Source organism: Aulonocara stuartgranti (genome assembly GCF_965226115.1).
Source record: "Aulonocara stuartgranti genome assembly, chromosome: 7".
NCBI classification, from domain to species: domain Eukaryota; kingdom Metazoa; phylum Chordata; class Actinopteri; order Cichliformes; family Cichlidae; genus Aulonocara; species Aulonocara stuartgranti.
In genome coordinates this window covers 52,659,346-52,729,634 of record NC_138945.1, presented here as the reverse complement: position 1 = coordinate 52,729,634, position 70,289 = coordinate 52,659,346, and the positions used below count along the sequence as shown (strand labels likewise).

General features: G+C 40.3%; 6 protein-coding genes across 10 annotated transcripts in view; 2 read left to right on the top strand and 4 right to left on the bottom strand.

Annotated features, from left to right (window-relative positions):
- The window catches only part of chchd3b (coiled-coil-helix-coiled-coil-helix domain containing 3b), a 12,254-nt gene extending 4,881 nt beyond the window's left edge, over positions 1-7,373 (bottom strand). For all 3 annotated transcript variants that reach the window (XM_082538395.1, XM_082538396.1, XM_082538397.1), the window contains exons 1-3: positions 7,125-7,373; positions 3,626-4,490; positions 1,070-1,163 (exon numbers count right to left, since the gene is read on the bottom strand). In XM_082538395.1, the coding sequence (XP_082394521.1) occupies positions 1,070-1,163; positions 3,626-4,490; positions 7,125-7,199 (1,034 nt within the window). In that variant the 5' untranslated portion in view covers positions 7,200-7,373. The remainder of the gene's footprint in view (positions 1-1,069; positions 1,164-3,625; positions 4,491-7,124) is intronic.
- Positions 7,374-7,458: 85 nt separating this feature from the next.
- On the bottom strand, positions 7,459-14,850 carry slc35b4 (solute carrier family 35 member B4). Its single transcript, XM_082538399.1, has 10 exons — positions 14,381-14,850; positions 13,032-13,145; positions 12,815-12,917; positions 12,664-12,713; positions 11,705-11,786; positions 11,542-11,602; positions 11,254-11,363; positions 11,067-11,142; positions 10,910-10,985; positions 7,459-9,125 (listed from the first exon to the last, which is right to left on the bottom strand). The coding sequence occupies exons 1-10, from the start codon at positions 14,455-14,457 to the stop codon at positions 8,876-8,878; spliced, it is 999 nt and encodes a 332-aa protein (XP_082394525.1). The 5' UTR covers positions 14,458-14,850; the 3' UTR covers positions 7,459-8,875.
- Positions 14,851-15,647: 797 nt separating this feature from the next.
- golt1bb (golgi transport 1Bb) lies at positions 15,648-19,215 on the top strand. The gene is made up of 5 exons (XM_082538402.1): positions 15,648-15,852; positions 16,459-16,550; positions 16,857-17,035; positions 17,328-17,409; positions 18,685-19,215. Exons 1-5 carry the CDS (start codon positions 15,828-15,830, stop codon positions 18,721-18,723), a joined length of 417 nt encoding a protein of 138 aa, XP_082394528.1. The 5' UTR covers positions 15,648-15,827; the 3' UTR covers positions 18,724-19,215.
- Positions 19,216-22,763: 3,548 nt separating this feature from the next.
- Positions 22,764-25,888, top strand: LOC309709660 (spexin prohormone 1-like). The gene is made up of 6 exons (XM_082538403.1): positions 22,764-23,477; positions 24,215-24,286; positions 24,365-24,410; positions 24,498-24,557; positions 25,511-25,597; positions 25,696-25,888. The coding sequence occupies exons 2-6, from the start codon at positions 24,224-24,226 to the stop codon at positions 25,752-25,754; spliced, it is 315 nt and encodes a 104-aa protein (XP_082394529.1). The 5' UTR covers positions 22,764-23,477; positions 24,215-24,223; the 3' UTR covers positions 25,755-25,888.
- A 315-nt stretch (positions 25,889-26,203) lies between these two features.
- On the bottom strand, positions 26,204-32,020 carry ldhbb (lactate dehydrogenase Bb). Of its 3 annotated transcripts, XM_082539793.1 has the most exons (9): positions 31,901-32,020; positions 31,734-31,761; positions 29,935-30,071; positions 29,403-29,520; positions 29,010-29,183; positions 28,736-28,909; positions 28,543-28,660; positions 27,896-28,019; positions 26,204-26,849 (listed from the first exon to the last, which is right to left on the bottom strand). In XM_082539793.1, exons 3-9 carry the CDS (start codon positions 30,061-30,063, stop codon positions 26,682-26,684), a joined length of 1,005 nt encoding a protein of 334 aa, XP_082395919.1. In that variant the 5' UTR covers positions 30,064-30,071; positions 31,734-31,761; positions 31,901-32,020; the 3' UTR covers positions 26,204-26,681. The 3 variants fall into 3 exon arrangements, with proteins under 3 accessions (XP_082395919.1, XP_082395918.1, XP_082395917.1); XM_082539792.1 differs by lacking the exon at positions 31,734-31,761 and having other exon boundaries at positions 31,901-32,008; XM_082539791.1 differs by lacking the exons at positions 31,734-31,761; positions 31,901-32,020 and adding an exon at positions 30,520-31,695.
- A 1,286-nt stretch (positions 32,021-33,306) lies between these two features.
- On the bottom strand, positions 33,307-45,628 carry tmpob (thymopoietin b). Its single transcript, XM_082539790.1, has 6 exons — positions 44,932-45,628; positions 44,662-44,779; positions 43,404-43,556; positions 43,123-43,232; positions 42,113-42,210; positions 33,307-35,777 (listed from the first exon to the last, which is right to left on the bottom strand). The coding sequence occupies exons 1-6, from the start codon at positions 45,163-45,165 to the stop codon at positions 35,393-35,395; spliced, it is 1,098 nt and encodes a 365-aa protein (XP_082395916.1). The 5' UTR covers positions 45,166-45,628; the 3' UTR covers positions 33,307-35,392.
- Between the last annotated feature and the right edge of the window lie 24,661 nt (positions 45,629-70,289).

Here is a 70,289-nt window from a genome sequence, read left to right as displayed (position 1 = left end):
AGTGTGCAGATATCCTGGGATAATTGTACTTAATTAATAAGAATATATTCTCTGACTGGGGAGGGGCTGTAGATCTAGTACACTCTGCTTCTGTATGTGTAAGACACGGATTGATACAGTTCAAGGTGTTACACAGACTCCACTTGTCAAGGGAGAAACTGGCAAGAATGTACCAGGGGGCCGATCCGACCTGCCCCAGATGTAAACAGGTGCCAGCCAACTTATGCCACATGTTCTGGTCTTGTTCCAGGCTGAAAGACCTTTGGGCTAACATCTTTAGAACATTCTCATTCATTTATACTAAAGATATGGAACCAATGCCTCTGACAGCCATCTTTGGTGTGGCACCGAGGGAAACTCAACTAACAGCCTCTCAGAGGAAGGCAATAGCATTCACCTCATTGTTGGCTAGGAGATTGATTCTATTCAACTGGATAAAGGCAACACTGCCATCCCATAAACGCTGGGTGGAGGGGGTGATGGCACACCTCAAATTAGAACATCTCAGATTTACTATACAGGGCAACACCAAGAAATTCTTTAAGGTCTGGCAGCCTTTCATTTCCTATTTTGAAGATGAGTTTTCGTCTACTCCATAACTGGCAACTCCCCCCCCCCCCCCCCCCCCCTTTTATTTATTTATTTATCTTTTCTCTGTCTGGGTATAGTTTGTCTTACACTGTGTTGTAGGAATTGAGTTCGAGCTTTTCTGTATGAATGATATGCTTTCTGAAAACTCAATAAAAACACTGATTAAAAAAAATAAGAATATATTCTCTGATATTCAAAGTTTTGATTGCAGTTTAACTTTAAAATCTTTGTTATCGCTATTTAAATATTATATTTATTATTGATTTATGGCGTTTTTGCTTAAAAATGAATAAATTTGAATGTTTTCCTATTAAATAGAATTAGTGACTAAATAATTAATGTGGCATCTTGAGCAGAAATGTGTGCATCGGTACGGATCGACTACAAACCTCTACAGTTGTGTTTTTATCTTATCAGAAGGGACAAATGAGACAGCAAGATTCAAAACTCAGTAAAACATTCAGTCTTGTGTCCTTACTGCCTCTGTAGCTCCTGCCTCTTCTGGTCGATCTCCTCCTTCAGACTTCTCTGCATCTCCTCTTTGAGCTTCTGCCTCAACTCGTCTTCCGACACTTGAGAAGAAACAAACAAAGCAATGATTGCAAACATGTTAAATCTACTGATTAAATTTGATCTCCTACTAAAAGCCTGAAACTCTTTCCAAATGAAAGCCTCAAACATAACTTGAACATCACTGCTTTAGAACGCTGAAATGAAACTTCTACCAGAAATAATGGTCTGAAATAATGGTTACACATTGGTAATAAGAAAAGCAACAAATGGTGTGTCCCTGTGTACTTATTTTTCTGATATGAGTGCTTGATCTTCTTCACAGAGTCAGTATAGTAAGAAGCAAGGAAACGGAGAACCTCACTGGGAGGCAAATCTGCTGAGGTGGTAGGTGGCGTGTTCTGGCACACGCTACAGTTCGGGTCAATTCCACTGAATGCTCTGCCTCAGAGATTTCCGGATGTTACACTGTAACTCTGTAATGTATTTTAGGCTTGGAAACTTCAAACTGCTGCTTTCAGCTCTTGTTAACTGAAATGATCCTGCAGACAATAGACGGAAATGCTCATTCTCAAATCTTAATCCCACCTTAGAGACAAGTGGTTTATTATTGTTATTATTACACTTTTTGGATGCTTCATCAGCTGTATCTCTCTCATTTCCTCAGAGTCATGTGATTTGGACTTTAATTCTGCATACTTGTGTATCTACAACGAGTCTTCAACCTCAGTCTGCGACTGGGGAGAGTGCCCGCCCTATGGAAGACATCCTGCATCGTCCCGGTCCCCAAAAAGAACTGGCCCAATGAGCTGAATGACTTCCGACCGGTGGCACTGACGTCACATCTTATGAAGACTCTAGAGCGGCTCTTCCTCAACCTCCTCCGACCACAGGTACAACATGCCCAGGACCCACTACAGTTTGCATACAAGGCGGGTGTCGGAGTGGAGGATGCCATCCTGTACCTCCTACACAGAGCCCACTCACACCTGGATGGGGGAAAAGGCACGGTCAGGATCCTGTTTCTTGACTTTTCCAGTGCCTTTAATACCATCCGGCCCTGTATGCTTCAGGAAAAACTGAACAGGATGGAGGTGGACCCCTGCCTGGTCGCTTGGATCTCCGACTACCTCACCGACAGACCACAGTACGTCAGGCTGAAGGACATCACGTCTGACACAGTGGTCAGCAGCACAGGAGCACCACAGGGAACTGTGCTGTCCCCTCTTCTCTTCACCCTGTACACCTCTGACTTCAGCTACAACTCTGAATTATGCCATATTCAGAAGTTTGCAGATGACACGGCCATCATGGGGTGTATCTGGGATGATCAGGAAGAGGAGTACAGAAGTCTGGTGAGGAACTTTGTCGCATGGAGTCACACAAACCACCTGCAACTCAACACCTCAAAGACTAAGGAACTGGTTGTGGACTTCGGGAGGTCCAGAGAAGGTCCACTGCTAGTTCAGATAGAGGGGGAGGAGGTGGAGGTGGTCAACAAGTACAAGTACCTCGGGCTGTGGGTGGACAATAAACTGGACTGGTCATGCAACACAGAGCACCTGTATAAAAAAGCCCAAAGCCGACTGTACTTCCTCAGGAGGCTGAGGTCTTTTAACATCTGCAGGAAGCTCCTGAGGATGTTTTACCAGTCGGTGGTTGCTGGAGTACTTTTCTATGCTGTGGTGTGCTGGGGGAGCAGCACAGCAAAGGAGGACTCATCCATGCTGGAGAAACTGATCAGGAGGGCTAGCTCTGTGGTCGGCATGAAGCTGGACACTCTGGTGACAGTGGCAGAGAAAAGGACATTAAAGAAACTGCTGGACATTATGGACAATGCTGGGCATCCTCTGCACACGGCCATAAACAATCAGAAGAGTCTGTTCAGTGACAGGTTGCTTCTCCCAAAGACAAGAACTAACAGACTTAAAAACTCCTTTGTCCCACACGCCATCAGACTGTTTAACTCCTCTCTGGAGGGGAGAGGGAGGGGAAACAGGAGGACAAAGGAGGGGGGAACAACTAAGCTGTAGTGCCTCTTCACCTCACTGTACAATACCTTTTGTGCAATACTTTTGTAAATAGTCAACAGTGCAATAGACTCAATACTTGAAATGTGCAATTCACTTGTATTTTTATTTTTTATTCCTATTTATTCTATTTATCCCCTTCGTATATTTTATTTATATTGTCTCTGTATTTATATATATGTGTGTGTGTGTGTGTGTGTGTGTGTGTGTGTGTGTGTGTGTGTGTGTGTGTGTGTGTGTGTGTATATATATAATATTCTGTAACTCTGTAACTTCTGTCGGTGCTGTGCTTTTTTGGAAATCGAATTTCCCAGAGGAACCCACCCGAGGGATTAATAAAGTTCTATCTTATCTTATCTTATCTTATCTTATCTGACTGAGCAACATTATAAGGTTTGTCCTATTAACCTCCATGTCCTTAGCCACAGCATGCACTTCAAAGCATCACAAGAGCTAATTGGAAATGCCAAAAGATTAGGATGGTTCAGACTCACCTGTCACAGGTGGGGGTGGTGTTGTGACAACAGGTACTTCCTTCTCATCAAAAGGAGGCACAGATGGGTTCTTGGGGGACTCCTCGGTTGGTGGCGGTGGAGCTAGAGGTGGGTGAGTTGGGGCAACAGCTTGCTCCACACAGTGACAAGATGGAGATGTTTCTTCAAAAGAGAGCATTGGAGGTGCTAGAGCGTCCTCTGGAGGAGGTGGAGATTGAGCACATGGAGGCTCTGGATCAATAGCTGGAACCACGACTGGTGCCTCCACTTGACACCGCTGGTCCACTTCCTCCACTGGTCCAGATGGAGTAGATTCAACCGTGGGTGGAAGTTGGACTGTTTCTACTGGTGGAGGTGATGGGGTAACAGATTCTAGAGGTTCAACAGATGGAGTGACAGTAGCGGGCTCAATAATAGTGGGGGGTGTTTGAGATGAAGGTTCAGGTGGAGCCAGAGATGCTTGAGATGACTCTACAGACGTGGGTAGGATTAAGGTTTCAGCAGAAGGTGGGACTTCAGCAGGGGGTGGAGGAAGGGGCTCTACAGGTGCTTTGACTCCTGGGGAAGGGGTGGATGGAGTTTGAGCTGCAGGCTCTGGAGGGGCTGGAGGAAAGGAGTGAAACTGCACAGGAGGAGGCGGGATGAGCTTAACAGCAGGAGCAGGTTCCACTGTTGGAACTGTGGCTCCCTGAGAAGGAGGAGAAAGAGAAGGAGGTGGTGCTGCGATAACTGTAGGTGGAGGAGGTGACAAGTGTTCCACAGAAGAGGTGGGATCTGGAGAAGCCACTGGTTTTGATGCATGAGCGAGATGCGGTGAGACGACCTCTGGCGACAGCTTCATCCGCTTGATGACTCGGTCTGACAGCTGATGAAAGAAGAATAATAATAACCATAAGCGCCACCTGCAGGCCACAAAGAGCAAATTCAAATGTTTCCCATGCTGGTGCTCTGCTCTCTATCACAGGTTCAAGTCTTGCGTAAGTAATGTGAAGTTTACGCATCACTGCCATTAAACACTGCAGCGTTATTTCATAAGACTCAGCGTGCCACTGAACAAGTGTCCAAAGGAATTTTATATCAAATACATCAGAAAATAGGTCTCCTTGTTTCTTGTAAATATAATTGAAAAGACCTTCAGACTGTCTGACCTTTAATATTTTCTAAGAGAAATTCAGAATAAGAACAAATGAGAAATAATGTTATTTTATTTGTGCTTTTGTCTGTTAAACAGCCACCGGCAGTGACATAAATACACATTCAAAATCCAGAGAAGCGACTTTGGTACAGCCTTGCTGCCCTTTGAAAAAGTAACACTTACTGAGAAAGATGAAAGCATAAACGGTATATAACTTTATTTGTTTAAGAGTGAAGAACCTATCACTTTTATGCAACAATATATTTTCTTAAAAGAGTTCTTATCAAATACCATGACCAAGGCTACATCAGTGGAGAAGTTTAGTGACTTTTAAGAAAATAGAAAGCCCAGCAGTATTGCAGCATTGAAAACAAGCCAATCAATCCAATGATATGTCAAACAAAACAATAACTGACAGTTTTTAAATTGAAATTGTGCTGTTTTTAAAACACAATCTCAAACACCACTGGCTCAAATGATGCTCCAAACCATGACAGAGCCTCCGTCGTGCTTTTACACAGCGGAGGCTCTGTAGACACTTCTCTCCTGACCTCCTCCATAAATTCAAGATTTGAACCTACAACTTCAAATTTAGCTTCATCACTATATAAATTTAGTTGGCCTTGAATTTCAGCCACCCTTCCACTGAGACCATTTCTGATGAAGCTTTAGCAAAAAGTGTCCTATTATAATTATTATTAGGACTTAACTTTCAGATGCGTTTCATCTAATCTGCATAGTTTTTTTAAGCCTGCCACTTCAAAATGAGAGAAAAAGGAAAGAAATGAGAGGTGGCTCAAGACTTTTGCACCTTGCTGTATTTAAGGACCCCAGTGCCTGTATTTAAATCATTCACATTTCTCGGGACTTTTTTGGTGTTATGCTGCCTCCCACTGACAGCACATAACACCAACTAGCAATATGCCTTCTGCATATTTGGACACACTTTAATACAGTCTGTAAATACGATCATTCTTGACAAAATCAGAGGCTTCAGAGAGGATCAGAGAGGAGAATTATATATTTTAGGATAGTTTTTTATTGCGATCAATTCATGCAGTAAAATTTTATTCTTTGAAGCCAGGGATGTCAAACTCATTTTACCCTGTTGGTCACATCCAGCCCACTTTGATTTTAATTGGGGTGAAAATCCCCTCTGTCAGTGTAAAGAAATGTAACTGCACACTTAATCCCTGTGATATCTCAATGTAAGAAAAAGGAAGTATGTTTTTCTACGTGACAAAGGAACTGTGCTGTAGTTAATAAAAGAAATCTTTGAGCAGGACTATTCTGGCTTAAATTGTAACAAATAAAAGCATAAAATTACAGAAAGATGTTCTGGTAGGTCATTGCCCAGACCATCCGGTAATTATAAAGAATAATATTTTTGTTAATTCACAGAAAGTTTCCTATTTTATTTATTTGTTTATTTTACTTTAAAGTAGACAGATTAAAAAAGGAATTTCTGTAGTGGATAGTGAGAAAAATAGTAACTTTAGTGTTTTTCATTTAACTATTACTTCATAACTTTGGTGACAAATACAGAGTCAAATACTGAATAGCAGTTTCTATCCTGTTTTTCTTATATTACTCTTTTGGAATTATATTTAAACCTTTTCTCTTGACCCCGCAGGGACTTTCACTTAATTTGTTACAATGACAATAAAGATATTCTGATTCTGTGTAGTATGAATGGTGGCTGGGCTGTCTTTATTAGCAGAACAAGCTGTAAAATTTATGAAAATACAGTTCAAAGTCCAAAATAAAAAAAAAAGAACAAACTCCAATCCTGTGGGCCAGACTGGCCGGATTCAGGCACGCGGGTCTAATATTTGACACCCCTGATACAAACCAAAGTAAAAGTGCTGTTGTTACACTGTAATGTCACCAATAGAGGTCGATAAAGGTCGCAGATTGAGAATGGCATTATTTACCTGAAATAAAGCTGATTTAATTATAGATATGATGCCGTAAAGAATTAACCCATAGTTTGGATATTACAGGAATTTAAAGACTTTGTGAAGCAGCACTTCCACACGTGTGGGGAATGTAAGGCGAGCATGCACTTTCTATTTTTAACCCCTACACCAGAGGGATGCCGCTGACTTTGTGCGGGGTGATTTTAGCAGACTTTAAAAAATGGAAAGAAAAAAATTTTTCAACAAGGGCGTCTGAGACAGGAATGGTAAATGGCCTGTATTTATATAGCGCTTTACTAGTCCCCAAGGACCCCAAAGCACTTTACATATCCAGTCATCCACCCATTCACACACTGGAATGACAGGAAATCACTGACTTGCACTGATGCGCTGTGCAGCCGTGCGCTATACTGATGGAAACAGCTCTAAACAAGCCTTCACTCACCCGAATGCCCTTCAGAAAAGTAATTCCTCCGCCTTCATCTTCCTCACAGAAGTGACTCGGGCTGTTTCCCCCCATCACTGCCCCTGCTGAAACTACAGCACCCACAGCGTGGACGAGTGCTTAGTGACATAAAACCCAAACAGCTGCCCTTCCCACCACCGACGGGGAATAACATGAGCAGCCATTGGATGGAGTTGAACACCACCCCCCTGGATTGGTCCATTGCGCATTAGTCAGTGAAACGTAAGAGAACAGAGTGTCCCAGCTTTAAACATTCATAAAACTCACTTAAAAAGGAAGCATGCACAGATAAAAAAACAAAATAAAAACAGTCTCAGTCTTCAGCTATGTTCCCACTTTAATTTCAGTCACCAGGGAGTGTAAAGATTTATTGTTGACAAATACACCTGAGACAATATGACAAGGACACGGGGACTTTAATATGCACTGCATAACCTGTCCCCCTATCTAATCACGCAATCTGACTCCAGCAGCTCTTCACACATGAATCGGTGAAGTCCTTAAAATGAACACGAACCTGGAGCAGCTAGAGGCTAAAAAAATAAATATCCAAACAACATCATAGGCAAAAAAGAAAAGTGGCACTGAATTTGTGTCTGTGAACGCACCATAATGAGGTACTAATGTTAAAACACCTAACACCGAGAGTATTCGTATTTTTCCTATTGTTAGCAAATCCAAAATAAAGACCAAACTCAGAATCTGTGTAGCCAAAGTATTACAACACAACACTGACCGACACTGTTGCACTGGCTGACAAAGCTCTCACCAGACCCCCAATCACACACTTCGAACAGTACCTACAAAATAAAATATTAACTCGTCCTGATAAAAACAGTCTCCAGCTGTATTCAGAAATGATTTCGTTAAATGACACCGGCTGGAAAAGTGGGACTAAGTGTGAAAATCTGACGTTTTGGCCACAGGGGGCAGTAAAACTGTCGACACAGCATATACATGCTGCAAACATATTTCTTTCCCCTTCAAATCTATCATTATAATTATAACAGATTAAACACTGAAAACATCTTTACCTAGAGTCTGTCAAGCGGAAACAAGAATGTTTATGGATTTTGTATGAAAAAAAAAAAAGACAATTTAATCTGACTAATAATCACTCTTCAAGTTTGTGGTAAAATGCTTGACAGGAAGCTCACAGTAAGTCGTTTTTACAACTTTCTGCAATCAAGCACAAGAAAAACAAGTTCTGGGGTAAATGATGGCATGTATCTCTTTGGGCCTGAAGAGAGGGTGAAAACTCTCTGTGGGTTCATCACATAATCAAGTAGTCACGTGATCAAGTAGTGTAAAAATATTGACTATAGCTGGTTTTAGAGATCTACATCTTCAGTCACAGCGAATGGGCTTGGTGCTTGGAGTCAGAGAGCACAGACAGACAAAACACAGATTCATTCACACGTGGAATTAAAATAAATAAATCCATCATGAATGAGATCTGGCTCAATTGACTCAAAAAGCTCCTAGCAATAAATCTGTGCTGATTTTTAATAATCTGCTGGATTTGATCTGTTCATGGGATTTGCTGACAACAATAAAAATGCAGAACACCACCATCCTTTAAACTGTTCAGGTGGTGTATGACTGAGCACCGTGTAATCAAGTATAAATCTAAATGACCCTAAAACTGTATAAAACTGCTGCGGGATAACAACATCACTCTACGTCCAACACGATAACTGATTTTCTGTCCACCGCCAGTCTCTGGTTCGTCACTCTGCCTTCTTCTCTTTGGCGTCGGGTCCCCGTAGAGCCGCCCGCACGCTGCTCCACACCTCCGTGTACAGAAGAGTACCGACGAAGACCACGGCCGTCCCCACCCAGTGCCAGGTGGTGAAGGGGTTTTGGAAATAAATGATGGAGAAGATGAGGCTGAGGAACTTCCTGAGCGTCACCACCAGCGTGACCGTCAGTGAGGCGCACTCGGTGGTCAGGATGAAAACACCACGGATGCAAACGTACCTGAAGAAACGGTTAAAGACTGCAACAAGACTTGAGACACAGAAGACAAAAACCTAATTTCTTCACGTGTTGCTAAGACGGTCTGTGTCAATTGACCTCGTAAGCTAAACCGCCATTTAATTAATGTTATTTTTCACGATCAGCATCACTGGACAGATCAGGCAGGGATTAATCAGTTAATATTGTGATCCCGTGTATAACAGAAATATTCAAACCTAGTTTTGGTAGTAATATAAAATTATTCTGGTAAATTATTGTAGTATTTATTTTAATTAACATTTTTCTATGAATCCCATAGTGGATTATTAAGGTTTTATTTTACAGCTGATTTATAGTTTAGTTCCATTAATTAATATTAGTTTACAAATATTTAGGAAAACAACTTAAACTTTCATTTTTTTAAAGTAAAAAAATAAGGGCCACTCTTTAGTTTTCTCACTTATAATATTACTTTGTGTTACGAACTATTTTAGCAGTTGTTACAGCACGAATTTAGATTCTGGGTCATACTGTTTCTCTTACTGAGACAGCATTATAGTTTACATACATGCTACAAAGGCTGAATCCCCACGAATATTTTCTGAATTTCAAATGAATCAGTATATGTACAAGTAATCTCTGTGAACCATAAGCTCTGGTTTCAGACTGCTCTGAACACACGGCTTTGTATTGTCAAATAAAAAGGATATCACTACCAAAGTTATCTCAGACACGCTTTTGGTTCTAAGCTGAGAGGCCCAACCAGGAACCAGCATAAGAGTTAAGCATTAAAAACAGCGCATAAGCGGCTTTGCCCAAATAACTCTGTTTTATCATTATAAATAAAGGCAAAGTCAGTAATCAAAATTCAGCTGATGCTCAGAAACAATGAAATTTGATGAGTCAGCTACTTAAAGCAAGAGGTGATGTATAAAATTTCCATGATTAAAACCACGCTGCAGTTTTGACTTTTGGTATAAAAATCCAAGCACCTTCTTCCTTTACAGCAGTGCCTTTCATGCCTTTATTTAAACAAAACAAAAGAAAATCCAAACAAGCCTTCATCAGCACAGAGTTGTCAACCCACTCAGGGGAAACATGAGCTGGCCTCTCACAACGAGAGGTATTACTTCACTGATGTTGTCACAGAAACCGGGCTCAGTGCTGTGAACATGTCCGGATACTTGATCTGTGAGCTCGCCGAGAAGCGACGCTACCATCTGTGGGACTAAGACCTGCTGACTCTGTGAATCCCGCCCAGACGTGACTAAAACCACAGGGCTGCTGAAGCGAGGGCCACCTCAGATAGATCCTCTGCTGTGGTGTGAAGAGCTGTTTGTGACACCACAGTTTTTAAGTCCAGTAAGAGCGCGATACTTTCAAACTCAACGGCTGTTCATAATGTCAACAGTGGGCTGAATGTGTCTTTAGTGCAAGCTGAGACAAGATTGATCAAACTAAACCGATTTTTTTTTTTTAATATTAGCTTTAATAGCACACACATATGTGAAGTGCTCGACAGTTATCTCTGCCTAATTAGATGATTAAACTCTGCTTGGTATGTGGGTGTAAACATTTCTTTAAAACTGTGTGTGCTTAATGATATGAACATTGTTTTTTGCATCTGATGAAGGTCATTTGGATCTAAATTTGTGATTTAATAAAACAGCAATAAGCTGAGGTTACAGTTTCTATTTTTAGCTGCTGGGGGAAAAAAGCAAGTTATGAACTGTGATATTGTGTTTAGTAGGAAAAGAGAAAAACAGTACAAGCAAACTGCAAAAGTACTTGTTTTGGTAGGATACTGTGTGATGACATTGATCAGCAGGTAGATCCACATTATCGGCACGGTCAGTTCGACCCCAGGAATCAGCGTGGGAGCTGCAAAGAAAGTAATCATTGACACCTGTGATGAAACACGCACTCTGAAAAAGACTCCCAGAATGAATTGACGGCACTCACTGCTCTGACTGAAGAGGACACAGTGGTTGTAGATATTTGTAGAGAGAAGCAGGAAGCCCGGCAGAGGCAGGCAGTGCTGCAAAAAGATGCAAAGGAATCATGTTAAAGGATTGCACATTTTAAAACAGCTCCATGAAAACATTTGTGGAGTGAATTCCTGGGCTGTTGGTGCTGGAGGAAAACTCACATTGTAGAAGAGCGCCTCTTTGGAGTGTTTTCCATACTTCTTGTACAGTGTCTCCTGAAAAATGCCCATCCTCGCAGACATCAGCAGGGCAAAGGTCAACATGGCGATACCTGAATGCATCCGTACAACATGTATATGGATTATCAACATGTCATGATCAACATGACTTCCCACCCCTGCAAATGCCTCCAACACACAAAATGATTGGACAGAAACTTGTGACTTACTACTAAACATACACACCGATATTCACATATCTGCAAAAAGCCAGCATCAGCTGCCACTCACCTATAAGCCAATGCATAAAGGTGTAAAAGCCTTGGTCTTCTGAACCCTCATTTGACACATTCTGCAAAATCAGGAGTGCAGTTTATGAGAGCACACTTAAACAAATGCTAAAATGACTCACAGTCAAACTGCAGCAGTACCCAGTGTTCTGCAGAGGACTCACCACTTGTTTGGCAGACATGATGGTGCAGATGAAGATACCTGCAGAAACTAAGGCTATAGACAGATATTTGCTGGCCGAATATCTGCGGAGAGAGAAGAAAAATGTGGGTAGATTCACTACGACTCTTTTCAACTTTTATTTCGATTTGAAAGCTTCCTCTTTTCAATAGCTTCAACTACACAGCTGAAAAAAGTGAATAAAATTTGCATTTTTAAGCCCGAGATGAGCGTTTTCATTGTCGCCACCTTGGTTGAAAACTTGGCTGGGACAAGGAAGGGAGGAAAGCTGACTCATTAACCAATGAGCGGATAATTCTCCGTTCCTAAACATAATGTAACCAAGATTTACAAAATAGAATGTATTTGTTACTGAATATAACCAAAACCGAGTGACCGAGAGGGGGAACACAGACAGCTTTTCCTCCCATAGACTTCTATAGTATGGAAGTATCTTTGCAACCTAAGCAAGCGTCATCTGGTGGCCTTCAGATATAATGCAGGTGTTTCCACAATAGCTTCCTTTGTCCAACCTGGCTGCTATGTCCATCTTTAAAACTATCAATGTATAAAATATAATGATGGGTACTGTAGACAGCACCACTACAAACTTTCAAGACAATGAAGATGAATGTGTAAATCAGACTGTCGTAGTAAACCTGCTCCAACAGGATCTGGTGAAGATGATTTTATTTCTATAAAACAGCCAAATTTGTGGAACACGGGATTGTCTTTGTGAAATATGAATGAATCAGTTCAGATGCAGGGATTTTTGCAACTGTCTGTCCACGGAATAAAACCCTGATCATTATAATCTCTGTCAGCAAAAAATTGATCCTATTAGCATTTAATCAAAGTGTGTGGTCATTAAGTACACTCCATGAAGCGTTCTAGTTGCTAAATTTACAAAGTCAAAAACATAGTGGGGAAACGTTATGTATGTTGTTGGGGGATGCTGGGTACCTTTTCTTCAGGATGATTATTCCCAGGATCATGTTAGCGATTAGTGATCCCTACAGAGAAACAAGAAAACAGTTCAGAGATCAGGCTTTGGTGAAGGAAGTGATGGTCAGTGATAACAGGAAACATTCAAGAGTCATAGTGTGAAACTTACTGATCTAAAGATCATGTGTAGAGGCATGGCGATGTTGAAGTTGAGAGCGTAGTTGTTGATCACACTGACAGTGAAGAACATGGTCACCATGATCACATAGTTACTGAAAAAAAATAAATAAATAATGGACAATGTGATTCAGTGTCAGCTTTAAAAAGTCACCAGCTGAAAAATATTCACGTCAATCTTTTTTGTTAATAAATTATTTAATTTTCACCTAATAGGTATTGCTGGTTTCTTGCGTCCAAAGTTTGTTTCAAAGATGAAACCTTCCAATGCGATGAAGACAAACTGAGCAAAGGTGACTATGTTGCCACATCCTGGAAAATCTCTATGAAAAAAAAGAAGAAAAAGAGCCAAGAGTTAATTAATAATGCATCATTTAATGCTAACGACAGACATTTCAAAAATGAATACACTGGAAAAAAACAAAAAAAACAAAAAACAGAGCAATATATGTATAACTTTTTCTCTAATCTACATACCCACTTAGTATAATTGAATGGCATTATGTAACTGTAATGAAAATAAAAACTAGCTTCAGAATAAATGTGCTAAAAGAAAATAAAGATAGAAGTAAATCTTTAGTTTTAGTCTTTGGTAATGTGGCCCAATCTATGGATACTATACCATGAGCAGGCTTTTGCATGGCTGTTTCTAGACATAGGGATATCTACATGAATATGAGCCAGGTGCCTGCACAAGTGCTGTGATTATTTATTCAGAAATTCTTAAATTTACAGTCAGATTTACACCCAGCCTCACCTGTATGGACGCACAACTTTCACAGGTAAGGAAGGGGGGATAAAAACAAACAACTAAAACAAGGTGCTGACAGACACCCCAAATATGGGTGTGTGTAGTATTGACACTGTGCATACACATAGTCACCTGACACTTTATTTGGAATACCTGCTCAGCTCTTGTTAAATAAATTATCTCATCAGCCAATCATAGGCACCTTGTTAAATCTGTTGCCAGGGAGAATTAAACAGTTCTGAAGGCAAAAGGTCCAAACTTGGACCAAATAAGTGTGCAGTAAAAGTATTTCCATAGAATCTCACTAACTACAGGAAACCACTCTCTTACTTTCACTTCAGTAACACTGACCAACAGCTGATAACACAGAAACACCGAATAACCACAGAAGCACAAAGTACATGTCAAAAGACTGAACTCCTTCCAGCATAAACTCGTAATGCAAGTGATTATGACACACAGTGATACTGCTCTGCTACATATACTGCACGCAGCGTAGCCAGTTTTCTCGTTAACACCATCCATTAACTACGTGAGGTCAGGAGTAACTTAAAAAACGTCTTGATCAAGTATGATTTAAGAAGCAAAAACCGTTGAAAACGAGTTAAAATTATTCAGGAGGAGAAGGGTAGCTTAGTAACACTCAGACACTTAGACAAACATGCAAACGAGACTTCACTTCCTGTATGAATTCAGTGAAAACACCTGTGCAACGAGGAATCTAAAAACAAACTGTTCACACAAACGTTTGTGAAGTAAAGTCTTCATGAGTCATTGGTGTAGACACGGTGTAAGTTTCTCACTGACCTCACAAGCAGCTCCAGAAACACCACATTGCTACAACAGCCGACAAAAACAAGAACAACGGCAAACACGGGCCCCATGGTGTTCACGGCGGGAAAAACTCGGTGGAAGATGTGTCACTTAATCAAACGGGACAATGAACGGAGCATGTTTGCATTACGGCAGCGGTTTGTGTGTCCGACTTCTTGTGCTTTCACACAAACTCCGGTTTCAGCTGAACACGTCTGAATCCGAGATTTCGCTCTTCCTTGTTCCAGGTGCTTCATGGGAGTTGTAGTTTATTTAAAAAATAGGAAAAGGGGTTTCCCGTGTGCGTAATATTTATAGTTTCATGTAACACATTACGAGTTAAAAAACGTATTGTACAGGAAGCAACACTACATGTGAATATTAGAGAAAAATGTAACAAACGAATGAATAAATATGCGTTCAGCGTAATCACGGTCCAGCTCTGACGACACGCATGCGCAGCTCATTACAGACTGAAAAATAATGAGATATCACTCTGCCTCATTTTATAGGTACATGAAGCCACGCAAGGCTGTTGGAGCAGGGGAGCTGCTCACTATGAACTATGATCGTGCAGATTTTGGTATCGATTTGATACCAAGTAAATACAGGAAGATTATTACTGATACTATTACTTTTAATCTATGAAGGGAGCTTATATAGGGAAGAGCAGGGTGCTGGGATTTATGACATGAATCATCATCCATTTGCAAATTTTGAAAAGATTTAAATCACTGTGGTTTTACTTTCCATAATAAAAAGTCAACACAATCAGCGTTTCATGGATTTTAACAATGACCTTTTTGGAGAGCTGGAATGTAAATATGCCTGTCTCTGACGGACTTTGTTTTTAAATATGTTATAGACTATAGATAAAATAGATATGACAGTCAAGCCAAAAAAGGTTCAGACATTTTTCTTTTTCCAAATGTTTTAATTAAAAAAAAATATATATATAACACAATTCAATGATCTACATACTAAACTTGAGGGATAAAAATAAAGTACTGATTATTTCGCGCTAGCATCGATCCAATATCAATAACATTTACAATTTGAAACATCTAATAATTATCTGATATGACACCTTATATATTTTTGGACTACAGATGTCTTACAGTTAAATGATTACAACAGCCAAATAAATCAAATTAATAAGACCAAAGGATAACAAGTACTTTTTTTCTAAACGTGCACACACAGACAGCAAAATTGGCAGAGTGTGTTGGATCAGTGAGTGTCATCATAGACGATCTTTGCTGGCGTGCGCGTATACGTGGCTCCGGCTGACGTGGTTGCGTAATGAACCGCTACCTTTGCCTGCACTGCTGCTACTGCCGCTTGTAGCATCAACACTTTGGCTACGCTGCTTTCGTAAAGCTGCCAGTTTGAGTCGTTGCGACCTCTTGGTGATTGGACAGAGTCTTCAGCGGATACCAAAATGATTTCGCTCACGGATTCACAAAGTAAGAGCCGCTTCTGTTTCTATGCTGTTCTTTGTCTTTCTAGTGTTTCTGTGCGAAACCGGGTTTAGCTGAATGTACGAGGCCAGCAGCTCAAACACGATTGGCTGAGAGCAACGCTACGTCACCACGTGAAGTAGCTGTAAAGGGGAACTGTTTTTTTTTTCTTTTTCACTTGTTTCTTGTTTTAAAAAAAAAAACGTATATCGAGCACGGCCGAAGTGTAAACCAACGAGGTTAGCGTATGTGCACGAGTCATTTAACTGCTTGGTTTTTTTGTTGTTGTTTTTTTACACTTGGCTGTGTGATGTCAGCACAGAAGTCCCACCTACCTGCTGTTCAAACCTTCTGTCTGCAAAGGGCAGCCAATAATAAGAAAGCTTGCTTAAAGCTGGCTAATCCAGAGTCCCACTGTAAGAAAAACAAGGCTTATTTTGGACTGGATCATGCAAAGCTGCCTTGTAATAAAATGTGAAGCTGGAAATGAATATGAATACCCCCCTTAATGAATAGTCATTCTGCATTTCTTTAATAAAATTGAAATCCATGTAAACCAAAGTAGATCATGCGACTTATTAATAACTTCTTTCTTTTTCTTGATGTCTGCAGAGATTGGGATGGGACTGACGGGGTTTGGTGTGTTTTTCCTCTTCTTTGGGATGATGCTGTTTTTTGATAAAGCTCTCCTTGCCATTGGAAATGTGAGTTGATGGTTTTTGGGTTCATTGATATATCAGAGTAGTACCTGTATTGTTGATTGCCATTTGGCTGTTGGTCCATATGATCACATTTGCTGATGTGAGTGGAAGTTGATCTTTTCTTTGCTGCTCTAGAGCAGGGCAGTAAAAAGGAAACAGATGTTAAAAATGAATGTTTATATCGGGTAAATTATTAGATTAAAAATTGCTGTGAGCACAGAACCTACCTAGTAATTATAACACAGTGTGAAAGTCTATCCTATATAACCTAAAAGATCTTGGACCCGTGACATGTTGTTTCCTGTGCAGATTCTATTTGTCTCCGGACTGTCGTTCGTCATCGGCCTCGAGCGTACCTTCAGGTTTTTCTTCCAGAGGCACAAACTAAAAGCCACCAGCTTCTTCCTGGGAGGAGTGTTGGTGGTTCTGCTTGGCTGGCCGATTGTTGGGGTTGTTCTGGAGATCTACGGTTTCTTCCTCTTATTCAGGTCAGCTCAGTCAGAAAGGGCTGAACTCCTTTTCCTCTTCTTCCTCGTTTGGCTGCTCCCTATTAGGGGTTGCCACGGTGGATCATCTACCCGAATCTCTCCCTATACCTAACGTCCTTTGTCACCTCAATCCCTCTGCATGTCCTCCTTCACTATATCCATGAACCTCTTCTGCCGTCTTCCCTCTTTCCTCCTGCCTGGCACCTCCATATTCAACACTGTCCACTATCTCTCCTCTGCACATGTCCAAAACAATTTCCAAGTCTCACTTTATTCTTGCACTCGTTAACAGGGGATTCTTCCCGGTGGCAGTCGGATTCATCAGACGAGTGCCTGTGCTCGGATCTTTGCTCAGCTTACCGGGGATCAGTGCGGTAAGTGTCACTCTCAGGCACTTTAACCTTAATAAGGGTCACTAATCACAAATATTGTTTAGCTTTATAAGGCTTTCAATGACATTTGTCTGCAGGACTAACAGTAAATAAACACTGTCTGAATTTGATGAAACTTTGTGGAGAGGAAGATTCCACTAATCTTTGATGCAGTAATAATAAAAGTTGGTCATGGTGGAGAAGGTGCTCTCTGAGTGCACCTGCAGTTTTCTTTTATGCAAGCCTCTCTGGTTGCAGTAAGAAGTCAGATTCTATAGAAGTGCATGAGAAAATGGCTTCTGGCTCTCCTGCTTAGGTTATGGTCTCAGTTGCTACTTTCAGGTTTCATTAAATACAACATGATGTCCACTGTGTACATGAGATTCCAGCTGTAGTTGAAATAGCAGGGTACGCCACCTACATTGTGGCCGAGTCACTCAGACTCATGGTCTGATCCGCACCTTGCATCTATTTAAGCTCAAGGCCTGGAAGCAGAATTTTGCTAATCAAAGGGTGTCACGGTGGCCTCCTCCATCTTTTAAATACAGTCTTTGGCAGACATGGAAAAATCTGGTATTTGCAGCCCGTTGTCTAAAAAGTCATGCAAGTATAATTATACGAATACTAAACTATCTTGTTTTATTTGTGCTAAACAAAATTCAGTTTACCACCATATATGACTAAAATACACCATTTAAAATCTTGCATTTGAGAAGCTGGAACCAGGGATTTGTTTTCTTTATTCGTATTTGAATAATGTTAAGTGCAAAGAATTGATTATCAAAATATTTGGGGATTAGTTCTCTAAGCTAAACATGAACTTTTTCCATTAGATGATACAAATGGCATTTACGGCAAAAAGCAGCTGAAAGTTTTTAAAGAAGCTGATATTACTTTGTTGATCTATGTGGGCTTTAAAGATTTTTAGAGTGAAATGGCTCCAAAAGCTGGGGAAGGTTTTTTAGATGAGAGGGCTCTGGTCTTTCTCTCATCTAGTCTAATAACAGGGTCCCTGTTGTCCTGAGCACGACCTCATGGGATTCCCCGCTCAGTCTCGTGTCTTTGAAGCCTTTTGTAGCTTCTTGGAAACCGTCAGCGTCCAGGATCAGTTAATTCTGCCGTGGTTGCTAATATTTTACAGCTGTTTACCAATATAAAAACCTCACTGCATTATCAACATCATCATCCTTGCATGTTCTGCTTCATACATGTTATTTTAAATCATCCTTCGCATAACAACTCGTAAATAATTCTGCCCTTTTTCATGTTTTATTTCAGCTGGTGGACAAAATTGGTGAGAGCAACACGATGGTATAACAAAGAGGACAGTTTCAGCGTTTCTTACCGCCTCATGGTGACTGTATATTTTGACCATTGCCATTCCAGAGCTGTGAATCCAAACATTACTCTGCACAAAAGACACACGCATCTGTGGATGTCTGACTGACTGTACATTTAATTCTATTAGAGGGAAACTGTTTCTGACTGCTACTGGAAAACATTACCAAGAGATTTTTTTTTAAGGCTGAAAGCAGTTTCTCTTTTATGTCATTCCACTCTGATATTTATGGACTGATAATCTGGGACCACTGGATTAACTCGGAGGACAGTGACAGCATCTGTGTGCCTGAACAGACACTGAGGGCCTTTTTTTTCCCTCCATGAAGAGTTAGTGGAATTTTATACTTTAAAAAAATGTGCAGTTGAGCTAAATGTGGCAGAAATGTAAAAACAGTTTATATTGTCCTGGATGGAGATGTTTAACTGTAACTTTTCTAAGCGCTTGAAATAAAGTGTGCATTTTATAAATTTTGTTTTGTAGCGTAAGTAATTTAGATGTCCCAGATCTTACCTGCGTTTTGGGTAATAACAGTATGATTTGCTAAAAGAAGCCCAGCTCCATCTTCTATTCAGGGACTCTACTAGAAGAGCTTTACATGGTTCACCCATACTGGGCCTTGGTGAAGCTCCTCTAATGCACATGTCCTCTGAAACAAGCTGTTTTACCCTTTAATGCACAGGTGTTCAACTTCAGTCCTCGATGGCCGGTGTCCTGAAACTTTTCCATGTGTCCCTCTGCAGCACACCTGAATAAAATCAGTAGGTCATTAGACTTTATAGAACTTGACTGATGCTGAGGTGGCAATTCATCCATTTGATTCATGTTACAGCAGCTCATGACTAAATTAACATGGTACAATAAAAGTACTTTTAAAAGTAGTTTTATTTTCTTCCAAAAACTTATATTTACTTACATTTATTTAAACTTCAGTATGGTTAGGTGTTGCCACCTGAGCATGTAGTCAAGTCTTGCTAATGACCTACTAATTTTATTCAGGTTGTTGCAGCAGGGACATATTTAGAAGAAGGCGGTTGGAGACTGTATGATCGTGTGTAGTAAACTAATCTCATTGTCTTGGTTGCTTCAGAGGCAGGGACCAAGTCTGCAACCACTTGTAGTCAGTTGCTGGATTCAAAGGTGGCAACACAACAGCATTAAATGGATTCAGTCTGCTATCAGTGTACGATTGAATGTGCTCAAGTTGGCATCCACATGCAATCTGTTTGTGATAATACGGTGGTTATACTCAATAATATATATAAGATTTACTAGCATAAATTTACAAATTTGTTGCCATGTATATAAACAGAAGTCTAAACCATTTAGATTCAGAGTCCAGCTGAAAACTCATTGATTTGAAACAAATTCATCCAAAAACAGTGACGGTGTTGTTACAGGACAGGGATTTAACTATATAAGCAGCTGGAAACCAGTTGAGTCCTGTTACAGAGAGGCGTGTTGCAGATGAGTTGCGCTGATTGGCACAGACTGACTTGTTTAGATTGCAGTGTGTTGGCACTCTGCGTTTTTAATTGGTCGGCATTGTAAATATTCACCAATCTGCGTGAGAGTGATTGCAGTTAGTCCGAGTGGCCCGCAGGTTGCCTCCCAACAGGCGACCTGTGCGGTCACTTTGTGATTCAAAGTGGTCACTCACTGGTTGAGGGTGCTGTACGGTCAACTTCTGATGGAAAGGTTGGTCATCAAACTGGTGTTTACTCTGATGAGTCTTAAGCCAGCTTTATATGACAACGTCAACCACTGTGAAATGATAATACGTTCCCTTTAAGCATTCACATATCAGAGATTAGATTTATAATTCAAAACGAATTAACTGTTTATACACAGTGTGTACAGGTCATAAACACAGAGATTTATGTATGTGTGAAATTTCTAAAACAGTTGAAACAAAAATAACAAATAAATTCAAGGTCCTCATGTCATCCAATGTCCTTCATGCTTTCAGCTGATCCAGGCTTCTGCTCCTCATGTCGAACCCACATTCTCAAACTTTGATACAAATCCATCATCTTCAAGCAAATGCACTGCATTCATAATAAAAGTGGAAGAAAAACTAATGATGGGTTACTTAAATATTTTTGCTAGAGCCCTTGGTAGAACAAACACATTTAATTTAACTACACTTATATTTGCCTTTGAAATAAACACATTAATTGCCATGTTGTGATAGTAAAGGCCTAAATGTCTCTTAGAAAATGTTTGAGAGGTTAAAATGTATTAGTTAGAGATGGCACGATACCACTTTTTTATGTCCGATACCGATACCGATATCAATTTGGATATCTGCCGATACCGATATGAATCCGATATAGTGTTTTTTGTTTTTTTTTTTGCCTGTCCCGTTTGGCTCTTTTGCCATCAGAATTGTTGTCTAAAGGCAAAGAAAGATGCCCAACGGATTTACTTTACCAGATTGACCATCCCAGCCTTGCCGTAATGGTCCATTTGATTCACCTTTTATTGTTTATTTTATTTATGGGACAGACTTGACTGGGGGAAAGAAAGAGGGAAAGAGAAACAGCTGAGAAGAGGGACGGGGGAGAAGGGCAAAAACCAAAAACCAACAGAATGAGCAGAAAAAAAAAAGAAGAAAAAAAGAAAAAAAAATGCATATATCAATCACCTGGGTCACCTGCTGAGAAAGAAAAAAGAAAACAAGCAGAAGAGAATATATAGTGATATAGTGTTTTTTAATCAACAAAACTGTTTTTTTTTAAATATCTTGCTGCATTTTGTATAAGTTCATACTCAAGTGTAAAACAACAACTACACTAAAGCTATTCTGTTATACCTGTATGCAAAAAAAAAAAAATTTCATAGTTCAGCAATACTGATCAATCTAATAAACCTAAACCTACACCATCCTCCCTATTCTGGTATTTTAAAGAGTACTTAGCGTAAATATTAAGCAACCTAACTAATAGGGTTCCAACTCCCAGCAACAACAAAAATAAATAAATAAAAAATAGGGAACCACCCCTCACGCTCCACCTCATGATGCTTAATCGACGTAATCAACCTTAATTTGATGCAGTATGAAAAAAAAAATGCACAGAAATCAATTATTTTTCAAGAAATATTAAATAGATTCAACATCTTTCTTCAACAAAATTGCAGACTGCACAGATGGTACCTTCCCAAAGGAAAAAGTACTATAGCTTACTAGGGTATATATATTAGACTTAATAGTCACTATATACAGTAACTGACTTCTATTCATTTTACATCAAATTAAAACTTTGGGTGTAAGATTCGGATAATTATTTATTAAAAGCTAGACATTTTAAATGAGAATAAGAAAGAAAAGTATGTCTTTGTGCCCCCTTTTCCCTGTTCATGCCCTATCGGCCCCCCTGGCTAAACTTTGCTAGATCCGCCCCTGCACGGTTACCAGCCTCAGCTATGTAGAAAAAGATCCTCGAGTAGAAAGTAAGATTAAATAAATTCTAACAACAGCTGATCAAGCTTAAACGTGCTGCTGCTGTTTATCTGCTGGTTTCCTCTTTCTGGTGCAAAGTGGGCCAAAAACAAACCAGAGAGACGGACTCGGACAGAAAAGCCGATCAGCTGATCATTAAGCAGTTTCATGATTGAAGTAGCAGCAAGAAGAGGCAGTCGCTCCATATATCGCTTGTTAAGCTTAACGCAGGAATGCTTTACAAACATTCAGAGATGGACTTACACACTTGCTTTACTTCTCTCGGGATAACTTTGTCGGAGATGAAATGCCAGGTTGCTAGCGAAGCTCCAAATGCTATCCAGACCACCGACAGGTCCCGCATGCCGCAGCCGCTCTATCACGTGACGCATACTGCTCCGACTGCTAACGTTCTGAGGTGAGTTACGGCGTGTTGCAAGTTTTGTGAGGTGCTTTCGTGATATTTAATGGATCGGATTACATTTTTTATTTTTCTCCGATATCCGATCCAGTAATTTAGGTCAGTATCGGACCGATACCGATACGTAATATTGGATCGGTCCATCTCTAGTATTAGTATGTGTATATTTTTAGCTCACCTGGCTGAAGGACCAATGCACTTAAGCCACGGCAAGACTTAAGTTCATCCATAGTTCACATTAATACAGTGCTGGTCTTATTTTAGCAAAGACCACCATTCACTTTAGTTTTATTACATAGCTGCAGTTCAAAACAACAGTTGCCCCAAGGCTTTATATTAAAGAGACAAAGACCCTGCAATATTACCAAGACACTTGAACAATCATATGACTCCGCCCCCTATGAGCAAGTAGTGCTCCTCACAATGATGACCGCAATTTGGGAGAAGACCTACTGAAGTCATGGACAAATCAGTTGTAGCCAATAAAATAGATTTGCAGATTACACAGGGCCCTTGAAGGACTAGAATTGTCTTATTCTGGCATCTGCACCTGCCACCTCATCACTGCTCACCGCATCAACTTCATTCATAAAATCTCACCGGCGTTGTCGTCCTGCAGTGACCCTGTGAAAATACTCTGCTGCTTGCAAGACTTAAAAGTTTGAGTGTCTCTCATGCGTTTGCGATTAATGTGCAGCGACATCTTTAACAGCACCGTCAGCTGAAGAAGTAGGTGTGAAGTGATTAAGACACCTGTCAGCGTCATCGGTTGTTTTTTTCTTACAAACGATGTGACTGCACTGACAGGGAAACATTAAACATTTAAACCAGCTGCAACCTGCAGGAGAGCACAACGCTTAAAGTAAAAGGTAAGATATCCCTCTTCTTAGTTATATATAATATTTTAATTTTCTTAAATGTGAAAAAATTAAGTAAATTAAACTTTTACTTTCTAAGTCTACCTTTTACTATTTATGAGCAAAATAAAATTTGTTTATAACACAATACAGCATAATAAATCATAAAGCTAATAAAGCACAGACAGAAAACATGTAACTATTGTCATTCAGTAGTAGTTAGTATAGTGAGGTGTTAGTACAATACAACAGCTCACAATTGTGTGTACAGGAGAAGTTTACTTGCTAAAAATACACGGGCAATTTCTTAAACCTGCTTACAGAGATTTATTATAGTGTGTTTACATTAGTAACATGTAACAAAGTCAGAATGCTATAAATTGAAGTAAAATAAAACACTATTAATGAAAATATGCTACAAATACTGTTATTATAAATACATTTTAACTGTATAATGTACACAAACCGCAACTTACTGGTGTCCAACTGTAAATTTACTTGAAGGTAGTGGCTGTAATTTAATTTAAAGTACATTTACTGTAATAAAAATGACAGAAAATGTAATTTACTGTAAAGTTACTGCAAACATTTTACTGTAAATTACTGGCATCTAGATGCCGATGAGGTGCTTTAAAATTTGTTTACAGTGAGTTTACATCTAAACACAGAGAAATAGATGTGTGCTGGATGACTGTAATTAAACGTATACTTCTCAGAAAAACATTTTTCCCCCTCTTGTTCTGTTGCAGAGTTCAACAATGTCTCTACTAGTCACGCTGCTTTTGCTGTCGCTGGTTTCTCAGTGTTGGACTGCTCCACAGGTTAGTCGGTATTTTTCTTTTGTCATGTTTAACCCTGATCAGCCTGAGCTGGAACAGAATTTTCTTTTCCCTTTTCAGAGGAGAAACTGGACTTCTCAGGCGATCCTATACCTGAAAGGAGCACGTAAGAACGCACTGACGGCAGCAAACAGTCACCCAGATTTTAGACGTCTATCAGATCGAAACAATATAGTGTGCTGATCTTTTACAGAGGGACGCCGCTCATTTTTGGAGCGTGCCAGAAGAGAGGAAGGAAGCACTTTTCACTCAGGTGTGTGAATACATGATGCAGCTCGAGTAGTGTAATCAGATAAACAAGTAAATATTCTGTGTAAGCTGACTAGTATTGTATTTGGCTCTTAGGAGCCTGTATTCATTTGTAAGAAATCATCCTTTGGAATAAGTTTGTACTTAATATTGTGGTAACTTTTTGTTTTAGTTTGTTTTTACTCACATTTATTGTATTTGTTAGTTTTTTAATGATTTACTTGATTTTATTCATTTTATTGATCTTGTTTGTTTTACACTAACTTGTAAAGCACTATGGTCGAGCTTGTTTGTTTTAAATGTACTCTAGAAATAAGGCTGATATTGTGATTTTGAACTGGTTACATTTTCTGAAACATTTACTAATGTTTCAGAAATCAGTCATTAATGAGAGCTTCTTCTTCTTCTTCTTCTTTTTAATCCTAGGCAGTTTTAAGAGTTTGTTAAATTTTTTAGTTTGCAGGTATTTTATTTCCATCAGAGTAAAAACTCCATGAATAAATTATTTTGCTATCATGTTTGAAGTGATGGCTTATTACCAGAGTTAGAAATCATAATAAATATTACATTTTGTTATGTTTACTTATTAATTTTGTGTTCCTTGTTTTAACCCTTTAAAGCCTGAACAATGAAATAATTACCAGAAAATTAATTTTTTTTTAAAAAACAAAGTGTATTGTGGAATTTATTTAGATTTTAGACAATCCCCACTGATGATGTAGAAGTCTCAAAAACTGTATGTGTCAAATATGATACACGAGGCGTTAAGAGGGTGAAGTGCCACATATGTGATTTCATCAGCCTGATCCTGGGTGTTTATTTCCGAGGGTTTCATACGGAAGATAAAAAAGAGGAAATCTTAGTCTCCTCTTCACACAGCTATATTTGTATTTTGTTGGTTGCACAGTTTTTTGTTTCTTTTCCAAATACTGCCATTTCTGCTCCGATTCTCTGCAGGGACTCACAAGCAGAACAGCGATGGCCGAGGCTCTTCTTTGCTTTTATCCATTTTACTGGAACTCCTACAGCGAGCTGTAGAAGAAGGTAAAACCTTGGAATTCATCACCACCAACACCCTGACTTACCAGATCCTCCTGAACTGCTTTAAGATTATTTATGGCTCTTTTTTTTTTAATCCTCAGATGCAGGCAATCCAGATAATCACCTGGACTATCAGGAGGTGAATAGAACCCACTTGTGAACATTCATCAGAGCCCAGTTCTATGTTTTTCTGTTTCTTATGTTGCTTGTTACATTTTATTGTTATTGTTGATGTTTGTCTGCGTGTCGCAAATTTGACTTAACTTATAATAAAATGCGCAAAATAAATGAAAATGTCCGTCTGCAAGATGTTAGAGTCTGATTTATGCGTGAGTTTCTCTTCATTTGACTGTCATCATGTGCAGTTTGGTGGTGTGACGCATGGATGGATTTCCATTTACACTCATCCTTGTCAACTTATTAAAACAATTACGCCAGTCACTCATTCACACCATGAAGTGATTAACACCAGGATGACAAACTATCAGTCACTCATCATCGCGCCGTCTTCACAGCGGTCACTGAGAGAGCCGTGTCGGAGGTAGACGATCGGGATCAGACAGAGTTCATCGACTAATACATTCCAGTAAAATCACCATGAGCTTCCAGCAGGGTTTTAGGATTTATTTTATTGAACCATGTTGTTAGATCATAGGCCACATGTAACACTCTGCTCTTCACTTTCAGCAAAAGAGAAAGCCCATGTTCACAGATTTCTATCACGCTACATAAATAGCCAACACTGAAGAACTGAAACACTGCACTTATTGCTTTAGTCCCTGCTTCTTTTATTAGTTGCCAAAGCAACATACACGTGGTCCCACAGTGCAACACAGCAAAGGACAAATGAGTCAGAGCATCTCACTCATTATTGGGGTCACCTTTTGGTCTCCAGCGAGCAGAAGTGCACAAACTGACCCCTACGGCTAAATCTGGCTGGATGAAACCCCTCCAAAAATCTGGGAATCTACATAGTGCAGTAGGCTGAAGGTGCAGAGGGGCAAAGCTTTCTGGTGTGACCGTGGAGTGATGCTGAAGGTCATGAGTAGTCAGGAAGGTGTAGCTATTAGCTCCCCCTGCGGGCAGGTTAGACATCCTGCAAGTCCTTCTGGATGTCCCAGAGTGTGTTAGCGCTGGCCTGCAGCTGGGCCACCTCTTCATCTGTCAGGGTCATGTTGATCACGCTAGCCACACCCCCGCTGTTCAGCACGCAGGGCAGACTCAGATAGACCTCGTCACTGATCCCGTACATGCCCTGTTAATGACAAAGCACACTGTCTTTATGTGGAAGGGCTTAGCGTCATAACAAAGACTTGCTATAGAGGTCTAAAGAGGGGAACTATAGGGAAAGCAATTGTTTTTTAAGTATTAAAATATGACATTACTGTGTATAGAACAGGGGTGTCGAACTCCAGGCCTCGAGGGCTGGTGTCCTGCAGGTTTTAGATATCACCCTGGGTCAACACACCTGAATCACATGATTAGTTCATTACCAGGTCTCTGGAGAACTTCAAGACATGTTGAGTAGGTCATTTGGCATTTAAATCAGCTGTGTTGGCTCAAGGACCCATCTAAAACCTGCAGGACACCAGCCCTCGAGGCCTGCAGTTCGACACCGCTGATCTAGTGCATCTACACATCATGAAATATATTACATATGTACTCGCACAAGCTCAAAGGGGGTGGAGTTGAAATCTGAACACCCAACGTGGAGCTTGAGCCCACGACCCTGAGATCAACAGTCTTATGCTCTAGCCCAGGGGTGGGGAACTCTGGGCCTCAAGGACCGGTGTCCTGCATGTTTTAGACGTGTCCGTGATCCAACACAGCTGATTTAAATGGTTAAATTACCTCCTCAACATGTCCGGTAATGAGGCCTAGTAATGAACTTATCATTTGATTCATGTGTGTTGACCCAGGGTGATATCTAAAACCTGCAGGACACAGGCCCTTGAGGCCTGGAGTTCCCCACCCTTGCTCTGGTGACTGAGGTTGCCGGGCTTCAACTCTAGAGAACGTGTCGACTGAACCTGCAAATGTTCTGCGTTTTTCCTTGAAACTTGCCTTTTGGAATATATAATGATTATCCAAACAGATGATTACATCTGATGATTCTTTTTTGGCTTAGTGTTTCACTCTTACTATCAGAAAAGTGGCTTGGGAAAAAAAGAGCTTTATTTAACACAACTGGTAATTACACTCACACTTTATACATTTTGGATTCAAAATTCTAGTTAAAGTTATATTTTAAAGAATACTGGGAAATTCTTTAACGAGTACATGAACATGAGCGTCTGTTACCTCCACCATGGTGGAGACGGGATGAATCCTGTTCATGTTCCTTATGAGACTCTCTGTCAGGTCGGCTACGCTGAGACCGATGGCCCAGTTGGTGTAGCCTTTCAGTTTGATCACCTCATAGGCACTAAGAGATGTAAAACAAACAAACAAACAAAAACATGTCTAAAGTGTCTAAAATCATGAAAATTCACCGAGATTGATTAAGACAGCGACAGGTAACAGCTAAGGTAGCGATAGGTGATACGTCTGTGTCGTGTCTAAACGGTCAGCCATTGTATTGTGACGTGGTGTTGACTCGGTAAAGATGAGATCTACACTCATCTACACAATATTTTAAACTCGCTGATGTTGATCCAGCATGAAAGAAAGAGAGACTTTTAGCCTGAAGAATTTCAGAATTGAAGAGAAAGTTTGCAGATGAGCTTCCATGTTGGCCTTAGTTTGAAATCTGACCCATGTCAGGGTTTCCGACCAATAAGGTGCAGCTCTTTGCTGACAGTGCACATGTCCAGCATTGACTGTGACTGTGTTATCAACTTGCCCATCAGTGAACAGAGATATCGGCTCACCACTAGCAGGTGAGTTTAAAAAGATCATACTTTAAAATATTGTATCCATAAACTAGATTTAAGCGACCTCCAGCCTACCTGTCCACCACCTTCTTGTGAGTCTCTTTCCAGTTCTCGTCGTCGCTGTCAGTGCCGATATCAGGGTTTAACGTCTGCAGGCTGACTCCAGCCACGTTTGTTCCACTCCACACAGGCACTGTAACACATCTGGAAACCATCAACCTTCATGCACGTACACACCATACACAGTTATTGCCTACAGCATCCTCACCACTTGTGTCTCCATGCTCTCCCAGGATCCATCCGTTGAAGCTGCTCGGGTGGATTCCCAGTTTGTCAGCCATCAGGAAACGGAAGCGTGCCGAGTCCAAGTTGGTGCCGCTGCCGATGACACGGTGCTTTGGAAGCCCGCTCAGTTTCCAGGTCACATAAGTCAGTATATCGACTGTCAGAGAGAGGGAGAGATTTATAGTGTTAAAAGGTGAATACTGCAAGATTTCATGTCTGAGGACGTAAATAAAGAAGAGCTATGTGGTTGGCTGAACCTGGATTGGAAACAACAATGATGACGCAGTCAGGGCTGTATCTGACAATCTGGGGGACGATGTGCTTAAAGATGTTGACGTTTCTCTGAACGAGGTTCAGCCTGCTCTCCCCCTCCTGCTGACGGACTCCAGCGGTCACCACGACGATGCGGGAGTTAGCTGTAACCGAATAGTCTGAAATACAAATTTTAAAAAACAGATCAGTTTGGGTTCACATTCTCCTTCAAACCTTTGCAAAGGTGGGAAATTAAATTTAAACAGCTCCATAGTGAGCTGCACCCTGTAAATACTTTTTAAAGAGTTTTAATTAAAACTAAGGCTGCTTTATGAGATTGAGCTCCTGTGTGTTTGCATGTGTGTGTGTATGTGTGTTTGTCTGCGATATGAACTCGCCTTTATCTGCAACTATTTTGGGGGTTTTGAGGAAGAGGCTGCCATGCTGCAGGTCCATCATCTCTCCTTTCAGCTTATCCTCCACCACATCCACCAGCGCCAGCTCATCAGCCAGCTCCTGCACATATCAGACAAGGTCAAACCGATCCATAGTACAGTTTGCTTGTTGCCATTAGAACTAGTTGAAAAAAAGAACATAATAGAGAGCTTCAAGTGAGTCTGTTTTAAGCCTAATGGCTTAAATAATTGTTTTATGATGTATGATTCAGTCCAACGGTGAAACGGGTTATCTAATTTAAGTGAATGAAAATAAAACCTGAACAGCTTTAGGAGAACTCCACTGTAATTCTTCCTTTTTGATTACAAATACATGTTTCCTTGTTAACAAGTGCAGTAAAGGGATAACGGTCAGATCAGACACCAAGAGATCAGTAATCTCGTGGCAATCTTGGAAGAGCCTGAGTATGATCCCATCTCGTGACCCCAGCAGGCAGCGTGGTAATCTGAGAGGCAGAACCAGTGAGACTCTTACCCTGAGTAGGATGCTGAGAGCGCAGGCCATGCCAACCTGGCCCACACCCACCACTGTAACTTTATTCCTCGGAGGCTCAGGTGGACCACTGAACAGCGGTGTGATCAGTTTCTGCAGGACTGAAGCCATTTTCAGTGCTGAGAAGTGTAAATGAAAGAAGAAAGGGATGAGCGTTTAGGGTCAGGTGAAGCAGCAAAGCATTTTACACAGACACGACAGTAGCCAATGGTCCTGCGTGCAGCCTCGCATGCACACAACTCATAAATAAGTCAGAGTGCAGAGGGATTTCTAACGCAAGCCTGACATACAGTGGCATAGAAGAAAACCACTTCTCAGACACTTCGATCATTTACAGCAGTTTTCTCTTTTTTGAAATGGAACTGAAGGCAAAGGAAGGAGGGCAGGAAAAAGAAAAGGCTTCAAGGACAACTAGAGAGTGCATTATTTCCCTTTCTAGCAGGTATGAAGAAGGCGATCTGCTCTCAGACAGAAACGTATTAGGTCCTGTCTCACGCGTTCTCTATTTGCAGAGAGTTCACCTTGAAATGACATATGGCCAGACACAAAAACACCAGCAATACTTGCATTGTCCGATGAAGCTCCGAGCTGCAAGGTATAAATACCACCATGTAATCAGCATGGCCACCTGGATGGATGACTAAGTCGTGTTCCTACAGAGCTCTGTCCCCCCTCCTGCATCCACAACACCTCCCTGAGTCACAGTTTTGCAATGCAGTCGGTCCAGGCAAGTATCCGCTCAGCTGCAGCAGTCCCACAGAGCTCATGTGACTCAGGGTTAGATGGAGGAGCTGTCAGCTGCACAGAGCTCCGCTCCTCACCTCCCTCCCTCCTTCCCAAACGAGGAGGACGTAGCAGTATAATCGGATGCCAAACTTGATTGACTGACTGCAGACTGTTAAAGGAGTTACTGTAATCCCTTAACGCTGCTTCCATCTGCTACACCTCACCTCTAATGGGAGGTCTCAAAAGAACAGCTGATTTCTATTTAAAAGGCTTGATAATTTATTCTAAATGAATGAAGGGACCTGCTTTATGTCTCTCTAAGCACAGTTTAAAACACTGGCCTGTAATGAATCTGAAATGATGCTGTTGTTAAACAACCATCAGATACGTTTAGAAATAATTAGATTAAAACCATGCACTGCAAATTGCAAATAATGTAAAGCAAGGGGCACTTATGCTTGAAGAGACAGACATTAACATCCCTGTGCGTCTCTAATAGCAGGCATGAATGCTGAATATGCTGCTATTGAAAGTGCAATGCTGAAACGATCCATTCATTATCCAAGACCGAAGCTGGATTACCAGCTGACAGCACCATGCACTCCAGTCATGTAAATGTGAGCGGTTAATGAGATGGCTTAGCATCCAAGGTCATTGGGGAGGGAAGGAGGGAGGGAGGGTGACAGCAGTTTTCATAACTCTCAGTCAACTGCAGTAGAAGCATGGTTGGTACTCCAACACAGTGAGGTAGTCGGCTGCGACGTCTGAAAAAAGTTACATCTGCCTTGAACTTGAACCTAAACAGCCACTGCGGGGGAGGATGAGATATAATGAATACATGATGACAAAACAAAGCAACAGGAAAGCCTAAAGCCCCAAACTCAGCTATAAAATTAATGTAATGCAGAATTTTAACTTCTAGCTAATTGCCCTGCTTATACATAAACTTTTCATTTGTGGTTGTGAAAACAAATCCCTTAAAAAAAAAAAATACTCTGACTGCCACTGTAAACACAAGCAGACCCTACGTATATGTAAACTTAAACGTGACTCACAGTTCTGCACACACTGAAATGGACCACCCTAAAGTGAGAATGAAGAGAGGACTGATGCAAGCAAAACAAAGCCAAAGGCATTCAGGTGTCACAAACTGCTACACATATTTCAACAACAGAAAGATAAAATTATACTATCTACACAACACGGAAATACCGCAGTTCACCTGTTTTGTTGAGCGTCCAGGTATAACTCCTTGGGCTACAGTGAGACTCTCCTCTGTTGTGCTGTACGGTGTGGCTACTCTTCTTCCTGTTGTGCTGTCAGCCTGCAGTCTGCCGGATTTAATGGGCTAAGCCTCTCCGTCCCCTGCAAAGACTCAATTTGGCACTCCATCGGCCACCACAGTCAGCTGGTACATCATTCACTGACACTTCATGCAAAATAACAAAACATGACTACGTATTCCAAAAACATAAACCAAAAATAGAGCTGTTATTGTTGCGGACATTATTGTCACATTTACTTTACATATTCAGTCGGTGAATGAATGCCACATGCCGGTGACTCCAGCAGATTTGGTCTTGTGGCGTTTGTCCTTCTAGCCGGTCTTGGGTTGGAATTAGCAAAGTTAATAATTATCAAACAAAAAGCCCTGCGTTTTAGTGTCAGTACAACACTCACGCACTCTGATGGGCCTGCCTTTTACCTCACTATGTAAATATACTTAATATAAATTAGGTAATTTTGCCTTTATTTCCTGACTTTCAATTATCTTTAAAAAACAAACAAACAAACTTATTTCAGCTTGTATTTTTCTTTAAACTGTTCCAAGAAATAGATGTGTGATTCAGCTGCAGGTGTGGACTGACCGAGCATTTGGACGCTGAGTCCTTTTTTACACGCTGCTGGATCTGAGTGTCATGAGGACACTTTGTCAAACACAAGCACACACACCAGTAAACCAGCAGGGGGATACAGTCTCATGCAGAAAAGATTCATAAAACACTGTGTGCAGTTCATGAGGGAAGGCATGAAATGCAGCAAAGTGCAAACGCATTCTTTCATCGCCTTTAAAAAGCCACCAGTGCACGTGCTGTCCTGGAGGCAGCAGTCCAAGCAGAGGTTCCCTGGACCTCCCTCTCTCCAGCCACTTCCTACATATCTTCTGGGGGAATATTGGGAGGTACCTAAACCAGCTGAGATGCATAATCTCTCCAGCTTGTCTTGGGTCTTCACCCAGTACCACGTGCATGAAACACCTTACCTATGAGGCTTTCTGTAGGCATCTTAGTGAGGCCCCTAAACTCAACTCCATGACCTACTACTCTATTGTCATGGAGGTGTCTGTGTGACTGAGTGATCTTGTCCTGGACAATTTGCTGCTTGTAGCGTCTCTTAAGGCAAATTGGTCCTGGGTGAGGGGCCTGACTAAGACCTTGACTTATAGACCAATGGTGCAGGTTACCTTACCCTGGGTAGGGTTACTGGGGCCATCCTGGAGCCTGGTCTGGAAGAGGCCCGCTGTCAAACAAATTAAAGCTAGCTTCTGAGAGCAATGAACACCATTTTTACTTCAGAGATTGTAATTGTCTCCATGAGTTTACAGTGATGACAACAGAAGCTACCATATCTGATTTCTTATTTAATATCACAACAAATGTTCAATAAATGAAAAGCTATGGCGTTCAAAAAAGAAAAACAAAACATGCATAAAACACTTATTGGTCTCAAAGGATTCACAGACAGAAGAAAAAAAAAAAATCTAGCAACAACCAAGTTTATTTTATGATACACTGCCTACATTATCATAAATAAACAGATTCAGAATCCTTACCCACATAACCCCTGCCGTTTCTGTCCGTTGTGGGAGAGCTGCCTGATGATCAAATCACTTGAGTTAACTCAGCAAGGTTCAGATTAAGATACAGTATTACTTGCATGTATTGCTTTACAATATGCTATAAAAAGTTGAACACGCCACTTTAGAAAAATATCAAAATAGAAACAATCCCCGCCACCGAGAAATCTTCCAACATCCCCTCGAGTAAATGCATCCTTGCTTGTTACTCCAAGCGGATAAACGACCCCATCCGGAGAAACCTGGAGCGTCTTTACAATTTTGCCCAGGCGGAACTTGTGACAAAAATAAAATGAGGGTAACTGTTTGGAGAAAAAAAAAAGAGGAGAGGAAAAATTAAAAATAAAAAAATAAAAGGATTTACTTTCCTCCTCTTGGAAACACCTGCAGCCTGTGAGGTGGGCTATGTGGGTGCACGCTAAACAGCCAGCCCTGCATAAAGGACCGAAGGATCAGAAATCTTATAAAAACAGGACAAAAGAAAAAGCACAACAGAGCACTACAACTCAACGCGTAGAAACTCACATGAACTGGACTGGTAGGGATGGACGAAACCAGTAACCTGTGATCGCTGAATTCTTTATTTTCCTCATAATTTTCTGTTTGCAAGTCTTAAACGAAAATGTCGATGCAAGAGGCAGAAAGCAGAGTAAACTTTATAACCTCAACCTACCAAGTGTAAAAATCGCTACAATACACAAAGCTGAGAATTAAAATTTAAGCCATGATCACAAATCCCGTTATGAGAGATCTTAGCAGTGATCAGCTATTTAAAAAAAGATTAAAAAAAAAAAAAAAAAAGCTTCTAATTCATGCTTGAACGTGGGCCGATTTTCCTCATGCAGTGATGTGACCTGATTACACCACGCCTCCTCCCAACACAGACCACATGAAAAACGTTTGAGCTGAATCAACCTGAGCACCATAGAAATAAATCAAATATTCTACTTAACACTATAGCTGGAGAGAAAATGTTGAAATTGATACCAATGACGCACTGATTGTGAAAATTTGGCCTGACAGCGATGCTTACAGTGACAGTACGGCCTAAAGCTAATGCTGGCTTTTATTTATCTTGTTTTTATATTCCTCTTTTGTGGCAGGGAAACACATAAATCATCATCATATTAACTAAATATCATTTTATCAAACCATCTGTGAACATTTAGCACAAAACAGATGACACACAACAAATAACCCCCTCCCCCAATGCCAATGAAATGTCATCATATTTGCCAATAAGCTGATCAGTTAACAAGGCCAGTAACAACCAACACCATTCGATACATGAGTGCGTCCCTATTTGATAAAGAAACACGGGTGTAGACATTCTGGTGTTAGTATAAGCGCTGCTCTGTGCTTGGGGATAAAAAGAAAAAAGAAAATTATATATATGTAGATGTACGGGAGGGCACTAAGTGCTAATAGTGTCCAGGCACTTCACCGTCAGAAAACACCTGGCACACGGCGTCGGAAAAAAAAACAAACTACAGTATGACCTTTAAAAACTACAACCATGCACGGATAAAAATGGCCTCTCCGTTCTGCACTCATTTCTACATATGAGGGTTATAATACACACAAAGACACAAACAATTCACAGATTAAAATCAACATTAAAATTAGTCTCTTCTGACTGCCACAAACAGTGTTATCCAGAAGCTACTGTTTGAATATACCTCCCTCTTGTGGCAGGAGGAAAGTCAGAGTCCAGAGAGGACAATTTTTAATCGTTCCAATTAAATCTGTCCACACATGGAGGAAAAGAGGTGAGCAAGGTTTACTGCTTGAGTTGTGGTGTGCTGTGGTGGGCGGCAGGGAGGTGCTGTGGATATGGCGAGGGGCTGCTGATGGTCTTTACTTGGGGATGCCCTCTGTGACACCGCTGCCGCTGATGCCCAGGTAGGTGGCGACTTTGTCCACGGCGCTTTGGACCGGGACGACGACGCTGTCAGAGAGGCCTTTGAGGGTATTGATCTGATCGGCGTCCAGGTTCTGGTAGACAAAGAACAGAGAAGCGCACACCACCACAAGGAGCAGGAGCTTGAGCAGCAGGGGCAGGAAGCTTCGTCGAACCGGTGCTGCGTTTGGGGAGACCGTGAAGCTCGGCCGGGACAGAGACTCAGAATACAAGTTGTATTCGGTGTGGACATCGGTCTTCACGCGGGACTCATCCAGCCAGTACTCACTTGGTTTTAAAGGCCGACCAGCTGCCCCTCTGATTGGACGCCTGCAGGTCGCACTGATAAAAAAAAAAAAAAAAAACCCCAAAAAACCCAAAACAAAAGCAGGAAAAATTTGATTAGACTGAAATTAAATAAATACATCTGTGCACTCAACAGTTTTCCCCACAGCTCGCGCTCACATATTACGATCTTTTCTGAGCAGATCAAAAGGATCTAGACCCAAATTTAAAGATTTTAAATATTTAACCTTGCCATTTAAAGAACTTCTTTTCTTTGCACAAAATAAAGCAACATTATCTTTTTGTGCTGTAATGTGAATTAATCTAGTTCCAAAAAAACAAAAAAAACCCCCCAAAAACTCTAGAGCAGGGGCATCTCAAACTCGCGGCCCACGTCAACCCTACTTGCATAATGCAATTTGGCCCTTGAAGTTATTTTTTGTTAGGGAGGATTTGTTTTTTTTTTATTGAGTGCAATGTTAAAATAAGTTCTTTAAAAAGCAAAAAACAAATATTCAATATGAAGGCCATATGAGCAGAGAGTACAAACATGTTGAGGGATTGGCTGTGTTAGTTCAGTGAGAGAGTATTTGTAAAGAAAACATTTTTTCACTAGCAATCAAAAACTAATGTGTACAGTTATGTCTGCATTTTACTTTTGCTAAATACGAACAAAACTGTAGCTGAAGCGCTGCCACGTATCTGGCCAGAAGGAGAATACCAATTTGTTTATTTAGTAGTTCAATAAAAGGCTGCTCTAGAGCATGAGGTGAATACTTCAAGTGTGAGCTGGGTTTTGAGAGGAACTGATTGAAGTTTTCTTCAATGGGAATTTTTATGAGTCTTTGTGACCAATATTGTCAGCACACAAAACAAAAATTCAGTATTTTCTTCAGTTGATTTTTTGTGTGTTCAGAAAAAAAACTTGTATAAGTTTTGGTATTTTATTAAAAGTGCTCCAAGTAGATGGAAAGAACTGCAAGTGATTTACAGCATTTCCCAGCCATTTTTAATGTCTTTGTTAGAGATGGACCGATCCGATATTACGTATCGGTCCGATACTGACCTAAATTACTGGATCGATATCGGAGAGAAATATCAGTAAATATCAAAAAGCACTTGCAACATGGCATAACTCGGCTCATAACCGTAGCACGTCGGAGCAGTATGCGTCACGTGATAGAGCGGCTGTGGGTGCGGGACCTGTCTGCGGTCAGGCTGAGCATTTGGAGCCTCGCTACCAAACCGGCATTTCATCTCTGAGAAAGTGATCCCAGAGAGAAGTAAAGCAAGTGTGTAAGTTCATCTCTGAATGTTTGTAAAGCATTCCAGCGTTAAGCTTAACAACAGATATATGGAGCGACTGCCTCTCTCCCTCCCTCTCCTGCTGCTACTTCAATCATGAAACTGATTAATGATCAGCTTTTCTGTCGCGACTGTCTCTCTTGTTTGTTTATCACCCACTTCGCGCCAGAAAGAGGAAACCAGCGGCTGAACAACAGCAGCACGTTTACGCTTGATAAGCTGTTGTTAGAATTTATTTAATATTACTTTCTACACCAGGATCCATTTCTGCGCAGCTAACGGCTGGTAACTGTGCAGGGGCGGATCTAGCAAAGTTTAGCCAGGGGGGCCGATAGGGCATTAACAGGGAAAAGGGGGCACAAAGACATACTTTTCTTTCTTATTCTCATTTAAAATGTCTAGCTGTTACGATCCAATGTTGTCAGTGTTTTGTGTTGGGCGTGACTGTTATGTGTTTCCTGTTTTACTTTGAAGGTCTGTCTTATCTCAGTGTGTTCAGTTTACGCTTCCTTGTCTCGTCAGTTCTGATTTGCCCCAGCTGTGTTTCCCTCCTGTTGTTCATTCCCTGATTGCTCCCTCTATGTATTTAAGCCCTGTGTTTCAGTTTGTCATGGGTCGTGATCATTGTGATGTTGGTATTGTAGTTTTGTAAATAGCTGTAAATAGATTTGTAAAGTAGCAATTGAGTATTTTTTCCACCTTGTATATATTGTTCACTGTAGCAGCCTAGTAGGCGTGAGAAGCCATTTTTGTTGATTAAGTTTTCTCCTGTTTTTCATGTAGCGAGTTAGGTAAGGGAATTGTCTTTTGTTTGGTTTTCAGTTTGGGTAAGAAAGCATAGGGACCATTAGGGAGTTTTGTTTGTTATTTTTGGCACTGCTCACTGCTGAAGCAAATAAATGGCTGCTTAGCATTTTAAAAGAGATTGTTGTTTGTGTTCTTGCTTGGGTGGAGTGTGAGTGGGCCAATGTTTTGTTGCGTTCAAGACAGGCCTAGAACGTAACATAAAGAACACGCCAGCGAAGACAGACGAAGGCTGAAGCGGTCATTCTTGTTTGGGTGGTGTGTGAGTGGGCCAACTTCTTGTTGCGTTCAATACTTGCCTAGACTAAGAACGTAACACTTTTAATAAATAATTATCTGAATCTTACACCCAAAGGTTTAATCTGATGTAAAATGTATAGAAGTCCATTACTGTATATAGTACCTATTAAGTCTAATATACCCTAGTAAGCTATAGTACTTTTTCCCTTTGGGAAGGTACCAGCTGTGCAGTCTGCAGTTCTGTTGAAGAAAGATGTTGAATCTATTTAAATATTGTAGAAAAATAATTGATTTCTGTGGATTATTTTTTTTTTTTTTTCCCACACTGCATCAAATTAAAGTTGATTATGTCGATTAAGCATCATGAGGTGGAGGGTGGGGGGGTTCCCTATTTTTTATTTTTTTTTGCTGGGAGTTTACAACCCTATTAGTTAAGTAGGTAAGTACTCCTTAAAATACCAGAATAGGAAAGATGGAGTAGGTTTAAGTTTATTAGATTGATCATTATTGCTGAACTATGAAATATTTTGGGTGCAGTGTATTTCTTGCATACAGGTATAACAATAGCTTTAGTGGGTTTTTAAAACTTGAGTTTGAACTTATACAAAATGCAGCAAGATATTAAAAAAAAAACAGTTTTATTGATTAAAAACACACTATATCGGATTCATATCGGTATCGGCCGATATCCAAATTTATGATATCGGTATTGGACATAAAAAAGTGGTATCGTGCCATCTCTAGTCTTTGTATGCTATGTTTAGCTTTTTTATGTAGTTTGGGTAAAGTGTCAAAGCCAAGCAGATTTTTAGTTTGAGCTAACAAATGTTGATCAGTTTTACTTACACACCTTGCAGATTACTGGCTTTGTGTTAGCATTACGTAGTAAACAGTAGGGCTGCTCGATTATGGCAAAAATGATAATCACGATTATTTTCACCGAAATTGAGATCACGATTATTTGACGATATTTATTTAACCCTTTAAGACCTACCATAGAACCAAGTCCGCCAGAGCTTATATTATTTTTTTTGTACATGCTGTAGTGCCATTTGTGGGAGCATTTCAAGTTGCTATACATCAATACAACTGTTATAGCCCATATTTTAATAATATGTATGCATTAAGTCCATAGTAACTACATTAATTGCAAACAAGTGCAATAAACTACAAAAAAATTGAAAATCGTTTTTGTTTTGTTTACATATATTTCTATTTGGAGAAATTTAAGAGGTTTATCCCTCAAAACTTTAAATACAAAAAAGTTGCAAAAAATAGTTTACAACAACAGGAAATTTATTTTGAGTGTCTTCATAGTTTTATTTTGGAGATACAGCAATTTTTATATACTGCAGGAAAAACAAAAAAAACAATCCTATGATGCAAATTTGCAAAGAAAACAGCACGTGCATCAAAATAAACTATTTCCAGCAGTGCAATTCGAGTTCTAAGCATCCCAGAAACTATTCAGAAAAGTATAGAGTCAAACATGACTTATAAAAACACTAGTATAAGTATAGTATAGTATAGTTTTTTACTTAAGGCCTACAAGTAAAAAACTACATTTTCCGCAAAAATGACATCACTTCCGGTTTCGGGCAGGAAATGCGATAGTTCGAGTTGACGTCTTTTTCAAAGTGGGAAGTGTTAGGAACAGCTGATGGATCGGCAAAGCGTGTTTCTGGAATATTATGTTTTTGTTCCTGCAAGCGCTTTTTATGCAATTTTTGCAAAGCTTTATGTGGAAGGAAACCGTGACCGAGGACAAGCTGATGGCATAAGATGTAAGTACAACTCCTCCGGTTTCATATGCAAAACAAATTATTGCGCTAGCTTAGCGGTTCAGGTTCTACAGGGATTTAAAAATAGTTACGCAAAACGGAGTGTGCTGCTCTGACCGGCTTTAAAGGGTTAACAATAACAATGTATTGAATAATGACTTTAAAAAATAATATAAAATAGTGTGCAAATACTGATAACAGTGCAAATGTTTGCAATATAAGAAATAAATGAAAAATGTAAACATCTATGTTTAGTCAACTTTGCAGTGTTGCTCTGTGGTGCAGCTACTACATCGTAGCAAAGTTTACACACTGTCTACTTGATCCACGTCTAACTCCGCCAACCCATAATGTTTCCACACCACTGAAGTTTTTTTTTTAACCTCTTTTCAACCAACGGCAGTCACTCTCCTCTCCAAATAACTTCTGCTTAGCTTTCCGAGCTTCCCTCGGGTCCTCTTAATTGTTGTGACGCGTGTTCGAAATGGAGAGCGGTGCGCTTGACTTACCACACGGAGCAGCGCGAGAGTAAAGCATGAGGGAGGGTCTAATAATCGGCTCAGTCATTTTTAATGATCGTTGAAAGCCCAGATCGTAATCGTGATTAAAATTCGATTAATTGAGCAGCCCTAGTAAACAGACATAGTCACAGCCTTCTGTGTATTCCAAATTATAACAACTAGAGCTGGGCGATATGAGATTTTTTCATATCACGATATGTTTTTTCATTTCAGGCGATAATGATATATATCACGATATAAGCCAAATAACTATATTTGTAAGATTTAAATGTGCCGTTGCTCACAAGTAAAATGTGAAATAATCAGCAGCTTGTTTTTATTTAAATATTTATTTCCCATAATAAGTTCAACAGGGTAGATGTACTTAAGGAACATGAGACTTTTTCAGATAGATAAAGGCAAATATTGCAAACTACACAAAAGGCAGCCGCTAAAGCGTTTAAGTTTCAAAATAGAACAAACGAAACAGACTAAATTGTCAATTCCACTTAGAAACAAAATATTAATTCTAAAAATAAATCTTAGTTTGTTTTACAGAAGAACAGACAAAACTGACTAACTTTTGTCAATATCAAATAAACTGAGAACTAAAAGGAAATTCTCAATCTCTCCTTGTTGTATAGCTTAGCTTTTCAAACAGTTTTAACAGTTACTTTAGTCTGACAAAAGCCGAATGACGAATTAGCGCTTCCAGTCAGAGACTGAGGCTACGTCCACACGTACACGGGTATTTTTGAAAACGGAGATTTTCGGTTTTCGTTTTAAAAAATAATCCCGTCCACACGTAAAGGCAGAAATGAAGGAAAACGCTGCTATGAACCTGCCAAAGCAGCAGGTGGCGCTAGATTCCTAACCGTGCAGAAATGTTGGCCAATCAGAAGTCTAGAAGCCTTGGTGGGAAAAAGTAAACAAAGCTGCGGCATAGAAGCAGAACCGAGTCGTATGTGTGGAGGGACAGTAACTGTGTGTATATGTAAGCATTTAAACACTGCAGAGAGTAGAATTAACAGTATTGTAGAAATTCATTTCACCGAAACAATAACGTGGCGCACAGTGTGACGCATGCACCAGTTTATTGTATTTCCAGACTTGCTTTCGGCACAATTTACAGTGCACGCTACTCTGTTTTTTGTCAGACTTGAAATAGCCGAAATACCTTCACACTACGGAACTTCTATGGCTCTTCCGTTCGACAATCTCTCCGGCATTGGAACCATCATCTGTTTTCTCTTCGGTCACGCTCGGTTGATTTTTCTAGTCGGCACACTCATTTCCTCCATTACCCGCTGGCTGCTTCCCAAACAAACACACGTGCGGCTTGGCACTTGTGCTGTACGTAACAAGTCACGCGACGTGACGCTGCGGCTGTGATTGGTTCAGCTCTGCGCTACTGAATTTGGATCGGCTGACCTTTTTTTTTTTTTTTAAGAGGACAAGAGCGGCGAGGTCTATCGCGATAGCTTAATTTCTCTATCGAGTAAAAGTTATATCGCGATACATATCGTTATCGTTCTATCGCCCAGCTCTAATAACAACCCATGTTTAGTTTTTTTTTTGGCTACCAAGAACAATTACACTTGCTGGAGTCTGCACTGTAGCACTGTCAAAAGCCCTCCGACTCTCTAACACATCACAGTAGTCGTGTTCTTTAATATTTCCAAATATCCGGTTCGCATGTTCCATACAACTGTCTCAAAACAAATAAAGACAAATAACATAAAACATGATTATCAGGTGTTACCTGATGCCGGTTGGTGTGCTTATTTCATTGGCAAGGATATCTTCAACCACACTCTCAGTGGCCTTTTTAGGGGTCTCTTCAGGAATTTCCTCCACCACCTGTCAGTGTAACATAAAACATGTTCACGCAAACTGAAACTATGCTGTAATTATAGTGGGGAGCGATGAAGGGAGATGAGCAGGTTAGTGAGGTATGCAGAGCTTGAAGTCAACATCTTTAGTGTTATGATTTCAGTGTTATTCTAGTGGCACTCTTTTTACCTAACTAGATGCTGATACTAAATAAAACTAACCACAACTCCTGGCCTGAAGCTGGTGAAGTTTTAGTTTAAAATTGACTTTAACCTCCTAGGACCTGGTGTCCACATATGTGGACATCACATTTTGGATTATTTAGACCAAAATACTCAATTTTGCTCTACAAGGGCCTGATATCCACTTACGAGGACATTATACTGATACTGTTCTACTAAACAATTGAAACAAATATCCTCATGTGGCTCTTATTTTTCTTAAAAACAAAAATAAGGTTAAAAAAAAAAATCTGGTAATTCTTTCTTTTTACATTTATCAGGCCCCAATATGCCCAAATATTTTATAGTGTCACATTTTTACTGAATATTTCCTTTTGCTGAGGAAATGTGTTACACATTCACCCTTTTGAGCTGAACATTGGGAATACCACCACATCGCACCCTGCAGTTAAACTGAAGCTGTGCAAACTCTGCGTGCTGCAGAGTGACGAGAACGTGCATGCATTCAGTTGGTGATGCAGAAAAACATCATCAACTGAATCCAGAGTGGGTCAAGTGACACATGAACTTATCTTTATGCTTGGTCTGTTTTACTCTGTGGGAATTGTTGTGAATAAGATGGGTTAGAAAAATATTAGTCTATTTGTTGGCTTTTTAGTAATCTATAATATTAAATAACTAAATCCACTTAAGACACTTTGCACTCTGAGACTGCCAATTATTATTACTGATGCAGAGCTGGTAGAGTGAGCCTCACCTTTGTCTGCCGTTTGCTGCTGGTTCTGACAGTGACAGGAGCTTTTCCTCTGCTCCTCACAGACTTCTCTACCACAGGAACTGGCTCTGGTTCAGGGGCAGGGACCTCCTCTGTGTGAAGATTGAAATGAGGGAACATCAATATCATGATGTGTATTTGTAATACCCATGGGATATTACAAATATGTATAATGTGTAATACTCATGGGCCTATTGCAACCAATTTGAAAACTTTTTCCTCGATGAAACCCCCAACCAACCAACACCCCCCCAAGGGCTCACCGTCTTCTTTGTCGCTGTACTGGTCAGAGTTTGTGTTGCCGTTCTGATTACTGTCTGCCTTGGGGAGAGTTGTGACAGTAGGAGCTTCGGGTTCAGCTGGAGGCTGGTCCAAAAGCTTCTGCAGCCTCTTCTCATACACCTTACGGGTAGAGGCTGAAAGGACACAGAGGGATTAAAGGGGAAATAATTCATGCCTTTCATTAAACGTTTGCATAGTATTTGCCTTAGTTTTCTTTTCAGATTTACCGGTATCTTTGTATCATTTCATTTTCATTGTATGATTATGCAATGTTCTGCATAGTACAGATTTTTATAATTTTTTTGGACAATGGATTTGATTCTTATCATAAAACGTTTTGTGTTAGGTGTGCCTTGATGCATTGGTTAATCTGCCTGCATATTGTTTTTTTTCTATCATCTGGTTAAAATGCTCGCTGATTCACCGTACTGACTGGCTGTGGAGGCTCATCTGCACGTCTCCCTCTCCTCAAGCTTTTTTTCCTCAGTTGCTTTTTGCATTTTTCTTATTTATTATAAGTGGAGTGGGAGTTACCAGCAGTAACTAACAGTAGAAACAAACTTACTAAAAATGACTGTTTTCAGTTTTAGATTTGTTTAGTTCACTAATTTAGCCCAACTCTAATCTGTTTCTTTTCCCTGACCTCTCATCACCTTTGTATTTAATCATTGCAAGTAATTATGTTCATCTCACATAACTAATATATTAGGCTCCTTGTAGTCGTGGATTTAGCAACAATCCACGGCACAGTGTAACAAATGCACTGCCATTTTTATTTTTATAACTGGAAAACCCTTGACTAACTGTTTTGCTGTTACAAAAAATGGGTTTAAAAATATAATTTACCTTTAAAACAAACATATTCTCTTATGACAGCATAGGTCTTGACATTTATTGTTGGACTAGACTTGTTTTGACTACGGTGTTGTACATTTGTATAGTCTTGGGTTGGGTTGGAATTAGATCAAATCTTACACTAAAAAAAAAAAAAAAAAAAAAAAGAAGCCAGATTTTCCTGTTTCGACTGTGATTAGTATAAAAATATCACGCTATTCGTATCATTGTTTGATTCAGTTTTTAAAGGATTTATTGCGATTGCTTTTTTTCTTTTTTAAAATTTTCCTTTTTAAAAATATTTTTAATTTTTCTGTTTGTATCTGTGCTCTTGCCATCTTGATAAATTACATTTGTTTTATTTTGCATGTGTAGGACATGAATGAATGAATCCAGGGAACTCACCAACAATGGGTCCTACGTCCACACCATGCTTTGCCAGCTGCTGTTTTAAGTCTTCATCAGTCAGATCTGTCACCTCCACTTCCTCCGCGCGAGGCTTGTCTGTCTTTCTGGTAGCTTTCTGTAAAAAAGGTGAAAAAAAAAAAAGAAGAAACATTAGTGTTGCAATTTTCGAAACATAAACCAGTCCAATCAGACGCGTGGAGACTACCATCAAACCACAGGTGGGAAAAAGTAAAAATAAAACCTAATTTTTAGCAATTAGAAACTTACCCTTCCGGAGCGACTTTTGTTTGACACCACCGGGGCAGGTAACTCTTCATCGCTGGAGAAGGTGTCTGCAGGTGGGGTCTTCTTGTTGTTCAGTACGGTCAGGTTCTTCAGATACAGCTGCACATACACTTCTTTTTTATGCTCTCCGCTCGGAAGGGGCACATTGTTTGCCGTAAGCTCGTTTTTCAGCTTGTCTTTCGTGAGAACTGACGGATCTTCGAGGAATTCTGCCATTCTAACTTTATTTTTATTGTTAAAAAATCTCTGAGCGATTTCCTTCGTGACTAACGGAAGCTAGTTCGCCGAGCCGCTACAAACAACACCGGGAACGTGACGGAATAGCGCTGTTGTCAAACAGAAGTGGCGCCTACCCGCTGCCAATTAAGCTAGCAGGACAGAAGCGGTTTATTAAGATAAACGCCCAATTCTTCTCGTTAGCCTATCGGTTCAACTATTTACAGATAGCTTTGATTTTTCGAAAACAGATAAGCGCGTTTGCTGTAAATGAAATCAGTGAAAAAAGCTAAATTAACTTAATGTAATTTGACTGAATTAGCTTAGCTTCAAACCGGTCCACTTGCTTCTGTCTGTCCGCGGTCGCAACAGGGCCAAACATCAAACAGCGCCGCTATTGGATGGAAGTCCTCAGTAAACTCTTCTCTGATTGGCTTGCTATGAATGGAACCTTGGCAGGCTGCCGCGACAAAGAAACCGAAGCTTTGTGGGTTTTGGAGAACAGCTTTACATTAAATCCCGTCGACGAAATTCGCATATTAGTTTCATTTTCAGGACTTTATTGATACTGGGATTTTATGAAGCGGCCAGATGCGAGTTTAAAACACTAATTTGATTCGCTGCAACAAGGAAAGAGATAACAATGTTACAATGGCAATAGCTGTTAAAAGCTTTCATACAGCTGCAGTTTCTATCCATCCCGTTTGCCACATGCATTTAGTCTAATCATTAGTAGTAAATAACTTGATTATCTGTAATAATATAGAGCCCCTACAGATTTTCATGCTACACATGGCAATGGGCGTATGTTCCACGATTTAGATGAAATCTGCCTCTGTAACAGAAGAGGGCAGCATAATGCCGCATAGTTTTTGAAAAGAAATCGGTTATCCAAGGCTTAATGCTGTTTATTATGAAGTCAGAAAGCAAGCAAACTTTATTAACGTTATAAATGCACAAATGCTGCTTTGCAGGGATAAGGCAAGCAGGTATAATTACTTGGCAACTTTCACAAGAATAATAAAAAAATATATTTAAAGAAAGAAAAAGAGCACTGAAAAAAAGCCAAGAATATGTTTTAAGACTTTTTTCCATGGATGTTTACCAAGGATCTGCATGATCATCAGATTTTAATCTATAAGCATGAATACTTTTGTAGACAGAAGGACAGCTTAAAAGATGAAAACATGCTTGCTATATTGCATTACAAGTTGCACATCTTTAGTTTTTTTTATAGAGTGCTGGACAAATGGGGTCATCTACTAATTGGAAGGTTGGTGGTTTGATACCTTGCTGCTCCTTTATGTATGCCAGAGTATCCTTCGGTAAGATACTAAATTTTAAGTTGCTCTCTGATGCATCCATCAAACGATGAATGTGTGTGAATGTTAGGTAGAAAAGACATATAAAAAGTGCTTTTATGAATGGGTGAATGAGGCATGTTGTATAAAGCACTGTGAGTGCTCAAGTAAAGTAGAAAAGCATTTACCACTTGCAGAAATGAGACACCGGAAGTTGGGATGGATGTTTATTCGGTGGGATGGTAATTGTGCTAAAGTGACATTTCATTTCGCTGCACTGAATTGCTGAACAAACACGTGATGTTGGTGGTAATTCAAGAGTCTGGGAGAAGACAAATGTTGCCCAAACAATCTGTCAATTATTTTTAATGACCTCTTAACAGAAAATCACTAGGTGCGGATCTACGCACTCCCTCACAGACACGGCAGTGTTCGACTGCCTCCTCTTTGTCTTGGTCTCTCCTCCTCCTCCTCCCCTCAGTGTGGGGACAGTGGTTTGAGGTGGCACTGTGTGGCTCCCCACCTGTCCTTCAGACCTGCCCCTCTGGGGCTTTTCTGGGATGCTGCTGCAGAAACCAAGCAATTGATCCCCACCTCAGCTCCAAACCACACTAAAATACAGCACTTGAAGTATAGTTCAGCTTTTCCATAGCGGATTTGCCAAAGGAGTGTAAGCGTAAAAAATGTTGAGCCCTTGAGAAACACCTCTTAAGCTTTCTTTGTATGTAATTTATACAGAAAATAAGACTTGGGCCAAGAATCACAGAGAGTGCCTCTTTAAGCATAACAGTCATGGCCTCTGAAAAATGATCAAAGACTACTCTTTAATCGTCAACGTTCACATTTTCAGAATGAATTCATTTGAAATGGCCCTGCTCCACCTAATGTCGAGCAGTCAGTTTATTTGATGGCATTTCTTGACAGATGATTGTTAAATAAACTGACAGAACAAATGTAACAACTGGCTGAAGGAAGACAAAAAAACAATTTAGGTGAAAGCAAAAGCCAGCGGGCGGCTACCCCGAGAGAGAGAGTTGAATTGGCAATTGAAATATTAAATGTTGTGTTGTGTTTGGAAAAGACAGCACCTCTCAAATGAACTTAAATGCCAACATCCATGTTCTAAAAGAGGATTTCTGATCATTTAGAAAAATGTTGAACGCAGGCTCCTCGCTTGAGTTTATCTTGGATTTTAAGCATCTCTACATCCAAAATGAGCCAACCACAGAAGTACCTTAGGAAAAGTCAACCTTTACCACCCAGTCAATGTCTGATCCAATTCCACTGACACAACAAAACACATACTTGTGAAATTAATCGGTCTTACAAAGCTTCAGCATACTGTATGACAACAGACCTGTCACTTCCCGGGCGTAGAACTGCTGCATGGTCTAAATTTACGCAACAGGCGTGCATTCATTCCCCCCCCCCCCCCCCCCCCCCCCCCGTCTAACAAGATTCACAAATTTTTACATAATGTGAAACATTTTGCAGTATCACGAAAAGCTAAAAACGGTCAGTTTTGCTGCACTAATCTATCACAACAATCTCTAATCCTCCAAGGATGTTATTACTTGCTGCCAAACTAATTAAGATCAAATCCTGGGCAGTTTCCTGTGCAAAAAGGAGGGTAGGATGCGGGCAGCAGTGTATTTCACCAGGGTTTTGTGTGTCCTGGCTTAGGAACAGCCATCTAGTAATGCTCACACAGTATATTTTCATCTGTTGACAATCTAAACTCTACTTAACGGACACACACTTAGTTGTAGACATTTCTGTCAGAAGGAAAAATGAGACTGCCCTTCTGGCCCTTGCTGATGCCCATTTGGCGGCCTGCCTGTTTGTATCAGGCGTACTCCTCCGTGTATTTGCATTCCTATTATGATTTAGGCTTTTTCCCGTTTTATTTGGCTATTGAGAGCAGAGACAAACTTGCTCATGTCCTCGCTGAACTTAAGGCAAACATAACTGTGTGTGAAATTTCAAGTAGTCATTGAAGATTTTCTATTAAGTCCCCACCGAGGCACTCATGTAGCTCATCTGATGGAAAATTTAGTACAAGCCATCCACTTGCCTAAATAAAGGTTCAGCTCTTATCAGTCGGAGCAGTTGCTTGTGACACTGTACTGCTTTAGAGCTTTAATTCACTTCACAGTTTTGCTCATTGTCAATAAGCACATACAAAGGTTCAAAATGTTATTTTTTTACAAAAGTAATTTATGAATGTTTCAGAGAGGTACTAAGAAATCAAACCAAACACCAAAGTCTTCCTTCTTGTTCTCTTTCAGTTTATTGATACAAAATTCTGGTGCACCTGATGCCCCATTTTTATTGAAATCAAATCAAATCAATTTTATTTATATAGCGCTTTAAAAAACAACAACTGTTGACCAAAGTACTGTGCAATAGAATAATCAGATAAAATTTAAAAGGAAAGTAAAATAAAAGATAAGAAAATAATAAGAATAAAATAATGACAGCCAAGGAGTAAAAATAGATCTTAAAACGAGTTTTAAAAGTATCCAGTGTTGGAGAGGTCCTGATATGTAAAGGCAGTTTATTCCAAGAAAACACATTTAACGCCCTATCCCTTTTAAACTGAGCAATCTGCTCAAATCCTGTAGTTCAGTAGTTCAGAGGTGTCAAACATAAGGCCCGGAGGGGCAGAATTGGCCCACCGAAGACTCCAATCCTGGAGGGCGTGTAGACTTCTGACTTATAGTTTTACAGTTTTTCCTACTGATAAGGTTTCCGAAGGTTGATTCTGTTCATCTGGACGTGACGTTTTCAGTGGGAGAAACGTTTCGTCACTCATCCAAGTGACTTCTTCAGTCTCAGCTGACTGCAGGTTTCCCCAACCTTATAAACAGTACGTTTGCATAAGGATTGAAACTAGCACCACTGAAGGAACAATGGGCTGGGAGGTCAGTTCCTTCATCATAATTATGCAAATTCTCATGACCATTGCTCAACAACCACTGATCAAAGGCCATGACTACCATTCACAGAGAGTTGGGGAATGGCTGCAATCACAGCATTGCACTGATAAAGTTGTCCTCCATGACCATTTAAACGGCATTAAATGAACTAAGTAACATTTAAATGATAGAAAAGCTCCTGTATTTACTTACAATAGAAATTAAAAATAACATTTCCTGTCAATTAACAAAAAACTTGTCTGTAATTTTACACATCTATGTCAGATTCCCTCCATTAACCACAACAGCATTTCTCTGTAATGTAGAAAAGCTGAGACGTGCTTTTGAAATTGTGCCTCTTTTCTTAATTATCTCAGGGATTCAATGTGTAATTAATCTTCTTTACACTGACAGCAAGTGGAGTTTCACTTTTCTGGAATGGCTTGAACTTGTTGTCAAAGAAAGCTGCATCTGGACCACAATGTAAAATGAGTAACATCCCTTCTGGAGTCCATCACTAAGGTTATGTTAGATTCTCTCCAGGTGATGGGTATCAGTCAGCGTTGTTATCCTTGATTAAAAGTCAGCACTTCCTTGATACTATTGTTTTAGCAGTACTAATGTTTCTTCAGATAATAACTTCAGGAACAAACAAAGGAGTGTGTGTGTACATTTGCAAAAGTGACAGAAAAAAAAATCCTACAAAATCCTAATGTTTCTCTGTATCTGCTGTCATGAAGAGAAACTGTTTGAACAGTCTGCAAACTAGTTATCCAGATCAAAGTTGCTGTGCTGTTTTCACAGTTTGTCTCTGCTACTCTCAGTTGGCTAAATATATTACTAATGCAAGTTATAGGAGGGCAATCACTTTTGAGAGTCTCAGCAAGAATCCACTGCTATTTGATACCAAATGTCACAAAAGTTAATGTCAGACAAAAAAAAAAAACACGTTGGAGACAGTTACCAGGTTACCAGTTACCAGGTCACTCGCAGCTTGTCTAAGGTTAGAGTGGAGTGAATTTTAAGAAACTAGAAGATTTTGCTTTTGAAATCAAGTCTTAAAATGATGTTGAAATAGGTTTTTTGTTTTTCATAATTATGTTCCAAACAGGTGTAACTTCTACAAAAATGGATGGATAGTAAGTGACCACCAATCCCACCCTAACCCTGAATGGACTGGTGGTGATGTTGGGTAAGCTTTTTTGTTTTACATGCCTAACATGGCTGAAGACAGTGGCTAGTGGCCCTTGAATAAAAAGAAAGGGCAACCTCACACAAGTGACTGCCAGAGCCTCAAGTTAACAGGAAAGAAATATTTCCGTGCTTAACTTGGCAAAAGTTCTACACAGACCTGCCTCTGCTTAGTTTTTCTGTCTACATGGCCGAACACAGGTACCAGACCAGCATGGGAAGAGCCAAAGACTTCTCGAAAGGCTCCTGTGATGTGTCGGTAGTGACACCCCAATGCCCTGCGACTGTTTCCTCTCTTTCGCAGAAACCTGGGCTCTGAGCTCACAGGTCTCCACAGTCAAGCTAGAAGGGCCCATTAAGTGGCCCTAATGAATGAGAAGTAGACAATCAACAGAGACTCAGCAGGACTCACAGTTGCCAAGTGCCAGATCTGTGAGCTCGCCAACAATGCAGTGCATTCATCATTTTATTGCAATCATTGGCAGAACTGAAGCTCAATTTTCAATTAAGTACCAAAAAAAAAAAAAAAGAGAATAAAGAAAAGGGAATGGATTTTATCAGAGCTGACAAGCAGAGACCTCTTTGGGGATCTTCATGTGAGGTGCTTCCATAGACCGACGTGGCTTCTTGCAATTTCCTCGCCAGTTTTGGGAGTTTCTGGTGTCAAGTTATTTTAAGTAATAGATCTCAGCTCTGTATCTGCTGCAGCCAAGACAAATCTGGTACTTGCTGATACGTTCTTATCTTATTCAATTTTGGAAATGTAAAAACATTCAGGCCTCATTACCTGAATGAGCTGCTCTTCAGCTCATCCTACACCAGAACTATTTGGTCAGTAGACCCGAGGTGAATCATGTGAAAAAGGCACTTGTCTTCGTGTTTGCTGTTCTTCCAGGAGGTAGTCTTGATGGTTCAGATTATGTAGCAGCTCATAGTTTTGGGTAGTAAAACACCGCAAGCCTATCGATGCTCCGAAGCCTCACAGCGTGGCTTGTCCGTGCCAGCGGTAAAGGACAAATGTGCCAAAGTCTGCTGGGTTTGGCTCTTTTCTCACCCCCTGGCGTCCAACACCGATGTATCCAGCTGAGGTACAATAATTTGACACCTCTTAACCAGCTGGACCCTTTAGCGTGACAACCACTGCTTTGTTTTATATTCCTGTGTATTTTGAACGCAATAAAAAATTATAGTCAGCAACATCTAAACTGTGTTTTTATCCACTTTGGACTTCTGCCCCTCCCCACCCCCTTCAATCTCCTTTATCCCTCCCTTTCCTATGTGGGATTTAACGTACACTTTGTGGTAACCTTGCTAAGTTATCAGTTTTTTCTACGTCCTCTCATACTGAATAAAGGCTTGTTTCTGCACGCCTGCTTGTTAAGACTTCAAGGACAGCTCCCTCCATCTGGTATTAAGTATTCCTGGTGCCAGTGTCGGGTTAACTGACACTCCTGCACTTAAACTAATGGCAGCGAACAGTCATCTCCCGTGAGGTGCTCACCTTGGAAAAAATCACCCAGCTCTCTCATCCCCAATCATAGAGGTGCTCTTGCCACCCACTGAATGAAACCATGGGCATGAAAAGAGGGATTGTTTCACCATTCAGGCATATACGAGGGCAAATGAAAACATGTAATACGCATGTCCTGTCTTGGATTTGCTTTCCTCTCGAGCTCAATGAGACGTTGAGAAGTGAGAGCGGCGTGCAAACAGAAAAAGTCAAGAGTCAGCAAATCGTCATTAATAAAACATCTTCATTAGGACAGAAAACATGCAATCTTTTCTTTTTTTTTTTCTCAGCAAATGAACCTAAAACTCAATTCTCATTCAAATGTATAAGAAATTTAGCTTTTAAAACATGTTTGTTACAGAATGGAGAAGAAGAAATGATAGTTAGGCACAAATACACACATAACATTTATTTATATATATATTGTTATTGTTGTTTTCTACAGCAACCATTCATCAAAACTGCTAGTGGAAGTTTGAAAAGGGAAGATATAATATTTGTTTTGTCCTCAGTGATCAGGTGCAATTTTTTTTTTTTAACGTTTTCATCCGATATCACCTCGTGAGTCTGGAATGAGCCGAGCGGTTCACATGCAATTACGCCGTATGTTGGTCAGCACATTAGAAGCGCACAGCTTACAGACTTGGTAGTCACATTTTGTATTGGTGAGAGAGTGAAATGATTAAAAAAAATTTCAATTTACTTCCAAGTAAAGAAAATAATTGCACTGGCAAAAGTGTTCACATGTGTTCGAGGTATTTTCCACAGCCTGCTCTTATCGCCTTCTTTCTGTTCAGCTGTGGAGCTGTATGCCATAACTGTCTCAAAATGTGTTTTTCCATGTTTTTATTAGACCACATCGTATTAGGCTGTGCTTTGAAGTTAGATTATGACTGTAAGCAAAATATGTCCTCCATGCCAAAGAGAAGCATCCCTCAGACCACAGGAGTGCAGCATCACTCACCTCTGAAGCCTCTTCTCAATGGAAACCTAAACAGCTTTTTAAGAATGAAGAGGTTTTTCAGTTTGTTGCTAAATATAGGCCAGTCCGGTGGGAGGTGACAGGTTCTACAGCCATTTTCAACAAAGATGAACCCCAGGTCCTGCCCAGAGCCCGGCGGGTGGCTACTGCCGGTGGTCCGCCTTTCTCTTATGCACCGGCTCTTAAGTAAACACTGCAATCCTGCGGTCAGCTACAGCATGGCAACGAGCAAAAGGACTCACTGTGTAGTTACACATAGCTATGGTGTGTTGTCTCCCTCTGGCTCACTCAAACTTGGCCTTGGGGTCGAGGGCCAGCGACAGACCTTGATGTGTGACTCCAGGAGCCTGCTGGGAACTCCTGGTGGAGGCAGTGTTGGGCTTGACCTCTCTGGACAGCTTTGATCAAACAGTTTCCATCTGCCAACGTCTAAATTAAGAACATTATCATGTTTATTGACATTGCCCTAGTTATCACTTTTTATGTGCAGGGTCATTAAAATTAATGAACACGGGTCCACGTTAATGAACCATGCGGCCACTATCAATCAACTCAGAAAAACATTTACTTTTTATTTATCAAAGCGAAATCATGCACGTATATATGTTCAAATGCTTCCTGAGTTTACATAGTATTAATGGTAAAAGGTTGAATACAGTCCCAGCAAAATCCTAAACATTGTAATTCTACAATAAATACAGTGAGCTGATTACATTTTTACATTCAAAAGTTTAGTGTTTTCAGGAATAACAGCCAGGAATATCAGGTTCAATCAGGAAATATCTTAAAGCTGAATGTTTTTTATCAGAGGGGCAGGATAATATGCCATTAATCATCAGAATCATATCCAATAAAGCTCCAGATTAATCAACACAGAGAAAAACTGACAGTCCCGGTCCTTATCCGCTGAGGAAAATGAGGGGCAACAGGTAAGCCTTTATCCATTGAGCTCTGTTCTTGCATTGCTCTCCTATACATGGCGATCATTATTTAGGGAGTCTCAGCGGCTACCTGTAAGGACCACAGGGGTGGCAAATAGCAGGGTTGTGGCTTTCTGAGCTTCTTAGTGGTGCGAGCAGAAGGATTTACGGTAACTCTCAGACAAGCGTTCACAGCTTGGACTCTTGGCATGGATCTGATATTGTCTCTGGCTGAGCATCAAACCCACTGTACCTGAGGTCCAAAAGTACCTACACAAAACCCTAGGATGTTTGAATGATAAATCGCCGACATTTAGTGGCAGAACAAAAAATATTGGCCTTGCTGGGGATATCAATTTTAATTTTAATTTAGAGTGAGAGTGCCTACTGGGTGGTTTGATTGAGCAGAGATCGGCTTCTAGTCAAAAGTGACGTGCTCTTCTCGTTCAGACAAGGATATGAGTTTTCCTGCAAATTCAGCACAGGTGCATCACTAGAAAGCCACCCTGCAGTGTAAGAGCCGCCAGCGGGGGTGATATTGAATATCAGCTATGATTTAAAGTAAATTGAACAAGTTATCTTTAAGGTAATATCCAGTCCTTTTGGGACACACAATTTATTTCCTTATGTAACTGAACCTTTTTGCAGTCTCTGCTTTAGCCCACCATTGTAAGGCACTTCTGGTTCTGATAAAAGGGAAATCAGTTCTTGGGAGTGTTCGATGACAAAAACATATGGCCACAATAGCTCAAGAAGTTAATATAACTGACATGCCGAGTAGCGTTATGGATCGGCTGTGTAATCTGTTCTGTTATGCAGGATTAATGTCAAAACGGAGAATGTTTTTTAAATCACTGGTATCATTATCTTCTATGTTACATTCAGGTAAAATCATCATACACAAGGCTAATACTGTGCTTTATTAATGTGCTGCTTGCCGATGATGCCAAGAGGTGCTTTACACAGCCGCAGGACTGAATCTAAGGTCAAAGAGGACACACTGAGCCAAACACACCAACCGCCACCCTGGAGAAAAAAGCTATGGTGCTAATATTAGGGGGGGAGACTGATTACAGTGCTACTATTAGGTTCTGGCATCGATTTTGGACCAAAGTAGGAACGCCCTCAACACTTCTCTTTGGTGTTCATGCCCTTGGTCCTCAGTGGCACACTACATGATATTATGAGGAGCCAGACCAAACATGCCAAGCCAGACCACACCACAGGGTTACTCACAGCCGTTGCACATTCTTTTGAGGGTGAAATGTGACCTGGTCCTATTTTTCAGCAGCTTGTCAGGCTCAGTGTGGTGCAGGGAGGTAAACTAGGAAGGAAAACTGTTGTCACCTTTCTATAGCTCTTACTTTTTTCAGTCTTACAAGATGGTAGCCTTGGGTGTCAAAGTGAGACCAGATGGGTGGGTTGGCCGACTGCCGGCAGTCACTATGGATATGGACAGAGTGGATGTGCTTCAGCAGCAGACAATAAATGGAAATTGGTTTATTGGTGAAACATTGCGAGTTGATGGACACGCTCTGGCTAGGTAATAAATGTTTTAACCACACACATTAAGATATACTGTAAGTATAATGCCATATGTGAGACTGAAATTGAAGTGACAACATAATGATTTGGGGCAAATTCAATAAAAATCCCTGCAGCAGCTTGAGGAAACTGCATGTCCAGCTGGGTGTAAGACGCTAAAAACATTCCCTTCCTAGATGATGTCTGCTCCATTTACAAGAACATGTTTTTCTGTTTCCTCCCTCAACAGCGTTGGAGAGAAGGCCCTTGTTGAGCAGCGTCATCAGAGGCTTGGGCTGGAAAACACTGTCAGGCATTCAATTTGTCTGAGCTTGTCATCAGACTAAGCTCATTTTGAAAAATGCTTGTTATGACTGCTGCTAACCATATCCACCAACTCTGCGCCTGGTAAGAGGGGGACAGAAGACAGGAAGTCTTTCAGTCAGTCTGGTTATACTGGTTCCCAGCAGACTATCAAATGAGTGAATGGCAAGACTTTAACTGATTGTTTTACCCAACTTAATTGCAAAAGACAGAAGCAGTAAAACAGCTTTCTGAACGAAAAAAGTGAGCTCACTGCTGTAAAAGCAGCCCTTCCCTTTGTTAATATGTTGGGAATAGTTATTCTTGGAATTAGGGGTCAAGACAGTAAAATCAATCTCAATATCCTGAGTTTTGCCAAAAACCTTCATAGTCACAAAAGCTTATACTTCCCTCCCTCCTACCAATGTCTTCTACCATCCAAATAAGTCACCTAGACCAGACCTCTGAAAATTGGCAACTGTTTCCATAAGTGGAAAAAATAGAGCCAGACAAAACTTTATAGGCAGTGCAAAGAACTGTGACATAATTTTCTAGATGCCAAGAAAAAATATTCCTCTGAAAAGGATTAAGAATTAGTTTTACTAGGTTTGGTAGCCAAACTATGGGCAGAAATCTGTGCCATCAGAAACTGAATTTGAATAAGTTCAATTTGAATTTGAATTGCTCAGATTGAATCTGAATTGTAACTTGAATAAATGCTTTTGAAAACTGAATTTGAATTAGTCTAATTTGAAATTGAATTTATGGTTTGAAAATGATCATCACTAAATTGAAATTGAATTTTATATTTTGAAAATGAATTGATTTGCTTTGAAACTGCATTTTATCCTTTAAAAATTCAGCTCTCGAATAATTTCAGTTTCACTTCTCACCATTCAGTTTCAGTTCTACAATTCAATTTCAGTTCCAAAATTCAGTTTTTTGGAACTTACATCCGGTTCCGGTTCAAGCGCAGATTAATAGAACTACGTTTTACTAGCGGACCGAAAGTGTTACTGACGGGAATCTACAGCGTCTTGAGCTGAAGTAAGACTTCAGAAGTCATTCGTCATGTCGAATGACCAGCGGATAAACTCTCAGGTTGGTAATAAATGTATTACATGTATGAGAACAAGCGTCATGTTAACAAATGATAGCCGTAAGGTAACTTTTATGCTTATTGTAGCTGTTAGCTAAAAGCGCTAATTTAGCGTAGTTTGCCCTGGATTCAGCTTTGACAACAAATATGATCGACTGTTTCTAGTAGAATTCCAAAGTTGTCATCTTGTACCCTCTCAGAGTACCCCTCTGTATGCTTGCAGAGACCCCTACAGTAGGGAAACATGCAAAACGGTGTCCAAACCTTTGTATTTTAGCTTTATTTATGTCTTACACAGCATCCCAACTCTGTAGCTAACTTAATAACTTTAGCTAAAGTGAATAGTTAGTCTAATTCATTAGTGCAGCATTACTGGATCATCTCTGTTTGAAGTGATATAATATGATATACAACTATCACTGTGTTTAACTACCATAATAATTCTTAGGGTACTGAGTGAATGCTTAATTAATTTTTTTTTTTTTTTAAAGCATACTGCTCCATTAATATGTTTGACAGGCTGAAGTTGTCGGGTCACCTCCTAAATCGACCATCTTTTACAGGTGTTTTGTGCCAGAAATGGAGTGTCCACTGAAGACTGAAGATACTGAATCTCTACGCCTTGCCATTGATCCCTCTTGTGCCTTCATCTAGACAAAAGACATTAACTTAACCACTCTCATATTCTCTGTACCTACATCACCTTCCCTGACAGTCGTAGCTTGGCTCATCTGAGGGTGAAATTATAAGAATGTGTTATTTTGCAAAGTGCTCTCCAGGGTTCCTAAATAAAATATGGCGTTGAGGTCATTTCTTTTGAATTAATCCCTTCTTCTGAAATATAAGAACCTCTCCTGGTTTTAATGGCACTTTGGATTTCTTTACTTTCTGTTCCACTTCCAAACCCAAATAGATGCTGACACAGTAACATGGAAGAGGGAAAGACGTTGGAAAGGACTACTACAAATAAACCTAATGCCTAACAATGAAAAGTGTAAAATAAGAACAATAATAATAAAGATAAAAGATGAAGTAACACGTTTTTAGTATTTTATTTATTCCAAATGATCATCCAGATGTCTGTGACATGTGATGACAAACACCATAATGGAAGGCCTTAGTCATCACATGCTTAAACTCATCATATATTTTTGCATATGCTGAACAGGCAGTCAGACATGCTGTAACTGTGGGGTAGAAAACAGCATGAACACCATACGGCAGGGGTCTCAAACTCCAGTCCTCGAGGGCATGGAAAAGTTGCATGACACTTTGACCTTTGAGGACTGGAGTTTGAGACCCCTGTCATACGGAATATGACAGGTGTGGTTGAACTGCATGAAGACTCTGAAGTTTCTCTTCTCTTCTGGCAGGACAGGAATGTGGCCCAGTCCTGTGAGCCACTGTAAGGATGTACTTAGAGTAGAACTGGACTGTCACCGGCCTCAGGCTCTTCACCCTTTTCAAAGACAAAGCAGTCATTTAAATAAAATATTAGATATTGTTTACCTGTACATGCACAAAGTAAATTTAGAAATGTTATTATTGTCAAGAGTGAACAAGCACTGATAGTGTAATCTACAGCTGTGGCCAAACGTTTAGAGAATGAGAAGTGTTGTTTGCTTATTTACAAAGTTTGCTGTTTCAGTGATAGTTGTATATCATATTATATCACTTCAAACAGAGGTGATCCAGTAATGCTGCACTAATGAATTAGACTAACTATTCACTTTAGCTAAAGTTATTAAGTTAGCTAAAGAGTTAGGATGCTGTGTTATGCTGGGCTTACACTGTGCGATTTTTGGCCCATTTTGAGCCGATTTTTGAGTCGTGCGACCGTTTTGGCGATCGGCCCGATTTTGGCCTTCATCATGCGTCGTGTAGTATACGTGGGGTAACGAGAAGCGATTAACACCTCACGACCAGCTCCCGATCATCAATCGCTTGGTCGTGAGGGTGTCGCCGCAGCTTCTCACACTGCGCACGCGCAAACACAAATGTCAGCGAAAAAGACGGCGCAGCACGGCAGTGCAGCGTGTGATCTGGACACACAAGCGATGGAGGCACAACTTGTAGAACTATGGCAAGCTCACCCGAACCTTTTCGATGTGGCCTAACAAAATTATCACGACCACAACAACCGTGAAAATAGTTGGATTTACACTGCTGCTCAATCACAGCTGCCTGATCAATGTTTTTCATTAGCAATTTAGCAAAGTTGATGGTGGTGGTGTGTCTGTGTGAGTGAAAGACAGAGAGAGAGAGCGAGCAACAGAATTTCTCTTATAACCTTCATTTTATGGACGCACAGTGTGAGCACTCAGGTCGCATCAGAGCATCGGGCCGTATAGTGTGAGACCCTGCATCGTGACCTACGAACTTCTAACCCCTGCGAGTCAATCGTACAGTTTGAGCAGAAGCTGAATCGCGCGACTGAAAAAAATCGCACAGTGTCTGCCCAGCATAAGACATAAATAAAGCTAAAACACAAAGGTTTGGACACCGTTTTGCATGTTTCCCTACTGTAGGGGTCTCTGCAAGCATACAGAGGGGTACTCTGAGAGGGTCCAAGATGACAATGTAACCAATACGTCTACTCACCAAAGAATGAGTGAAGCAATATGGATAACAGCAGAGGACAATTTATTTAGGGTCTGATGGCAATTTACCATCGGTGTCCAGCACTTTAAAGGATTGATGGACTGGAGCACATCTGTCCTTAACATACCCTCTTAAACATCAGCTTGACACTGATATATCAAAGGAAACTTAACCGACTTTAAGTGCAAATGTTTCAACCTGAACAACTTAAAACTTCTCTGGGATACAATGTAAACAAAGACAAGAAGAAGAAAAATATTTCCATCAATAGTCACTTTTCCTAACCAGGAGACAAGTGAATATATTATGTAAAGAGTCCTTTTTCTCAGTCCTGGGGTTGTAACACCACAACCTCCTCAGTCCGTAATCAAAGAGTGTCTATTTGACAATAACCAAAATGTCTTTGGATAGTCTTTGTGAATGAAAACAAAACAAAAAAAAACAAATGTATTAGCTGGCCAGCAAAATAAAGAGAGTGTATGGCACTGAGTGCGGGCGTGTGTGTGAGTACTTCGGTCCAAATAATCAAGGTCCGGATGGATGAAGGGATGGCGGCCGCTTGTCCTTTAATGGCACCAGTAAGGCAGCACAGTAGTAAGGCAGCACAGCAGCGAGGCAGCACAGCAGCGAAGCGTCTGGCAGGAGAACGAACAATAGTCCTTTTCAAGGCTACTGCAGAAGGCGATATTCCCCGCTAGCTCACCCCAGCTTGCTCTCTGGCACAGCTACAAGCCACGTGAGCTTATAACCCTATAGTGACATACGAACTTGGCTACCAACGTCCGCTTAGCATGGCGGCTAATTGTCGAGCTTGCTAGCTTAGCCTCGATTAGCGATTAGCACCTTAATAACCATTACTACACATCACATCATAGCAAACACATGATAACACATGGAATAGTATAATATACATACGAAACAGATTTTTTACCTGGCAGGAGAACGAACAATAGTCCTTTTCAAGGCTACTGCAGAAGGCGATATTCCCCGCTAGCTCACCCCAGCTTGCTCTCTGGCACAGCTACAAGCCACGTGAGCTCATAGCCCCTCCCACTAGATAACCAAATTAACACTGGGTTACAACAACTCTGGAATTCTACTAGAAACAGTCGATCATATTTGTTGTCAAATCTGAATTCAGGGCAAACTACGCTAAATTAGCGCTTTTAGCTAACAGCTACAATAAGCATAAAAGTTACCTTACGGCTATCATTTGTTAACATGACGCTTGTTCTTATACATGTAATACATTTATTACCAACCTGAGAGTTTATCCGCTGGTCATTCGACATGACGAATGACTTCTGAAGTCTTAATTCAGCTCAAGACGCTGTAGATTCCCGTCAGTAACACTTTCGGTCCGCTAGTAAAACGTAGTTCTATTAATCTGCGCTTGAACCGGAACCGGATGTAAGTTCCAAAAAACTGAATTTTGGAACTGAAATTGAATTGTAGAACTGAAACTGAATGGTGAGAAGTGAAACTGAAATTATTCGAGAGCTGAATTTTTAAAGGATAAAATGCAGAATCAATTCATTTTCAAAATATAAAATTCAATTTCAATTAGTGATGATCATTTTCAAACCATAAATTCAATTTCAAATTAGACTAATTCAAATTCAGTTTTCAAAAGCATTTATTCAAGTTACAATTCAGATTCAATCTGAGCAATTCAAATTCAAATTGAACTTATTCAAATTCAGTTTCTGATGGCACAGATTTCTGCCCATACCAAACTTACCTAATCATATCTTTTAGATTTTACCGTGTTAAATACAAAGTTTTTGGACTATAAAATCTGCATTATAGTCTACCATCATCCAACAATTTTAAACCTGTTGGTGTGCAAAAACCGTTTTAAACTGTGTTTAAACTGCTGAATTTGACTTTGTCAGTAATTTCAGACACGTTCTAAAGTGTTTTATATTAACTGTTTTCAATGTTGGTTTCAGTTGAACTTAAATAATAATGATATGTGTACTTTATTGATCCTTGTAGGGAAATTACTTCTCTGCATTTAACCCATTCACTTAGTGAAGCAGTGGGCAGCCACCAATCCAGCGCCCGGGAAGCAGAGTGTAGGTTGCTCAGGGGTACCTCATGGCAGGTAGTCAGTGGATTCGAACCCCCGATCTTGCGAGCATGGTGACCACTCTACCTACTGAGCTATCCCTGCTCTAAAAGCCAGCAAAGGAAGAAGATTTGAAATTTCAGATAGCATAAAGGACGTGACACTATATACACTATAAGCAATGACGGTAACCTGTTACAGTACGATGCTCTAATTCAATGAGCTCTTTAGAATGACCCATTCTTTCACAAATGTTAAGAAATGAAGAAAAAACTCAATAAACCTCCTCTGGCATTAACATCAGCTGTATGGGCTTCCATGCCCAAGCAGCTTCTGTAGCTCTAATATTTTGGTGGCCCGGTATATTTGTTCATATAGTGTATATTATACCTTTGCTACTAAAGAAAAAGAAAAGTTTTTTCTTTTGTTGTTCAGTAAAGCATATCTCTAGGTTGAAGAAGCCTGTGACTCTGAAGTTCAGACAGTAAAAGTAAATAATGCATAATGATACTTATGACAAATTCACTTTAGCACTTAATGTACTACTCTGCTGGTAAAATATTGCCCACTTACCTACAGGAACAAGAATCCCTGTGTTTTCATTTTAAACATGAAAGACTGCTGATCAGTCCATATGTTGCCTATGCTACCAGTTCCTCTTACTGTAGGTTTCCACCAGCCGCAAAACCTACACATTCCTCCTCTGAGCGCAGCCACAAAAGCAGGTCAGCTCCTCAATGACCAAAACGTTCTCCAAGAAACACAGCCAACTTTACCACTGAAATAGTTTTCAATAAATTTTAATTTCCGCAGCCACTTTTTCCCAGTCTTGAGAAGGTAATGAATTAGCAAACAAGAGCCTCAAAAGAATTCCCTCCCATTCCTCTTTACTCAATGAATTACCATCGACCACACAAAGAAAACAAAAGATGGTAAGTTTATTTTTCTGTGGTGGAGCCATTTCAACATAGCAATTATTCATTGACACCACCTTCAAAGGTACTTCAATCAAAGGTTTCAAGCACCAGTGATAGTGGGTAGCAACAGTGGGAACATTACAGCACTGTGTAATACACTGTCACATTATGATTAGTAGGGCATGGAAAGATATAGCTGTGTTTATCTGGTATATGGAATAAAAGTAACATGTATATTTAGCAAAGTTTAATGTTGCAAATCTGACTGGAATCACGTTAAAAGTATGACTTTAAGTCATTAATGAGTTGCTGTTTGTTTTGTAAAGTTACCCAAATCAGTTTACTCATACAGCACATGTAAAAACAGAGGGTGATTGAAGTACTACGTGGCATTGTATACAAGATAAGCTCAAAAGAAAGTCAAAGTGCTTCACAGTTGCAAAAGTTCAATATAATAAATTGAATAAATATTTTAAAGAGACTATTATGCTCATTTCCAGCCCCATATTTTTATTCTTGGATTCACAGTCAATTTAAAGTTATTTTAAATTACTTGGAGACACTTCCTTCAGCCTCAACATTACTGCACCTGTTTTGCCTGAGAAGATTGGGACAATTACATTTTCTGATATTTTCACTCTCCTTAGCTTTGCAGTGTACATGCGTATACATGTGTATTTTTAGTTAGTGTGACCACTGCTAATTGAAATGCTGTCTATCTTGGCCAGGACACTGCTGCAACAGAGATTTTTAATCTCACAAGTCATATATTTCCTTGGTAACAGTTAAAAACAATTGAAAATAATCCTTATTTATCTTATAATTAGCATTTGTGCACCTCGGTTCATTGACAGTGTGAAATTAGCTGTATTCACACTTCTCGTTTAAGAGCATGAAATCATATCTTGGCATTTTTTGGCTGCAAGAAATCAGTAGTTATTTTCTGCGCCCCGGTGCTCTTTCAGTTCCCCAATGCAAACAAATACTGAGGTGCCACTGAGAGTTCAAAGTGATCTAAGTGATTTAAACTCCAATAACACGATCGATGTGGCTGTTTTGGGTATTTATGCAGACTGCATTGGTTCCACCTTGCCTTTAGGTCCTTAAAGTTAACGGTCTTCTGATTGGCTGCTAAAGAGGTGACCATATTTGGAATGTAGCTCTCACTGACATCACACAGATCTTAAAGAAGGAAAAAAAATCTCTGAAATTGAGTCTTTCGAGCAGTCTAAAGCCTAATTTTTTTTTTTTAAGTGTACAGTTATCATCTGTACATACCCCAACGTCATTATTGGAAACCTGGGTCATGTTTCACATGGTTATCCACCAGTATAAGACAGAAAATATGGAAAAACTTACAAGAAATATTAGAAAGTGAGAAAAGTTAAAAAGCAAAGAAGCATCTATAAATAACTGAGAATAAATAGGTTTGGTTTCTTCGGAGAGACAGGATGAACCGAAGCTGGCAAAGCGACAAAAAAGAAAATAGATGGTTGGAGGGAAAGCGATTAAAAGAAAGGAGTCAAATACCACACAAAAAAAGCTAGATTTGAAATATAAAATAAACAGTAACAGCAAGCTTGTGGGAGCTTTAACAGATCTGTTGCATTTTGTTGTTCTGGCAAAGACTGGCAGCTTGCAGCAAATGCGTGTGTGTTTGTTTGTGTGGGCTTGTAGTATGACTGTGGGTGCCTGTATGCGTGTGTATAAGTGGGCTGTGTGTGGCCAGACTCTCTGGGCTGATCTTGGCCCCCGGCTCTAGCTGGCGTTCAGCATGTCTGTAAAGAAACAGCTGGAGGCAAAGCCAACACCAGTCCTGCTCAGAAGCTCAGCTCTGCCAGCAGCGACAGATTCCAGAACTTTCCACGGTCCCGCGTCGCCATGCCAACAGGTCTTGGCATGCCACAGCTGTCCTGATCTGCACACCTGGCCCACCAAGAGTCCAGAATCACCTCTCCTGTCACTGTGTGATGAACAGGTCATTTACAACCCAAGTGTTTGTGTGTTTTTAAGAGTTATGGGCCCAGGTAAAGAAAACACCGTGGCAGTGGACCTCCTGTGTGTTGCCCTAATCAAACAGAGCTAAGAACCTTCGCACTGCAGAAAAGCAGGGCTTAAATTTGTGGAAAACCCACACAGAGGGATATTCAAAAAGAAACTACATTATGGAAATTGCGCTTAATAAAGATTTGTGCTGTTTGTCTTTGATAGGGCCACTGAATTTCGTGGTTTCAGGAGCAACTATCAAACATGAGGTTAAGAGGAATATTTGACTGCAACTTCAGCTACAGAGTGGGGTTGGCCAGTGTGTGTGCGCGCGCGCGTGTGTGTGTGTGTGTGTGGGCATTATAACTCAATCTTTTTAGTCTGGATGGCAATCTGGACACTTTATTAAGTACATCTTGCTAGTACTAAGTTCAGAACTGCTCAAATTCTTTGTGCCACAGAGTCAACGAGGTGCTGGAAACATTTCTCAGAGATCAGGTCATAAAGGGATGGACATAGTCCAAAACAACACTCAGGTAGGTTGTGGTGTTTAAGCGATTTTCATTTGGTACTAAGGAGCCCAAAGTGCGCAGAGGAACTAAACCCCAGTCCATTACACCACCAGCAGCAGCCTGAACCACTGATACAAAGCAAGATGGATTCATGCTGTCATGCTGTTTACTCTAAATCATGATCCTACCATCTGACCGTTGCAGCAGAAACTGAGACTGAAATTGAACCTGAGTGAAATGTAGCCTCAGCCTCCGGTTGCCACCAGTTGTCTTCTGCTGCAACAGCCGATCTTATACAAGGTTTGATGCGTTGTACATTCAGAGACGAGCTTCTGCACACCTTGGGTGTAACCAATGCTTTTTAAAATTAGTGTTGCCTTCCACCTCAAAGCAGTCAAGCCATTTTCCTCTTTTCCCCCTGGCATCAAAGGGGAACTGCCGTTCACTGGATATTTTCTCTTTTTCTGTTTAAACTCTAGAGATGTCATATGGGAAAATCCCAGCAGATCAGCAGTTGCATGCAGTCAAATCACCTTTCTTCACATCTGAACTTCAGCAGGTGTCCTCGATCATGTCTACACATCTATTGCTTTGAGGTGCTGCCATGTGATTGGCTGTTTAGAAATTTGCATTAACAAGCAATTGAACAGGTGTACCTAATGACTTCATCTTTAAAAGTAGCTGGATTCTGTTTCATGAGCTACTGACAATAAACGTATCAAATCTAATTTACAAATTTCTATCAACTCCTTCACAGGGTAAACTGTTCACTCATGTGGGGGATAGTTCTGTTTTTTTTAAAAGAACAATTTACAGCAGGTGTCAGAACGACCTCAAACGGCATCTCTTGCACTTGGTTTGGCATCAAAATCTTATTCCACGTCAAAGCATTTATGACATCATCTCCCAAACTTCTTTCCCATGTAGAAAGCTTTCTGTTGCTTTAGTGCTGGTTTTGTCCATTTGTTTCAGTTTTCAACACTGTATTTAGTTAAAAACAAAATCTTATGCCCAACAATATGATCACATCTTGACTTTTTGCCTGATACACAAAAAGTAATAATTGAATTCAGCATCTGTTGATTCTGAGGGATACAGGACAAAAGACCAGATGAGTTTCGGTTGATTGATCTGTATTTGATTAACTAAGTTATCCTGAGTTGCATTGTGATAAACTCCTGGGATGAAAGAGCTATGAATAGTCAGTTTCCATTTAAGTTTAAGGATATTTTATTCCCCTCTTAGCCTGCGAGCACAAACATTGTTGCTGAAACATTGTTGGAGGTATCGAGACAGAATATGAACCCTGAAACTCTAACATAACACAACCAGATTCATAACAGCCAGCAATGTAGTAAGACATCAGACATGACAACTGTCAAAAGAAAATTAGATTCAACTTCAACTTTAAGAGTAATTCTGATTGCAGTTAAAAGCATTAACTCTGCAAACAGGACAATCTTCTGTTCAGCAAACTGCCTAGTCAAGTGATTCTCGACCGCATCTGCGCCTCTGAGTCAGTTGTGACTAGCCACTCTAATTCAATTAAGGAAAAAACATTTCAAAACTTGATATTTAAGGAGGAGAAATAAGAGGTTATGCACATCATAAAAATGCACATTTCACCTAGTGTATTTTGGCTCAACACTTTTACAAGAAGCCAACTGGAGTTTTGAAGTGGTCTGTGTACGAGTGGGATTATTTCTTGCTCTGTCTCTCTGGATATAGTCGCCACCCATGATATCTAAGTCTAAACCTAACACGCAAACACACTCTAACACATTAGGGGTGGAGTGGAGAGAGAGAGAAAACATGATTTGTGTATGGATGTCCAGCATGTGAACAGTTTGATTGATGGGCAGCTTAAGAACACAGAGTGATCCTTATTAGAGGCTGAAGACTGCCAGCTCTGAGGGATGCGTGGGCATGTCCTCCTTGGTAAATGATCAGGTGTTTGACTGTCTGGTAGGAAGGAAGTCCTTATTAATGTTGAGGGGAAGGCTGAGGCTCAGCAACCTCAGGCATGCCTGCCCACACACGCATATACACACAACACACACACTCCCATCCAAACAGCATAGGCAAACTCTCACTGCGGTTCATTACTGTACCGGAGAGCCGGTGTGCTCTTACAAGAAAAGTTCTGATTGGGAACAGATATCTACAGCTGTGGAGGTGTTAAAACAAATCCATTGACATCTTTTACTGTATTTTACCCCCCCGGGCCATGAGACTTTATTCCCATTTTTTAACCTAAATTTAAATATTATTTGGTCGCAAGATGCCAGGATAGCATGCTGGAAACCGAAAATGGGCATTTTTGCAGTGAGTTGCCTATTTAGACATCGAGCGATACTGAGAATACATCCACACAAATATTGCATATTTTCACCCAGATGAGCATCTCAGCACAGTTTTAACCAGCATAAAAAACATGCATTCTATTTAATGACCAGCAGGGGGCGACTTATCTGGCTCTCTTAGCCGTTCGCTGATACCTACTTGGCTCAGCTTGACTAGACTCAGTTTTAAGGGTTTTCCATTAGGTGGTAGTACCTTGTACCTTGTACGGGGTTCCAAGGAATTGGAAAATGTGAGGTCAGAGTGCCTGCCACAGATTGGCTAGTCAGTGACTCACTCAATGAGTCATGAGAGCATCTTCTTCACAAAAATCCAAACTGCCTTTTTTGAAATCTTTCAGCGAGGAAAAAGGCTGCACAAAGAGCAACACTGTGGTATCTGAGTCTGACCAAAAACCAGCAGGTATACCATTGCCTTGACGTCCTCCATTGTTGTGGTGTTTGTGTCGCATACAAATGACGTCACAGGATGTTCGGCCACATTGGAATAACGACCCCACACACGATAGTGATACTCATTTCTAGTCGGAAACATCTGAAACCGAGTCGAGTCGAACTGAGTTGGTACTAGTGGAAAAACACTGTCCTGAAGACTTCATGTACCCAGACTCCGAGTATAACATTAAATTATAGTCATTACTAGAGTCATTAGCACATGTCTTGTCAATCACGTCATTAGCCAGTGAGTGTCAGGTGAGGTGTCCTCAAAACCAATACCAACTGGGAAGGGATACTGACGCCAGCATCATCATTTCTGAAAATCAGTTCTTTTATAATGTTTTTGCCTGTACATAGTAAAACACAGCCAAAATTTCAAATTAAAATGCAGTCAAAAAACCCACTGGAACATATTGTGGATGCTAGGTGTAAATATTGTAATATTGTAACAAGTCAGACATTTTAAAGCAAAAACATGGGAGTACACTGCTCAATGATAAATGTAACCATAATCAGACAAGCTTATTTATTCATTGGCCAAGAAAGAAAAGAAATCACTGTCGTGGTAAATTCGAGCATCTCTAACCTTATCTTAGTGCTGGAAACAGAAGATATTCAGCTTGGGTTAGGGTTAGAACTAATAAATAGTCTGCTATGCTCACCGGCTAGCTTGCTAACTATATCTGCTGTTTAGTGCTGGTGAGGTTAAGTAGGTTTTGTGGAAAGTAAAGTGGTGAGACTGAATTTCGTGGCAAAACCAAAACAGTGAGCTAAAAAGTGGAAAAATACTCGGGTTATATTTCCCCGTGGACTCATTATAGGCGTTCCTTTACACATGGGACCCACTGTGTGCAGCTTTAAAATCTGTATCTTTAAACGCCCTTTTGGGCAGGCGTGGGAATCCCCCCCTTTCCCCTCACTGACGTGTACAGAAATGCCAGCAACCTGTGAAATGAACACATCACACCTACACAGCCACTTCACTCCCACCATTAACACTGAACTTTAAGCGTCTACAACAGCTCTTTTCCCCCTGTAATCCATCTGCACCACAAAGCTCGACTCTCCTTGGGGACAGTGTAACATAAACATGTTCAGCTTGCCTCAGTATTTCCAAAGCCACCCACACAAGCCATACCCCATCTGAGAGAAAGGGGATCTGGGTCTAAATCAGTGTTTCTTTATTTAAAATTCTCACAAAACAAACTTTTAAAAGCTAATTCCCTTTTGCTCATGCAGCCGAGAGGCAATGAAAGCCCGGCCTTATGTTACAGGGTTGTGAGACCGTGGGCAGTGCAAAACAAACAGTTGTGAGCGCTGCCTTCCTTCCTTTGCTTTACAAGGGGATGCAGATTGGAGAAATATGTTGGCTGTTGTGAGCAAATCCACTTCATGGACTTTGACTGTTGGAAAACCACAGTCGGACAGAAAACAAGCTGCCTGGCCAGAGCTCATGTTTGAATTAGACGCAGTGTTGATTTACCTCCTGCCCAGAGTATGTAATCAAATGTCTAATGGACTCACTGCTCATTAGTAAATTAACACTTTTGAACATTTACATCATCAAGGCCGAACACGTGTTTTCAATTTATGAAAGGGAAACTTATTTTTGAGTTTTTGCTAACAGGGTGGAGATATTTTTCTCTGTATGAAGCTTTCTGAAAAATACTGAACATGCCTCATCAACCGAAGGCCAACGAAATGCCACAACACTTCTAAACACATGCCTCATAAAGATTTAAAGAGACTGTAAATAGCTACTTTAAAGGGTTTATAAATGCGATATTGTGGTTTATGTTAAAATACTATCACGCCAAATTGCTCTCAAGACAATCACATTTAATACAACAACTAAATGGGCAGAATGCTGATGATTTTACAAATGTATACAGAGTTTTAATTTCATATGTAAGCCACAGTAGCTTCATTTTACCTGCTTGACTTTGGTCTTCATTTAATTTTATTAGGCTATGAATCTGTTCATCTGCACAGCTCTACAGAGACATAAACACTACATCCATGAACAGCGTCCCCTCTCATTTAGTCATTTATTACTGCTGCTGTAATTTATTGTGTCTCAATACGTAGATGACCGAGCTCATGTAATTTTAAATGTTTGTCTGTCTGTGTTAGTTAAAAACCCCAGTAACAAAAGATGTGGTTGTCAGTAAAAGGACATGATGTCACTGTTCACCACATTTGACTACTTTAGGTTTATAAACAAACTTGAAAGTGTTTTCAACAAAACAACAAATCCCATAGTTGAATAAAGCAGAATTAATAGATACTCTTAGAGAGCTCTGCTGAAGGCCTAATACTGATATCTTTGATAGGACTGCAGCAACAATTCTTTTGCTTACTGATTGCAGCTGATTAGAGTATACACTAACTAGTCACTTTGTTAGTGTCCAACTCCTTGTTACCACAAATGTGACTCTCTAGGGTTTACAGAGAATGGCAGAGGAAGGCAACAGTAACTCAAATAACCCTT

Bases quoted from the DNA above. Each gene is read 5' to 3' on its own strand.
- slc35b4 (XM_082538399.1), bottom strand. From the start codon at position 14,457: ATGGGGCCCGTGTTTGCCGTTGTTCTTGTTTTTGTCGGCTGTTGTAGC. The intron at 12,918-13,031 runs GTGAAAATTAAA...ATTTTTTTTCAG, and splicing joins AAACCAGCAATACCTATTAG to TAACTATGTGATCATGGTGA. The intron at 9,126-10,909 runs GTATCCTACCAA...CCGTTTCTTCAG, and splicing joins CTGATCAATGTCATCACACA to GTACGTTTGCATCCGTGGTG.
- golt1bb (XM_082538402.1), top strand. From the start codon at position 15,828: ATGATTTCGCTCACGGATTCACAAA. The intron at 16,551-16,856 runs GTGAGTTGATGG...TTTCCTGTGCAG, and splicing joins CTCTCCTTGCCATTGGAAAT to ATTCTATTTGTCTCCGGACT. The intron at 17,036-17,327 runs GTCAGCTCAGTC...ACTCGTTAACAG, and splicing joins GGTTTCTTCCTCTTATTCAG to GGGATTCTTCCCGGTGGCAG.
- LOC309709660 (XM_082538403.1), top strand. From the start codon at position 24,224: ATGTCTCTACTAGTCACGCTGCTTTTGCTGTCGCTGGTTTCTCAGTGT. The intron at 24,287-24,364 runs GTTAGTCGGTAT...TTCCCTTTTCAG, and splicing joins AGTGTTGGACTGCTCCACAG to AGGAGAAACTGGACTTCTCA. The intron at 24,558-25,510 runs GTGTGTGAATAC...GATTCTCTGCAG, and splicing joins AGGAAGCACTTTTCACTCAG to GGACTCACAAGCAGAACAGC.
- ldhbb (XM_082539791.1), bottom strand. From the start codon at position 30,574: ATGCTGATTACATGGTGGTATTTATACCTTGCAGCTCGGAGCTTCATC. The intron at 28,910-29,009 runs GTTCAGCCAACC...TCTCTCTGACAG, and splicing joins CATTGTTGTTTCCAATCCAG to TCGATATACTGACTTATGTG. The intron at 28,020-28,542 runs GTAGGCTGGAGG...TACATCTCTTAG, and splicing joins CACAAGAAGGTGGTGGACAG to TGCCTATGAGGTGATCAAAC.
- tmpob (XM_082539790.1), bottom strand. From the start codon at position 45,165: ATGGCAGAATTCCTCGAAGATCCGTCAGTTCTCACGAAAGACAAGCTG. The intron at 43,233-43,403 runs GTGAGCCCTTGG...ATCTTCACACAG, and splicing joins GTACAGCGACAAAGAAGACG to AGGAGGTCCCTGCCCCTGAA. The intron at 42,211-43,122 runs GTGAGGCTCACT...TTACACTGACAG, and splicing joins GCAGCAAACGGCAGACAAAG to GTGGTGGAGGAAATTCCTGA.